Consider the following 72,089-nt stretch of genomic DNA (forward strand, 5'->3'; position numbering starts at 1 on the left):
GAAAATTTCATGTCAATTTGATCTATATTTAAAGATATATTCGCATTGGAAGAATCAAAGGTCATGCTGTTCTGTTGTATTGAAAATCCGAATTTATGCCATTTGTTTTCCTTCACTGTTTCAGTTGCTATATCAGGAAAATATTCACTTCTCCCTATTTTAAGGGCTTATTGTTGCATCTATGATATTTGGTTGAAGTTGGGATCAATGCCCTTACCTCCTAGCTTGAGGGCAGAAGTAGAAGAAGTACAAGAAAGAGGTATTTTATTCCATATATTGTGGATAAGTTTATGTGACCAAAATATTCAAGAAAGGGGGAGCACAAAAGATGAAGCTTATTCATCTAAGAAAAATATTTATATCGGATTATGATTATTTCATGGGTCCTTTTACAAGGTTTATTATTTTGGTTCGTGTTATATGTGTTGGAAGATGGTCGAGTTACATTACAGCTATTGCTATTATGTCTCTTTGGATGAGACATTATTATTGAAGAAGAGGTGGCCTCAATACCTTTTCTCATACCATAATTTATTTGACTCTCAAAAATATCACGGTTGGGACGCCATGATAAATTTAACTCTCAAAAATATCACGGTTGGGATACCAGGAGAGTCGATGTTCGGATTTGGGACACCATTATAAATAAACCCACTTCAACACCCCCCCCGTTAATGGTTTTTATTACTACGACCACTTGAGAGTCCTGTGGAGGGACACAGTGGTGGACTCTTCAGAGAAATGCCGATAGACACACTACCTACAGAAGACGGAATGTGCCCTACATCCGGCATTAGGAGTGGCAAATGGAGCAATGTCTTACCAGCTAGGAGTGATTTTTACTCTCACTTATATTATGCCAGCAGGGCCTCATGGAAGGTCGCAACAGCATGAGGGAGGAGTGTTGGAAGATGTGCCATTTTATATAAAAAGATTTTATACATCATTTGTAGTAAGCTGGGAGTTCATATTGTTCTTTCACCCCCAGCTTCAGAGGGAGTGTTGGAAGATGGGCTCCAGCCCACATGACTAAGGAAGAAGACCTACATATCTAAGAGTATTATAAGATGGACCACACGACCAAGGAAGGCCCACAGGATGGGCCTAAGCACATAAGAAGTAGGACCCATTATGATTACCAAGAGCTGACATCCTTATCCCATAAGTTGGAAGATAAAAAAGGACTCACAAAGATAACCACAAGCTGGTTGGAAGATCAAGAAGGACTCATGAAGATAACCACAAGCCGGTTGGAAGATCAAGAAGGACTCACAAAAGCATCTTTATCTTATGATCACGTCCTAGAAGAGTTTTAGTTTGAGTTATGTTTGTCTTTTATCTATATTGAGTTATTCAATTATGCTAGGACTTATCTTTTAGTGTTAGAGTTTGGGTATAATTGGGAGAAAGGTAGTTTTATTGTAATTGGACTCTACTACCTTCCTCTATTATAAATAGAGATTCATGTACTCTGATTATAATGTCATTGAAGTATTTCTCTTTCCCATAAATTCAACAGTTCTTATAGAGAAACCCTCTTCCTAGAGCTCCTTTCAAATATCCCAATATTTGTTCTAGTGCTTGCCAGTGAGTAAGTTGTGGTTTATGCATGTATTGACTCACAACACTTACTGCATATGATATATCCGGCCTTGTCATACAGAGATAAATGAGTTTCCCCACATGTCTTTGATATTTTCCTATATCTACATCTTCCCCAATGCTTGCAGATAATTTTATATTGGAATCCATAGGGGTTTCTACTGTTGTACACCCCATCATTCATGTCTCCTGTAGCAGATCAATGACATACTTCCTTTGACATAGTATAATCCCATGTTTGGACTGTTGTACTTCAGTACCCAAAAAGTATTTAAGTAGTCCAAGATCTTTTGCTTGAATTCTTCACATATCTTTTTCTTGGCTTACTGAATGCCCTTACAATATCATCAACATATACAGCCAAAATCAATTTGCCTTTAGGTGTGTCTTTCAGAAATACGGAGTGATCTACGAAAAATCTGTGAAATCTGACCTGTATGAGTGTTTGGCTAAATTTATCAAACAATGCACGATGAGACTATTTCAAACCATAAAGGGATTTCTTCAATTGACATACCGACTCCTTCTCAACCACAAATCCAAGAGATTGTTGCATATAAATTTTTCCCGTTATATTCGCATTGAGAAAAGCATTTTTCACATCAAGCTGATAGATCGACAAGAAAGAATTAGCAGCAAGAGATAATAAAATACGTATCGAGTTCATTTTGGCCACCGAAGAGAATGTTCCCTCATAATCGATCCCATAACACTGCGTATAGCCTTTAGCAACGAGGCGGGCCTTAAGGCGAGCAACTGACCCATCCGGATTGTGTTTAATAGTAAAAACCCACTTACAACCGATAGGTTTTTTATCTGATGGAAGAGGAACTAGAGCCCATGTCTGATTCTCATAGAGTGCTTCCATTTCTTCGTCCATTGCTGCCTTCCACCCTGGATGTTTCAAAGGCACCTGATAGGACTGTGGGACTGAGATGGAGGAGATAGACACGAGAAATTGACAACATGAAGAGGATATACGATGGTGAGACACAAAATTGGATATGGGATGAGAAGTAGAGGGCCTAGTGCAAGTTCTAGGTTCTTTTCTTAAGGAAATGGGTCGAGTATGATATTCTAGTCCAAAAGGAATAGAAGAGGATGGACTTACCTCGATGGGATCCGCAAATTCTGTAGGTGTGGTGTCAGCCAGAGCTTATGGGGTTGAACAGTTTTCATAGCACGGGGCACAACCGATCAAGGGGAGGTTGGTACAGAAGAGAGACCTGAAGGAGCATTGTTAGAGTAGTATGAATAGTCTTCAAAAAAAGATACCGACACAATCCCAGATCGGACACATGGATTCGTAGGGAGGAAGAAGAGAAAGATGAAAATCAAGCCAAAGGGAAGCTTGAAAACCCTAGGTTATTTGAGGACAACGCACACCCCTGAGCTCGTTGAGGAGAACTTAAAACCCTTGTTTACTCTAAATCAATGCTTGTCTTTCTCATTACTCTTACCCTTAAATAGGGTTCACACTTACAAGGTTTAAGATAAAATATTAAAAAAATACCCCTATAAATAAAATATTACAAAAATATCCTCGTGGCCTATTAATTCTTTAACTGAAATAAAATAAAGTAAATTAAAGAAAAAAATTAAAATAATAATGTTATTGCGATCTTGTCCTCAAGCTCGAAGGTAGGGTTTGCTTGCCCGTGCCGACGTCTCCACCTATTCTCAAGTATCAACCGCGGTATTTGTGTCAGCCCTCTGGACTACAAAACTGGAGCTTCCAACCAGAGAAGCAATTTTTTTTTTGGACACTGCCAGCTTCACTTGCTGTACCCCAATACGGATAAGCACCCGAACAACAAGTTGAACTATCACTTGCTCCAAACTGGCAACTTTTGCTTTGATATGAACAACCCTTGTGTGATCTGCCCCAATGGTTGCCTCATTGGCAAAATGTAGCATGTCCCCGGTAACATCAGTATTTGGACCCAGTCCATGTTCAACAAAGGTCTCAACATTCTTGACTAAAGTATCTTGAGTGTAAGCACTGAACAGACGTAGGTAAGTGACCTCATCTAGTCCAATGACATGAGTTTCCATTGAATCAAATAGTTCTAATGAAGTTATGCATAACCCATGTGTTGCAAAACCAACAACTTTATCTATGGATCCCTTACTGATGAAGTTCCAACAAACAGCAACATACATCCGCTGTTGAAGTCTTTGCTATAGCCGTAGACCAATATGGTGGATGCCTGTGTTGGTAGTAGCAACATTGCGGGAATACTGCTGAAAGGAGTCACAAAGAGCCAGTAGTGTGCTCTGGGGAATTTATGTAGCATCAGCGTGGAAGTTGGCAGTCCTTGCCATGTATGGCATCACTATTGCTTTCAAAAGGACAACAAGGATTGCTTCAACTGTCCCAGCTGCCCTGAGGCGATGACCATCAACTCCCTTTGTTGAAGACAATGAATAAGCCTCTGAAAACCTTTGTGTAGAGCCCAACAACATTGTAGTCCATGAGACTATCCAGAAATTTATTTGTGTTCTATCGACAGTATGAAAAATTATTCTCCACAGTATATTTTCTACCATTTCTAGAAAAACCCAACTGCAAAGAAAAAAAATCACTGTTTTCAGCAGAGGTTTCTAGCTGTCTAGCAGCAAATTTTGTTGCACTGCAACCGTTTTCAGCATTGGTTGCTGGCTGGCTAGCAGCAATATTTTTTTGCACTGCAGTAGCCTGTGTCCTTGGCTGTCTAGCAGCAATGGGTCCTTGGCACAACAACACTGTTGTTGGTGGAAGAACCCATGAGCCTCTCCCAAATAGAAAAACATCATGGACTTCATAAGGCACTGCCGGTTCTATTCTCAGGACTACCAGCACTGTTTTCAGCAGTGACACTGTTGTCAACATTGGTTGTAGCAGTGCCACAGCAGCAACACTTATACTCTGTTTAGTCGCCGCCCATAATTTAATATTTTTCCCGTCAATAGCCATAAAAATCATTCCCCACAACATAACATTCAAAGTATGGCCAAGAGAACCTTCATCATTGAGAGTCTCCCTATCTGCCAACAACTTCTTGAAATCAATGGTATTAAGACAATCTTTACCAAAGACAACCCCTCTGCCACGTATGATTTCATTTGAGATAAGATCAATGGCAGATAATTCATTAAATACACCACGAACATCATCAATGTTCCCCCCATGCACAAGCCCATTCAAGTCTTGTCTCATTTGGCCAAAGTCAGAATTTTCCAGGTGGTGCTCAGCTGCATTATATGTTTCAGTACATAGTTTCTGTTGGGGTACCCTTATCTTCACTGCAATAGCAGCAGCAATATTAAATATTAGCATTATCTTGGGCTCAAGAGCTCAACTAATGGTACATGCAGGGAGAACATAAATTATTTTTGTTGTTGTCCATTTCTGCATTGCCATAGCAGCAGCCAATTTCAAACTAGAAAATGGCTCTCCTGTCCAACCCAAGAATGCAACAACAACAGAAATTGGAAATTGAGTTAGATTGTGCAACCCAGCCACAGAACAAACTCACTGCTGCTGGTCCCATCAATAAAAATCATTTATCCACAGAATTATCTCAACCTTGCCCTGAATACCCAACAAAATTTTATCACCAAAATTCACACCTGGGTGAAGAATTTTGACAAACAGTGGTCGAGTAGCATACATATCATCCAAAAAATTAAACACAAGGTTGCCAAATTGATAAGGTACATGCACACTGCTGTTGTTCTTGTCAATAGAAAAATAACAGCACCCATAAAAAATTTTCTATCAATCCCGGCATCCCCAAAAAAATTCCATCTCGGAATTCATACACACGAGCCAGAATTCCAGCAATTGTGCACTATTTCTCTGCTTCACAGAGCAAAGAACCTCCGTCCCCAATTTTCGAGCAGTGTTGTTACTGTTCCACCCCTTGGAGCCACATCAATGACATGGAAGACTCGTTTTGACCTAAAAATCGACGGCATTTCTGAAACTTACCCCAAAAGGGGTTGAAATTTGTTTTCCACTGGGCTGCCGAGGGCGAGATTGAGCAAGAGAAGTGTCGTTCTGAAGCCAAAGCCCACTAGAATTTTGTCCGACAGAGTCGACAATGCCTCCTCTTTTTCTGGTGGCAAATAGCAACCCTTTGGATTTTCGTTGCGGGAAGCTTTTTTGAGACAGAGTGCTCTCGGATTTTATGCATCTTCTATTCTTAGCGAAGTGTTGCTTGCTGTGAGCAGGGGTGGTTTGATTTCAGAATTTCTAGGTCCCATTGCCCTGCTTAGGATTTTTGCGCATGACGTCCCTACTCCGAGATTTCCATTGTCCCTAATTTTGGTTTTGAGGTCGCCCCCAAATCGTCCACTGCGACTTCGGATGGTGAACAACAGGACAAGGATTTCCCCACTCGGGAAATTTTTAATTTTTCTGGCTCATGGCCTATTTTCCCGTCCGAGACAACGTCTACTGCCTTTCCTTCTGTGAATTTTTCATGCTTGGAGAATTTAGGTCGTATGACCTTCTTTTCTGCGATAGCTAGATGCCTCTCCATTGTAGAAATTTTAATGGAAGTTCTACGCATTCTATCCTGCAAAGTTTCTTCCCATACTATAAGTCTTGCATGTATTTCTTCCAATAAATCGAGCATGGCAATCCATTTTTCTTGGGACGAAGAATCGCTCATTGTGTTCCCTCTCTAATACCAGTTGTTACGGTCCCGGATCTAACACATGGATTCGTAGGGAGGAAAAAGAGAAAAACGAAAATCAAGCCAAATGGAAGCTTGAAAACCCTAGGTTCTTTGAGGAGAACGCACACCCCTGAGCTCGTTGAGGAGAACGTAAAACCCTCATTTACTCTAAATCAATGTTTGTCTTTCTCATTACTCTTACCCCTTAAATAGGGTTCACCTTACAAGGTTTAAGATAAAATATTAAAAAATACCCCTATAAATAAAATATTCCAAAATGCCCCTATGACCTATTAATTTTTTACTGAAATAAAATGAATTAAATTAAATAAAAAAATTAAAATAATAATTTTATTAACAGATACATCCCTGGACACAAGTAACCTTTGGAGAAAGGGATTGTAGCAAATATAACCCTTCTGTGTGCGAGAGTATCCTAAGAAGAGACACTTGACAAATTTTGGATCATGTTTACTATGTTGTGGGGAGGTGATATGAACAAAGCATGTACAATTGAAGACTTTCTATGGAAGCAAACCGGGATCACCATGTGGAAATAATAAGGAATATGGGGATTTACGAACGAGAACAGAAGAGGATAACCTATTTATAAGAAAACATTCAGTAAGGATGGCATGCGGCCAATAAAAGTATGGGACTTTCATGGTATACAATAAATTGCGAACTACCTCAAGAAGGTGACAGTTCTTCCATTCTGCTACACCATTTTATTGGGGGTGTAGGCACAAAATGTTTGATGGATAATATCATTCTCTTGAAAAAAATAGTGAAGATCTCTGAAAGTATATTCTTTGGCATTATCAGACCAAAGTACTTTGAGTTTCTGACTAAATTGAGTGACAACCATACCACGAAAGGATTTAAATATGGATGGTATTTCATATCGCTCTTTAAAAAGAAATAGCCATGTGGTACAAGAAAAATCATCAATAAAGGTAATAAAGTACTTGACTCGGGAAATGTTTGAGACGCTCAAGGGTCCCCATACATCTGTGTGGATCAATGAAAAAGGAGCAACACTTTTAAGTTTTGGATGAGGTGAGTATGTGGTCCTCTGGTGTTTGCTTAGTTGACATACTTCACAATTTAAATTTGACCTATCCATAAAGGTAGGGAAAAGAAGATGAAGAGATTGTGAGGATGAATGTCCCAACTGATTGTGTCATAGACTTGTCTCAGTTTCCTTGGTTCAGATGGCATTTATGTGAGGCATGTCCGAGTAAGAGCCCCCCTTGTTCATGACTTCCACCAATCACCCGCTTCGTTATATGATCCTGAAATACACAAGAAGTGGGTGAGAAGGTAATTGATAAATTAAAATATTGTGTTAGCTGACTAATAGATAAAATATTCCAATGGAAAAGTAGTAACAAAAAGAATATTCATGAGCATAAGTAATGGTATAACAGAGGTGGAACCTTTCCCGAGAACTTTAGTTTGGGAGCCATCAGCTATGGTAACAAGTTTATTTGAGAGACAACGAGAAACTGAGTGGAGTAAATTTTTCTTACCTGTGAGATGCTCGGAGTCTTATGAGTCAATTATCCAGAATGACGAGGGACAAGTAGAAGAGAGCATACCTGAAGTGGTGGTGGCAACAATAGTTGAAGAGGAACTTGGAGGAGAGACCATTAGTGTTTACATTTTCTAGACTAAGTCAAACTCATCATCTGTAAGGGTTTTCTTTTCTGTTGATGGGGTAGACTGGTCCTCCTTTGTATCACTTACTGAGGCTTGATTATCCTTAACCCAATCCCGTATGCCATGGATTTTAAAACACTGATCTATAGTGTGGCCATATTTCCCACAATGGGTGCATATCTGTCGTCTTTTTTGACAAAACCATTCTTTCCACCTCTTCCTTGTCCTCCTCTATAATTTATTCTATTGTTTTGGCTGCGGTCGATTGATATTCCCCTATGCCTAGAGTACATAGCGGATGACACTTCGGTAGGAGAAGGAAAAGAAGGGTCTGCAATGCGGAGTAATGTGGCACATACATCATCAAAGGTGGGAATAGTAGAGGCACTGAGGAGTTGACTTTTAGCAACTTTGAGATATGGTTTAATGTTTGCTAGGCAAATGGCAATGGCTAGGGCTTCCTTTTGCTTGTCTTGGACAGAGACATCGGTGGAGGTAGGCTGAGCTAGCTTCCATTCTTGAAGAAGACCTCTAAAACGAGCCAAACATTCATGGATATTTTCTCCTTGTTTAGTATTGAACATTCTTTGGAGAATATTATATGGCCTGTGTAAATTGTCAGAGCTAAAGTACAACTTAGCACATGTCTCCCAAATTTATTTGGCAGATTCGAGATGAATAACATTATTGGACATAGGTTCTTCCATGTTGTTGATGAGCCAACTAATTATAAAAGTGCCATTTTTAACCACTTAGCATAAGAAATATCTAATCCATCAATGTGTGGCCCAAGTTTGGTGAGGTGACCAAGTAGATCCCTTGTTATAAGGAACCGTCGAACCATTGTGGACCAGCTCAAGAAATTTGATATCCCTCGTAAGGGTATGGCAATAATCTTGAGAATATCAATCTTGTTACCCATGTATTCTTCAGCCATAAGAGGCAATTCAAGGGTAATAATGTACCCAAATTTGAAGTAGCCTATGTAAGTTGCTTGGATATTCAAGACCAGCCAAGGCTAGCTCGGGTAGATGGGAGGAGAACCCGAGCTTATCAAGTCTTTATGCAAGGAGGGAACCCTCTTAGGCGAGTAAACTTGCTAGCCTAAAACTTATATAATTAATTCTCTAGTCTTCCTTGTAGAGAATAGCAAAAATCAATCAATAAGGTAAGGTAGCAATTCCGAATTAGATCTTTCCAAGATCATTCCAAAAATATATTTGACTCTAGCTTGGGATAAACCACTATTTATTCAGTTCCTCATGAATTAGGCAAGATTTAATTGATAAAAAAATATAAAAAAATCAAGCTTAATCAAGAAGATATTGTAAGATCTTCAAAAAGAGCAATCTTTCTTCAAATGGATTGGCGTCATCTAGTCACTTTATTTCATATTTTGTGCTTGATTATTTTTATTTAAAACATTATATTAATTTCTTAATTTTCCAAGAACAATCAGCCACCTCTTGGCTCTCAAAAAATTCTCCAAGAAATCACAAAATCGATTAGAGTTCTTCAAACAACTCGGTTAATTGAGAAGCTTGACATAAAAGCTAAGTACTTAGATCTCTGAAATCCAATGGATAAAAAACCACTCATAATAGGGTCAAGAACAATTTTATTCATCAGGAAAATCTTGTTCCCACAATATTATAACCTTTTATGCAGAAAATCTCAACATAAACCGATTTTCAACCAAGAACTTGCAAACCGACGAAACTGCCTTGGTAAACTTCTTCTAATCCGAGATGCATAAATCTCAATAATTTTATAAGATGAAGAAAGCAATAAAATCATCTCTGAACCATCTTCTAAAAATAAAAAAACCAAGAGCATGAAGTAATAATAACAAGAATGAAAAACTTATCTCACAAACTTCAATCTTGCTTCACAAAGTGCTTTCTATGAGTAGCTTTGATCATAACTTCTTACAGAATTCTTTTGACGTGGGGATCCTAAATTTGATACTCTGATACCATGTTAAATTTATGACCCCATGATTGAAACTTCGAGCAAGATGAGAGAGGGAGAAGAGCAAAGAGAGAGAGAGAGAGAGAGAAAGCTCGGGTAGAGAGGAGAGAATAGAAAAGAGAGAAAAAGAGTTTAGGCTAAAGAGAGATTCTTCACGAGTTGAGAAGTGAGAGCTTGATTGAACCCTTCAACCAAGACCCTTATTTATACTATTTTTATTACATATTTAGAGATAAGATATGATCCCTAATATCTTTAATTACATCAATCATGATTATCCAAATCTACATAAATCGAGGGAAGATAAATCAATTACATTAATTAAGGAAGATTGCCAAATCTTCCAACACATGTGATAAGGATGATAGCTCGTGTAATGACTCATCATGCCACCTCACTTGATCATGGTGGGTCTGACCAGATCGTGTGATCATGGTGGGTTTCACTTTTTAACACATACAGAAACTACAACTTACACATTAGCAAGCACTAGGAAGAAAATTGTGATATTTGAAAAGAGCTCTAGGAAGAGGGCTTCTTTATAAGTACCATGATCACTTCAACATAGAAGGGTTCTTAGATGCAGACGTTGGTCGGATCCTCGGATGACATAAAATTTACTTCAGGATATTGTACAATAGTTTGAGCAAACTTGGTAATGTGGAGAAACAAGAAGTAGAATGTAATTGCAAGGTCCAATGCAGAAGCAAAATACAAGGTCATAGCACACACAGTTAGTGAGCTTCTATGGATCACATCTCTTCTCACTAAACTGAGATTCTATAAAGAAGCCCATATGGATTCACATTGCGATAATCAGGCGGCAATACATATCACATCAAATACAGTATTCCATGAGAGAACCAAGCACATTGAGGTAGACTACCATTTCATATGAGAGAAATTCCAAGCCGACATATTATCTTTCAAACATATCTCTTCACAAGGGCAAGTCACAGACATTCTCACCAAACCAGTCACTCGAAAGATCTTGTCTACCATCTACAACAAACTGGACATTTACGATGTTTTCTCACCCCCAACTTGAGGGGGAGTGTTACAAGTTGGGACCTACCATGATCACACAAGCTGGCATGATGAGTCACCACCTGAGGTGGCATGATGAGTCATCACACGAGCTAGAATCCTTATCACATGAGTTGGAAGATTTGGAAATCTTCCTTGATTAATGTAATTGATTTATCTTCCCTTGATTTATGTAGATTTGGATAATCATGATTGATGTAATTAAGGATATTAGGGATCCTAACTTATCTCTGAAGTTTCCCTGAATATATAATAGAAATAGTATAAATAGGGGTCTTGGTTGAAGGGTTCAATCAAACTCTCCACTTCTCAACTCGTGGAAGAATCTCTTTCAAGCCTAAAATTTTTTTCTCTCTTTTCTCTTCTCTCCTCTCTAACCGAGCTCTCTCTTTCTCTTTGCTCTTTTTCTTCTCCCTCTCTCATCTTGCTCGAGGTTTCAATCATGGGGTCCTAAATTCAACAAACAATTATCATAGCCTTTTCTATTCTCTTGGCCTAGTCACTCTTCTCTATCACTAATAGCATAAATTATAGTAGGTACCTATAGCCCTTCCTTTCATTCATGTCCAAGTTAAAGTATTCCAACGGAAGAGATTGACAACCTTTCTCTAGAAATTCCTTTCCATCTAGTCCATCTCTTCCCTAAAGCCCCTAAAACCAAAATCCATGATCCCTCCTTAACGTTTTGTAGTCCCTATAAAACCTAAAACATTTCTCTGACCTACCCTTAGGTCTAAGAACAAGCCCTCCCATTTGAAGCTATGACTAGGATTGTAATGAAAACGTTTTGAATGTTTTTATCTTATTCACGTTTTATTGTCCATTTTCATATATGGGTTTTACTATTATATATTTTTCAGTTAATATCATAAAAAGGATACAAAGTATTTTTATTATCCATTAATTTACCAAATTATTTACTGATAAATTGATAAGAAAATAAATTAAATACGTGCATTATATATTCATTAATAATTTAATATTAGGAGAAGGCAATGATGTAGTACAAAGTAGGGGAGTCATGGTGACAAAGTACAAACCTTCTTATGCGTTCAGTTAATGTTAAAAGCACCAATGTGTTCAAAGGTCAATTAGATTTAGCAGGAGAGGAAAGTTTTGAGAGGAATGGAGAAGGCAGTGATGCAGTGCGAACGAGGGGAGTTATGGTAACAAAATACAAACCTTCTTGTGCGTTCAATTAATGTTAAAAGCGGCAATGTGTTTGGAGGTCAATCAGATTTAGCAGGAGAGGAAGGTTTTGAGAGGAATGGAGAAGGCAATGATGCAGTGTGAATGAGGGTAGTCATGGTGACAAAGTGCAAACCTTCTTGGTCTGAAAGGTTTCGGTTTTGTCAGTTGTGAATCTTCAAATTGAACCAACTTGCATCAACATATTGCATTATAAAGATTATTAGGGACTCAATAAGTATGTCCAATGGTGATGTCTTGGTTGAATTTGATAGTTTGTCAAATTCCCCAGTGACGACCTCCATGTTATCTTACATGTCCATTTCAAAGAACTGAGTGTTTTGGTCGCAGGACACAGATGGAGCTATCCTGGTCCATCGTGTCTGGGAAGCTGCAAATGGAGATGATTGGAACTAGGGGTGGCATCGAGCCGAGCCGAGCCCGAACCTGCCTATGTTCGAGCCGAGCTTCGAGCCGAGCCTTGTCCCGAGCCTAAAATTGTTATCGAGCTCGAGCCCAAAAATTTTAACCGAGCTCGAGCCGAGCTTCAGCTGAACTCGAGCCTCAACATACATTTAAAAATCTTCAAAAAATATATATCAAATAAATTATATATAAAATTATACATACATTTTACATAAAATTGGGCATGACCTCTACATAAAATTAAGCATAACCTATATATATAATACATGTATAAGATTGAGGCATAACCTCTTCTTAAAATTGAGTATAATCTATGTATATAATACCTGTATAAAATTCGGCATGACCTCTACTTAAAATTGGGCATAATCAATATACATAATACCTGCATAAACACTCCATAAACACTCCATAAACTCCATAAAATTATCTATACATTCCATAAACACTCCATGAAATTATTTATACACTCCATAAAATAGTCTAAACACTTCATACACTGCATAATATTATAAATAAACTTCATACAATAATCAAACACAACAAAATTAAATGAAATATCACTATCAATTTACAATCACCCAAATAAAAACTATAAATCCATTATAAAATTACAAACTATAGTTATTTCTCTTAATGCCAGAAAATAATATACGTCCCTACATGAGCAAAATCTCCACCTATGACAAAAACAAAAAAATAAAATTAGTTATTGTCAGATAAAAAAATACTCTTCCACTACTAGTTACTTAATGTCGTTAAAAATATTAAAATTACCATGATGAGAGAAACATGAAAAATCATGTAGCTGGTAGCATTATCTCTACACTCTTCTTCTCAGGTTGTAATCATAAAATTTTTTTTTAATAAATAACACTAAAAAATATACTAAAAAATATCATAATAAAGAATTGATCAAAGAAATTCACCTTTTGATTTTTCTTTACACCGTGAAGAACCCGAACCCAATCACTGCCACAAATCAAAGCTTGAACTGTACTTGGTGCCAAGGAAGAACGATATGAGTCTATTACTCTACCACCAGCACTAAATGTAGACTCTGAAGCTACTGTGGATATGGGAATTACAAGGATGTCTGCTGCCATCTTAGATAATACCTGAAATTTCATATGATTCACTTTTCACCATTCTAAAACATCAAAATCATACTGTGAAGTTTCCTCACAACTATATACACCTTCTTCAAGATAAATTTCCAATTCTGGCCTTGGTAAATTAACTACATCCTTTTGTTTCATATAACTCATTAACTTTGACCAACCTAAACTTAATGAAGGCCTACGACTTGTGGAAACACCCATAGAGCTAGTACTTGAAATAATCTCTTCATTTCTAATATCCACATTATATAAGGATACATATTCATCGTAGATCTCATATAAGGTGTGTCGAACTAAATTTATATTCATTGTAGTTTCCTCCTTAGAATATATCATTGGAAAACACATTTCGATCAACTTTAATTTGACCCTTGGATCCAAAACTGAAGCAACAACCATCAATAAATTGCATTCACCCCAATACTTCTCAAATTTCTCTTTCATTCTACTAACCATTGTCCTAATGAAAATTCAGAACTTCTTTTATCCTATACACCTCACTAAGGTACAAATTAGAAGTAGGGTAATCACTCCCAGAAATTATATTAGTAACTGCATTAAAAACTTCTAAAATCTCACACACCATGTCAACCTTTTCTCATTCATCAAAACTTGGCAAAAAATCATATGTTGGTTCTCTAACTTTAAATCTAGAGAATGCATCTTTGAATTTTAATGCAGAAGACAACATGTCATAAGTGGAGTTCCAACGAGTTGGACAATCAATAATCAACCTCTTTTCACCAAGTTCTAATTGTTGTACAATTTCAGAAAAAGTGCAGAGTCTAGCCTCAGACAAATTTATGAATTTGACACTTTCATGCACATTATCAATGATACCCTTAATCTGAACAAGACCATCTTGGACTAATAAGTTCAAAATATGAGCACAACAACGCACTTGAAACAACTTTCCACAACACACCAAATTTTTTTTCCTTGAAAAATCTTGTTTCAAAACTTTGATACAAACATCATTATATGCAACATTATCAACTGAAATACTAAAAACTTTATTTTCGATCTCCCACTCTTTCAAACACTTGTAAATAGCATCTGCTATATCAACGCCATGACGAGGAGGACGAACATGCACAAAACTCACGACTCATTTTTGTAGCTTCCAATTACTGTCAATAAAATGCCCAGTAATAACCATGTATTCAATTTTTTTTATTTTGAGACTTCCAAAGATCCGTGGTAAGACTAATCTTGTTAATCTCTTTTAACAAATTTTTCAATTTCTTTTTCTCTGCCTCATACACCTCCATACACTCCTTCTTAATGCTCTTACGGGATATTTTCTCATAATTCATATTTGCCATCTTCATTACAAAATTAAATCCATCCTCTTCTACTATCATGAATGGATGCTCATGTGTAAGAATCCAATGAGCAATGAGTACTCTCATTTTAGCTTGATTATATTTTCCTCCAAAATCCATAAAAGGAAGTCCAGATGGACTCTAATCAACATTAGACCCCGTTCCCACTGGTTGAAAGTTTAAGGTTTTTTGTTTTCTCATTGCCACTTTTCTACTAGTGCAACGTTTCAAATGTCGACTCATATGTGTGGTCACTCCACTACTAATAACACTCAAATTGATTTTACAATGAACACACTGAGCCTTTTTTGTATCATTAAGTGATACTTCTTTGAATTCCAACCACACATGAGACTTTTTTTGTCTTTTTGAAGTATGAGTAGAATCACTTTCATCCTCATTTATGGTAATTTCATTTGGGCCCACTTCTATGACAGAGGGTAGTGACTCTGGTGAAGTCACTATTTATAGCCACACTAGAACTAGTGTTAATTATTGATGTCAATTGAGGAGGTGTTGACATTCTTACTTCTACAAAAAAACAAAATTACAAATTAAAAACATAAAGAAAAGAAAGTTATCCGAACAACAAAGATCCTACACATAATTTAAGATACTTGTCTATTCTTAGTGGAAGGTACGTGACATTATGACAATCGAGAACGGCCCTTGTCTTTCAATGCAGCGGGGTCTCTTTGAGCCAGTAGCCCTGCACCCAATAGTTTCCAGTCCAATATACCGATCCTTTTTTATATATATAAATTTAAAAACTTCTAAGAGAAGGAAATAAGCACACCAACATTCTCTTCTAATATTCTGATGAAATTCAACCTCAATACCAATAAATTAATGATAAAAAAAAAAAAAAAAATCAACACTTACAGTACCCGAAAGTGTGTTCGCCGTTCAGGGATATCTCTAAAAGCCTTTCCAAGAATGAAAGAGCAATGCTGAAACGAAGTGAGAGTTAGAAATTTTGTAGGGTTAGGTCGGCGACGAAAAAAAAATAGAACATTAAATAAAAATCTTACCTCCTGTCGGACCGTCGCTTTTGTCTTGTCAGCGAGGAAGAACTTCGGATGAAGAAATCGAAGAGGAAGGATAAAAATCGATCTTAAAAAAGAGAGATAATTTACATCCGTCTATATCTAACGTATCAATTCAATGAAATATGACCATTTGACAAGGTTTAGGTATCATATATCATCCAATGAGTAAATTTAAGACATCAAAGGTTCACACACAAGATCTCAATTTCCAAATAATAGAAAAGGAACTATCAAATCACTTTTGCTAATACATCAAGTCATATAACATTTTAGAATAGCATCAGATATAAGTTCAATGAGAATTAAGAAAGAAGGCCAAAAACTAACATTTTTTATTCTTTTTTATAATAAAGAGAAGTTGGATGCAATTAAGAAAGCTCCTAATTCCATTAACTATAATAGAGTATTATTGAACAGAATATGTTATCAACACTCAAAATCATGAAATAAAATTTCATTGCTAAAATATATCAAGTAACAATTTGAATACCATTGTTGTTTATTGCTGAAATGTATGATAAACGTACAAAATTTTATAAGAGGTCAGACACCTAAAAATAAGAAGGCAAAAAAGAAACAAGATCCCACAACATAAAAATATTTGAAAGTCTAGAATAATAACTTCATTTATGAGGAACAGTGGAATTTGAGCAAAAAAATCATTGATAACCAACTATTTTCCAAACATTATAGCACTTGAGTTTAGTACGTCATTCTGAGATATACAAAAACATAACAAATGACAAGGTGGGGGATTTTTCTCCCCTACCCTTCCTTTCCTTCTTGAATGTCATAACTCAGTATAAAGTTTCCTGGCTCTCAGCCAACTAGAATGTAATTGATGGCACACTCAAGCAAAAAATAAAACAAAATGAAAAAAAAAATTAAGAGAATAAAATAGGTCAACCTCTAGTAAAGGAAGAGAGTATACCAAAAAACTCAACTATTTGATATGCAAACAATTGCAAGAAAAAGAGAGTATACCAAAAACTCATCTAGTGGAGGAACCTATATTACAATACCAACTGCCAGAATTTGAATGCCCCTCACCCACCAAAATCACTTAAAACTAACATTAACATTAACATTAGGATTGGAATTGTAAAGGAGATTTCCTTGAAACAGTGGAGGTTGTGCAGATGAGACTTGAAATAAGACATGAGAACAAAGAGAATAATTATGACTATCTCTGTTGGAAAATCCATCCCCCAAAGCTCTTTTTCTTTAAGTTATAGAGGAAAAGGAAACATCCTTATACAATCTGTATAAAATGATCTTCCCAGTACGTTGTGACAATGCATTACCTTCTACCCTTAAATCAAGAACTCACCGTTTCAAAAAATCAAATAGTATCAACACTCAAAATCATGAAATAAAATTCATACCGACATTTTTCTTCCAAGGATTTCTTCCCGAGTGTACTTTGAACTGTCAGCTGCAAATATCTGCAAAAAAAAAAAAAAGTGCTGAGAAAAAGAATATTTGCTTACAGAAACAGAGTGTTTGCCGTTCGGGTATCCAAAAAGACTTTCCAAGAATGAAGGAGCACTACTGAGAAATGAAGCGAGAGTTAGAGATTTTTTAGGTTAGGTCAGCGACGAAAAAAAAACAGAAAGATTAAATAAAAATCTTACCTCTTTCCGTCGGACCGTCGATTTCGTCTCGTCGACGAGGAAAAACTTTGGATGAAGAAATCGAAGAGGAAGAAGAGAAAGAAATCGCAAAGGAAGAAGAGACAGAAATCGCAGAGGAAGAAATCGAGGAATCGAAGAGGGAGAGGGAGAACGAGGGACTTGAAGACCAAATCCCCCATTTCCCCTGAATACCTGCCGACGGACAGCAATTTCCGCAAGAAATCATGTTGAAATGGCATGGAAATGGCAGAGTGAGGTATGGGTTTCGCAGGCGAAACGAAGAGAGATTTCCCAAAAATTTCCAAATCTCCCAATCCCCGAATCGCTCGTTATATTAACGAGTCGGTTCGCGAGCCGACGAGCCGAACTGGGCTCTACTCGAGCTCGACTCATTAATGTAAACGAGCCCATTTCTGAGTTCGAGCTCGACTCGAGCTCAAAATATAACGTTTCGAACCAAGCCGAAACCGAGCCGAACTCGAACGGCACGCAAGCCGGCTCAATTCGAAGCCAGCCTTAATTGGAACTCTCTTTCAATCAGAAATTTGATAGCTTTCGTTATGACAGAAAAGAGTGAAGAGGACTCTTCCGTTATGGGTTTGGAATTGCATTTCATTGGCAGTGCAAGATACATAATGTCTTCAGACGTAAATGGCTAGATGAGAATCTTTCTTGGGAATGGCACACTTTATGGAGGAGCAACATCACTAAGCCGCTCACTCGCCTTTTTTAAACAGAGGCTCATGTTCCTCACTGAGAATAAGACAGGGTCATTGGATTTAAGAACTATGACAGTTAGGGAATCTGAGTGTGAGGGATTGAATGGATCCTTTGTCTAGAGTTATGCATTTGATGCTTCATAGCGTTCAAAGGCATATGGTTTAACATCTAAAAAGGAACTGATACATGTGGTGCTTTAGAATGGATTTCAAATGTCTAGTTAGAGCTAGGAGAAAAACCGAGGTGGATGGTCCGCTAGTGGTAAATTCAATCAAAGGGTATTTACTTGTTATGATCCAGAAAAAGTGTTCATGTATAATGTTTCTTCGCCTCATTACATGAGGAAGGGTGATCAACGATCTCTTTTCTTTGCAACAACAATGAAATTAGATCTTCATTTCTTAGTACTGACTCTCTTGTTGATAATACTGAGACTAGAAAACCTTTGATCTCCAGTGACCGAGAAAAGCTTGTGGTTCCTGGACTTGGTCGAGTATTTGTCAGATTGTACAGTTCAGCCTTGCCAATCTTCAAAGCAGAGTCCAAAACTGTGTTGTGGAGAAATCCTGTAGCGCTTTGCATTTTGTTTCTGATTGGGTTGTGGCAGTTTGTGGGTTAGAAAGAATCACATATGTCATGGGATCCAGATGACCCTTTCAGTTCCACATCCACGGCCACTGGAGTTTCTCTGGGATCTGGCTCAGGAGACAGAACCTATGCAGATTCTTCAAGGGGTGCTCATCTGATGGATTTGAGAGGAGGAGCGCTTAAAGGTCCTTCAAGAAGGTATGTCTCTCCCTCAAGGTACAGTGGTGGAGCCGTGACATCACTTAGGGCAAATCCTGCTGATCCCAATTACAGAGCAGCTACTGAATTGAAGTATAGAGGGCACTCTTCTCGAACATGGGGGGTTTTCCCAAAAGAAGGGAACCACTCTTCTCGAAACAATCAAGTTGCTGATGATACCATTGATTGACCAACAGAGCAGATATAACTTCTACAATGACAACTTAGTATGCATAGAGCTCTTCAAATTTTGCTTCCAAAGCTGTCTGTTTCCCATATCTGGAATTCACTGATCTGCCATATTTGGTAATGTAATTCAAGCTATGAGACATATTATAATGGAATTTCTAGCAAGTATGGCCCTAATACACACCTCTCTCTGTGTTTCATTCAACTTCACTGACTTTTGCACATTTACTTCAGGCTGTCTGTCCATTTATGGAAACTGTTTTTCTTCAAAAGAAAGAGGTGAAATTTTGTGTGCTTTGGCGCATTACAATAATTCAGTCTGTAACTGAAAATAAATCAGTTTCTTATTTTCAATTCACCTATCTTCCTGCACTCCAATCATCCATATCACTATCTGAAATTTCTACAGTCAGAAATGCTAAAATCTCATAAATGGCCTCAGTTTGTGAATGGGATGTATCACCAGAGATAAATATGCTCACTTTGTTCCCAACATAGACCCAACTGCAACCAGCTGTTTTTTTAACCTCACTTCCCCTCATTTTCCTCCTTATTTTACCCATTTCAATCCACTTCCCTTCTGCTGCGTAAACATTGGCCAACTGCACATATCTGGCCCCGTTTTTGGATTCGATGCTGAACAACTTCTCCTCAGCTTCTATAGCCATCTCCAAATTCCCATTCATTCTGCAGGCATTCAGAAATGTGCCCCATATTGTCCCATCTGCTTCAATAGGCATTCCTTTTATCACTTCGATGGCTTTTTCTAACCTATTTGCTCGGCCGAGAAGATCAACCATGCAGGAATAGTGATCAATCTCAGGTGGAATGCCATAATCATCCATCATAGAAACAAAGTACTTCTCTCCTACTTCCACCAATCCTGCGTGCCGGCAAGCAGAAAGCAGGGCAATGAAAGTAATCTCATCGGGTCTCATGCCACTATCCACCATTTCTTCAAACAGCACAATGGCCTTACCTTCAAGTCCATTGTGAGCAAATCCAGACATCATTGCATTGTAAGTAACCCTATCTCGTCCAGTAACTCGCAGAAATACATCTTCTGAATATTTTACATGTCCACATTTGGCATACATATCAATTATGGCACTTCCCAGTTTCTCCTCAATCTCAATGCCCCACCTTATAATGTAACAATGAACTTGCTTCCCAAGATGAAGATGAGCTCGAGCGGCACAAGCACCAAGAACAATAATAAGTATCACGACATCTGGCCCCATATTTACTTTCTTTGTAAACTCCCGGAAAAGCTCAAAAATATCCTCAAACTGCAAGACTTTGACATAGCCTGAAAACAGAGCTGTCCAAGCAATAGAATTCTTGTCTCTTAACTGGTCAAAAAGCTTTCTAGCTTCAACCATATTTCCCCTACCTGCATGTCCCATAATCATTGAAGTAGTTGCGAAGACATTTTCTGAACCTATCTCCTTATAAACTGTAGTTGCATACTCCAAATTGTCACATTTACAGTATAAATCCACAAGTCCACTGCTTATAAATGGGTTTGTAATTAACCCATTCTTTAACACAAAAGCATGAGCTTCCTTTCCGTGAAACGAATGCTTCAAACTTGAGCACGCACTCAAAACACTTGCAAATGTGTGCTCATTTTTTCCTACCCCATTTTCACCCATTTGGATAAATAAATCCAGACCCATTTCCGCACAACCGTTTTGAACACACCCGGCAATAATCGTATTCCAAGAAACCGTGTCATTCATCTCCCGATGTCTCCAGAAAATATCAAGACCAAGCTCCAACTTTGCCACTCTACAACAAGCAGCGACCATCGCATTCTTCGATACGGAATCCTGCCCCCCCGCTTCATCAAACACTCTGGTCGCGTCCTGAAACGACCCACATTTGGAGTACATGTCAATTAACGAGCTAACGGTGAAGCAGTCAGAAGAATCATTCCCCGTCTTGACCAAGTAACCATGGACCTGTCTGCCACATTGCAAAGCAGACAATTTAGCTGCTATATTCATGACACTCGTAACAGTAAAATCGTCAACCCCAGTTCCGTTCACGTGCATCCGAGCAAAGAGTGCAAGCCCTTCGAGTCCCTCTTCACTGTTCGAGTATCCTGAAATCAAAGAATTGTACGTGACAGTATCTTTCATCGGAGCCTGATCAAATAGTCTCCGAGCTTCTATCAAGTCCCCGTTCCTGACGTACGCGTAAATCATGGCATTCCAAGTGAAGACGTTACGAACAGGCATTGCGTCGAACAAGTGACGCGCATCACTCAGAAATCCGCGCTTGGAGCAGGCGTCGATAAGTTTGTTGGAGAAGACGACTGTAGGGGAGAGACCTCTTTTGACGAAGATCGCGTGCAGCGAGAGGCGTTGTTGCAAGAACATGAAGCAAAGTAAAATCCACGCCACTATTTCTACAGAGAGAGAGAGAGAGCGAGAGAGAGAGAGGGGCCAGACCTAGCAGTTATATACGAATTGTGAAAAGACGAAACTACCGCCCGACTTATCTGCTCCTTAAGACACATGTGATTATGCATTTTGCATTATTAAAAGGCGATGATAATTGATTGCTAATGATTGTAATAATGAATCGATCTAATTAGTGCATTATCGACTAATGGAATGAGCACTTGTTAAGGAACTAAGATAGGATTTTGTATTTGTTACGTACAAACTGTAGGAATATCGATCAAATAACTTTTTTTTCTAAATCCCCAGTAAATTTAAAATTATATTCTAGTTAAAAATACTTTTGTAAATTACACAACCAGGTCCGAAGAGCTCTTGCGTATTTTACTCTCCTACCTTCAAACAAGCACAAGATGGCAAATGGACTTTTTTTATTCTTCGAAGAACTGAGCTCAGCCCATTAATTTATAGCTAAATTCTGAAGATCCAAAATCAATGATGCCGTCCTGAAGTCCACGCGTCTCACGACAGAACGTATATTCGTCGCCTGATACACAAACAGGAGTTCTATTGGTAGAAATAAACATGGGTTAATGGGTAATCCTCAGTTGCCATAATCAGTTGTCAGTTGTCACAGTTGGAGGAATTTGTAAATGGACAATGCGTACTCTTGTCTGCTGGTGAAACCGTGAAAGCTACTCCGGACTTGCTTTCCCCTCAACTCCCCGAGCTTTCCTCATTTGCTGCCTTCTTGTTGCCCTTATCAGTACAGAAAACTGAAAGATATTAGATTTAGCTTGTGGATCTTTTTCTGTATAAGGTGACGAAAACACTGAACCCTCTTCCCGTAGGATGGAGCGGAAGGTTCTTTTGGTCTGTATTTCTGTGGGTTTCCTTGGGCTTCTTGCTGCTGCTTCGGGCTTTGCTGCAGAGGCCATAAGGGTGAAGTTAATATTAGACGGTTTTCTAACCGTCACCTAGGTGACTCGTCGCTAGTGTTTCCCGGGTGCAGTTACAACATTTCACCTTCCCTTGGACTTCCGCTTTCCAACGGTGGTCTATTTTGATGGAAAGGAGTATAAGAAAGGGTATGGTCTAGCAAAGTCATGTATGGGCATTCCCATAGACGAGGCAATCTGTTCGCCACACTCTATTTGCCGGAAATTAATGCCATATCAGGAGGTAGGGGTGGCTTCGAGCCGAGCCGGTTCGCGAGCCGGCTCGGTTCGGCTCGGTATCGGCTCGGTTCGATTCGTCATTTTTCGAGCTTGAGCCGAGCTCGAACACCGAAATCGGCTCGTTTACCTTAATGAGCCGAGCTCGACCGAAGCTAGGTTCGGTTCGTTGGCTCGCGAGCCGGCTCGAAATGAGTCGGATCGGCATGAATCGGTGCGGGATCGCGAGCGAGCGGGGGAGCGGGAGCGGGAGCGGGAGCGAGAGCGAGGGGGGGAAAAATTTCCCCCCCCCCCCCCCCCTCGTCACCGTCGACCCCTCCCATCGGTTGTTGTCGCCGCCTCTACCGCCGTCGTAGCTGTTCTCCGGCGTCTATACCGCCGTCGCAGCTACTCGCCGGCCGCCTCTGTGTTCGTCCGTTCGATTTCTTCATCTCCTCGCCGTCGCCTCTGTTTCCGTCGCCGCCGCTTTCGTCACCGCCGATTCCGTCGCCGCCAACTCCGTCGTGGCCGTCATCTCTGACGATAAATCCTCCCCGGCGCCGTAAGCCCCTTCCCTCGGGGTCGTCTCGGCGGAAAACCAGAACAGGGGAGAAATAATCTCCCCCTTCCTCGCGAGAAGATGATCTCGCACGTGCGATTTCGCACGTGCGAGATCATAAAATAAAAAAAAAACTTTTTCCTCTGGAAAAATTAAAAATAAATTTTATAGAAATAATTTTCTATAAACTATTAGTGTCTCATGTTTTTTTAAACACTTTTCTAATTGAAATTTTTTATTAAAAATCATATAATTTTCAAAGTAAGAGTTTTTGTACCAAAATAGGGTAGAAAACTGTATAGAAAATTTTTGAATAAGTATTTAACAGTTGATGCTGTAATACTTTTAGCATGAAATAATTTTCATTGCAATTTTGTGTTTGATATTTTATTTAATTAAAAATTTATCGATAAGTATAATAATATATTAGATTGATTATTAATTTTTATTTATTTCCCTAGAAGAGACAATAAAAGGTCCATTTAACTTTCCTAAGAAAATTTTAAAATATTTCCTATAATTTTCTAATAAGTCACTAATAGTAATAAGATTTTATTTAAAGGTTTTTTTGGGAATATGTATCATAGGAAAAATATTTTTAGTTTTTCCTAGAATATAAATTTTTATCTAGGGGCACTAAGGAGGCCATAATAAATTATGGCCAAATTCAAAAATTACAAAACAAGCTAGACAACAATTGGAGTAAAAAATATTAATATTGGTGCATTTTAATCCATTATTGAAATTCAATCCTGAACCTCCCCTATCATTATATTTCTTAAAAATGTATGCATAATTTTATATATAATTTATTCAAAGCCACCCCTACGTGCGAGATCATAAACAAGGAAAAAAAAAACTCTTTGTCCCTTCCTCATGGCTCTTAAATAAATTGAAAAGATATTTTAGTAGAAATACGTTTCCAGAGACTAGTTTTTTCAATAAATGTTGAAAAAATATTTTTAATAGAAATATAGGGACCATTAGTGCCTCGTATTTTTTCAAAATATTTTTCTAATTATAAATTCTTTTTAAAAAATCCTATAATTTTTCAAGTAAGATTTTCTTGCCAAGATGGTTAAGAAAACCATATAGAAAAATTTTGAATAAGTATTTGACAGTTGATGATATAATACTTTGAGCATGAGGCAATTTTCATAGTAATTTTGTGTTTGACATTTTATGTGATTAAAATTTTATCGATAAGTATAATAATATATTAGATTAATTATTAATTTTTATTTATTTCCTTAGAAAAGGCAATAAGAGGTCCATTTAATTTTCCTAAGAAAAATTTAAAATATTTCTTGTAATTTTCTAGTAAGTATGTAATAGTAATATGATTTTATTTAAAGAATTTATAGTTTTTATTTGGGTGATTGTAAATTGATAGTGATATTTTATTTTATTTTGTTGTGTTTGATTATTGTATGGAGTTTATTTATAATGTTATGCAATGTATGGAGTGTTTAGATTATTTTATGGAGTGTATAAACAATTTCATGAAGTGTTTATGGAATGTATAAACAATTTTATGGAGTGTTTATGGAGTGTTTATGCAGGTATTATGTATATTGATTATGCCCAATTTTAAGTAAAGGTCATGCCAAATTTTATACAAGTATTTTATATATAGATTATGCTCAATTTTAAGTAGAGGTTATGCCCAATCTTATACACATATTATATATATATAGGTTATGCCCAATTTTATGTAGAAGTCATGCCCAATTTTATATAAAATGTATGCATAATTTTATATACATTTTATTCGATATATATTTTTTGAAAAGTTTGAAATGTATGTTGAGGCTCGAGCTCGGCTCGAAGCTCGGCTCGAACTCGTTGGGCTCGAGCTCGATAACAATTTTAGGCTCGAGACGAGGCTCGGCTCGAAGCTCGGCTCGAAATATTTAAATCAAGCTCGACTCGAACATAGGCAGGTTCGGGCTCGGCTCGGCTCGATGCCACCCCTATCAGGAGGTACGTTCTCCGTGAGTTTCATTTACATTAGTATTATCTCATTTGCATTTTGGGTTCTGCCTGGTTTATAGGGTGCTCCATAGTCTGTTGGCTATTTTTTTCTGTAGGTTGTTTGTCTGATATCTTTGTTCGTTCAAAGTTTGTTGTCTTATAAGGTGTATTTTAATTAAGAAGAAAGCTTCCTCTCTGTTGGTTTGATGGATATGGTAATGTTGTTCTTGCTTTTGCCTTTTTTTATTTTTTTCTCACTGTTTGTCGCTCAGAATTTGTTCTTAACGTTTCTATATTGCTAGTAGTTGGGCATACTGTTTCTATAGTTATTGGGTTACTTTTGGAAGAGGACGTACATTCTTCTAAACAGAAGTTTATTATTCAAAGTAGCTTTCATTATGACATCTGAATATGGGAATGAGACCAGTCCTCACGATTGAGTGTTATTATGTACTATTTATTGTGGGCACCCTCTATAACAAAAGTAGCTAATGTTGATTCCAGAAGGCTGGAAGCACTCTTCCTCTACCTTCATGTAGAATTTAGGACCTCATAATAAAAACTTCAACCAAACTAAGAAGAATGAGAAGAGAAAGAGAATAGATCAATCACCAAGGGAGAGTGTTATGGTCCTGGGTTAAGTACTTGGTTTTCTGCTACCTAATAGGTAAGTCTTTTGGGTAGTATTTACTAGGTGCATAACATTTTGTATCAGAGTGGGCACCCAAGTCGCGAGTTTGAATCCCGGAGGGGGCAACCAAGCGGAAGGGGCGACCTAGCGGTGTCGCTAGAGTGGGTTATCGTGTTAAACCCCTAGCCAATACTACCCGAAAGATCGGCCCGTTAGGAGCGAAAGGCATAGGTACTTAACCCCAGGACCATAACAGTACAACCCACCTTCGCGAGCCTACGTCCACGGCGGCTTAACACTTAGCGACGAGGGCTGGGTCAAGATCCCATAATCCCTTACGGCCACCACGTCCGGGGTTTGCGATCACCCGCGTCGGGGAACTACCTTCGGGGATTCTAACTCGCGACGTGAGGGCAAGCTCTGATACCAAATGTTAAGCACCTAGTCAATACTACCCAAAAGATTAGCCTGTTAGGAGCGGAAGGCATAGGTATCTAACCCCAAGACCATAACATGTCGCTAGAGTAGGCTGTCACTAGAGTGGCCCATCTCTAGAGTGGACCATCGTGGTCATCGGCTTGTGAAGGAGGAATGTGATGTTATGGTCTTGGGTTAAGTACTTGGCTTTTCGCTACCTACCAAGCCGATTTTTTTGGGTAGTATTGACTAAGTGCTTAACAGAGAGAGCTTGTATGGAGGAGAAGAGGGAGAGTGCCTACTAAGGAAGAAAACTTGGACGAATTTTTGGGAAAAGGAGGAGAGAGCTTGAATGTTCTACCTCTTAGCCAAGGCCTCTATTTATACCTTTTACAATGCCCTTTTAGGGTAACAACATTATGAACGAAGAGACATAAAAATGACAAGTATTTACAACTTCATGCCATCTTTATGAGAAGTCTTCTTATTTACCCATATGCCACCTCTTAGATATGTGGGCTTTCTTTTCTTGGACGTGTGGGCTGGAGCCCACTCTTCTAACTATTTTCTTTGACGTTTGGGCTTGAGCCCACTCTTCTAACTCTTTTCTTGGATGTTTGGCCTTAAGCCCACTCTTCTAACACTCCCCTTCAAATTGGAGGAGGAGAAAAAACATCTTAGATACCCAGCTTGCCACATATAAAGGATACGATCTTAGACGTAATCGGTTTAGTAACAATATCTGCTACTTGCTCTTGTGTTGAAACATGTTTGAGGGAAATTATACCCGCTTGAAATTTCTCTCGTATAAAATGGCAGTCCACCTCAATGTGTTTGGTCCTTTCATGGAAGACTAGATTCAAAGTAATATGAATGGTTGCTTGGTTATCGCAATGTAGACCTATAGAACCTTCTTTATAAAATCCTAATTTGGTAAGAAGAAATCTGATCCATAGGAGTTCACTGACTGTGTGAGTCAAGCCCATTATGCTTCTGTATTAGATTTTGCAACCACATTTTGCTTCTTACTTCGCCATGTAACCAGGTTCCCTCCAACAAGAGTGAAATGTCTAGAAGTAGACTTTTTATCATCTGGTGATCCAGCCCAATCCGCATCTGAGAAACTTTCTATGTTGAAGTGACAATATTTCTTATAAAGCAATCCTATGTCTAGGGATCCTTTTAAGTATTTTAATATTCTCTCCAAGGTCTGCCAATGAGTAAGTTGTGGTTTATGCATGTACTGACTCACCACACTTACAATGTGTGATATGTCTAGTATAGTTACTGTGAGGTAAATATGTTTGCCCACAAGTCTTTGATATTTTCTAATATCAATATCGTCTCCAAAACTTGCACATAATTTTACATTCGCATCCATAGGCGTGTCAGTTAGGCGACATCTCATCATTCTCGTTTCTTTGAGGAGGTCCAAGACATACTTCCTCTGAGACAATATTATTCCTTATTTGGATTGAAGAACTTTTATGCCTAGAAAATAATTTAGAAGCCCAAGATCTTTAGTTTTGAATTCATTACATATCATGTTTTTTACTTCTTGTATGCTATGCAAATCATTGTCAATTAAGATAATATCATCAACATACACAGCTAATAATATTTTACCTTTTGAAGTATCTTTAAAATATACCAAATGATCTACTGAGCACCGATGAAATCCAAACCGCAATAGTGCTTGGCTAAATTTATTAAACCAGGCCCGAGGGGACTGTTTAAGCCCATATAAGGACTTCTTTAAGTAGCATACCAACTCCCCCTCAACCACATAACCAGGTGGTTGAACCATATACATTTTATCACGTATATCGCCATTTAAGAAAACACTTTTGACATCGAGTTGACATATGGGCCATGAAGAGTTAGCGACAAGTGATAATAAGATATGTACCGAATTTAACTTGATAATAGGAGAGAAGGTCTCCTCATAATTCACTTCATAACATTGAGTGTACTCTTTAGCGACGAATCAGACTTTAAGTCTAGCAAGGGACCCATCCAGATTGTGTTTGACGGAAAACACCCATTTACAACCCACTAGTTTCTTACCTTTTGGAAGCGGTACTAAATGCCATGTTTGATTCTCATATAAGGTTGCATTTGTTAGGAATTAAATGCCTTAATTCCAAACAAATGAGAACAATAATAATAATCGCGGAAGAAAGGAAAAGCAAGCACAAAAACAAACAATAAGAATTATACAGGTTCATCTCAAGGTAAGACTAAGTCCTGTCTTTTGTCGCTGTAGTAATCCACTATGAAGATGAAATAGCACACTTACAGGTGTTTCTCTCTAACCTCTGGGCTAAAACTCAGGATGTTCCTCGGATTAAGATGATAAAACCCTAATAATGACGCCCCTCAATTATAAAGAGAAAATTAGGCTCCACAACTTAACAACATTTGCTCATCCATAGCCGCCTTCGATCCTAGATGTTGCAGTGATTCCGGATAGGACTGCAGAATAGAAGTGGAAGAAATAGATGCAAGGAATTGAGAACAAGCGGAAGACAAATGATGAGAAGTAGTACAAGAACAACGTTCTTTTCTTAAAGCAATGGACCAAGTATCAAACTATGGACCAATAATAGGAGAAGGACTTACCTCAGTAGGATCCAAAAACTCCACAGGTGAGGTGTTGACTGGTGCTTCGGAAGGCAGAGTAACATTGGCGCTAAAAGGCACAAATGGACAAGGAGTGATAGTAGAGAAAGACAAACCTAGAGGAGTATCGTCCGAGGAATAAAAGGATGTGTCCTAAAAAAAAGTCACATCCTGAGACATAAGTAACCTTTGAAGCATGGGATTATAACAGACATAACCTTTTTGGGTGCGAGAGTAACCCAAGAAAATGCACTTCATAGAGCGAGGAGCAAATTTACTATTCTGAGGAGATGTAATATGGACATAACATGCACATCCAAAAACCTTTACGGGAAGAGAAAATGGGTCTTCACTAGGAAATAAAACAGAATATGGAGTCTTATGACCCAGTACTGATGAAGGTAACATATTGATAAGAAAACAGGCCGTAAATAGAGCATGAGGCCAATAAAAGTAAGGTACCTTCATGGAGTAGAGGAGGCCCCAAGAAACCTCGCGGAGATGACGGTTCTTTCTTTTAGAAACACCATTTTGTTGAGGGGTGTAGGCACAAGATGTTTGATGGATAAAGCCATGACCTTAACAGAAGGATTGTAACTCACTAGACAAATATTCTTTAGCATTATCAGACCGAAGTATTTGAATTTTCTTGTCAAATTGAATTAACACCATAGCATGAAAGGCCATAAAGATAGTAATTATTTTAGATCTTTCTTTAAAAAGATATAACCAAGTAGCTCGGGTAAAATCATCAACAAAAGTAACAAAGTATTTAACATGAGAAATGTTAGAGACACACAAAGGTCCCCATACATCAGAATGTACTAAAGAAAAAGGAGCAACACTAGTTTTAGGCCGAGGAGAATATGTACTCCTTTGATGTTTACTTAATTGACAAACCACACAATTGAAAGTAGATAAAGACTTTAATGAAGGAAGTAAATGGCGAAGGGAAGGTGTAGACGGATGACCAAGCTGGTTGTGCCAAAGTTGTGCCTCAGATATAGAGGATGAAAGTGAAGCTAACGGAGGTAGGTTGAAGTAATACAAGCCCCCTTTTTCATGGCTGCCACCAATCACCCACTTCGTAGTTAGATCCTGAAATACACAAGAAGAGGGTGAGAAGGTGATAGAGCAATTTAGATGTTTTGTGAGCTGGCTTACAGTTGATTTTCAAGACTCCATGAATTTAGCTCATTGAGAAAAAGGGGAAAAAACCCATTAGGAAAAAACTGGAGGAAGAAGTGTTATGGAATTGATTTTCCTAACCCTCCCCCTGAAGCTCTATTTATAGATTTATGAAACTACAATATTATAATAATACCCCTGAACTTAGGGTTTTAACCTTGGAACTTTAACATAATTACATCATCTCTATGAGATGACCCTTTATTTACCATCTTGCCATCAATGTATGTGGGCCTATGGGCCCTCTACTTGATCTGTGGGCCTTGAGCCCATCTTCTATATCTCTTGGTTCCATGGGTCTTCCTTGGTCTTATGGGTTTGGGTTCATCTTCTTATACACTTTGATATGTGGGTCTTCCTTGGTCGTGTGGGCTTGGGCCCTGTCTTCCAACACTCCTCCTCAAGCTGGGGGTGAGAGAACAACATGAACTCCTAACTTGCTGCAAACGATGTATAAAATCTTTTTTGTATAATATGCCTTCATCTTCCAACAGTTCCCCTCACGTTGGTGCTCTTGTTCATGAGGCCCAACTGGTATAATATCAGTGAGAGTAAATCACTGCTAGCCACTAAGACATTGCTCTGAAATGTCCACCTCCACCACCGTGTCCCTCTTATAGACAACGACTCTCAAGTGGTAGAGTAATATATGATATTAATGGGGGGAAGTAACATAAATATAACAATAAGTTCCTCCGTCATTGTTATGGACTCAATAGCACTGAGTCATCTACTTTACTTTTATTATTTATGTTGCTTTTAATTTAGAATTTTATTGATTTGTAATAAGACTTAAAGGTAGGGGTAGAATTGGGTTTTAATAACCCTAACCTATGTTGATGTTAATTACCCTATTTAAGGGGTAAGGATGGAGAAATAAAGCAAGTTTGGATTTATATTAAAATAGAGTAATTAGGTACTTGCTAGGTTCCCTATCATAGGGTTCTTGGCGTGAACTATCCTTGGTGGTTTGCTGCATCCAATGGGGAGTCTTTGAGGAGATCGTGGAAGAAAAAGGAAGAGGAATCATCCTTCTCTTCCAAGCTGCAATAGTTATCCATCTCTTCCACGAACCAGTAGTGAGGGAAGGAGGTTTTGCGTGAGCCATAGCATCAAGAAAGAGGTTTTCGAGTTGCTGATTGAAGGAGGTCTTCAAGAGGTATTTTTATCTTTCTTTTTCGAGTTTAGAAGAGCTATAGACTATCTTCTTTACGTACAACATTGGTAGTTGCATGAATTCAGAAACCCTACTCATTGACGTGAGGTATAAAGTGGGGTTTCATAATTGGATCCTTAAACAAACTCTTGATTGATTTGGTGCGTCTATAATTGAAAAAAAAGAAACTCATTTTCAATTATAACGTGTGAGGGAAGTAAAAGAGAGATTCTTTTCACAAAAACGTGTTAAGAAACCCTCTAACAGTGTTGGATCCTTATTTAACTCGCCAAGTTACTAGATCCATGGCTAGGGACCATAACAACTTGGTATCAGAGCAGGGTAACCCGACAGAGAGAAGCACCAATGAATACTTTGAATTGCTTGAAAGAAAATTTGATACAGTCCTAGAGAGGTTCTCCAAAATTGATATCGATATGGAGACCTTGAAAGGAAGGATGGATAGCATAGAGACTGGTCTAACTACTGGCAAGAAATTTGCTGCATTGGAGAAGTTCACTCTCAATTGGACTGGTGCTTCTTCTCACGTTCATGGTGTCATCATCTCTGGCAATGGTGACGTGACCTTCGACAAAACAGACCTTGGCTTAACGACAATAATTCTGCAACAGAATTATTTCCTCCAGAACGGAAGCGCAAGCTTCCAACAGGGGTTGTGGCAGGCGGTGCAGACACTGCCAGTGATGGTCGAGCGGTGAAGTTAAGCGAAGATGACAACTAGTAGCAGCAGAAACACTAGTCGGGAAGAATTTTTTTTGTCTTCCACGGCATCACAAACGTCTCTTCATGTTTTAGTAGCAGAAATATAAATCAAACATAAAAAAAACAAATATCAACTATGGAAAAATAAAACACAACGAAGAATGATCCTGAAAAATCATAGTCGGAGTCCTGAAAATCAACCTGGCTCTGATACCATGTTGATTTTCAGGACTCTATGAATTTAGCTCATGGAGAAAAAGGGAAAGAAACCCATTGGGAGAAAACTAGAGGAAGAAGGGTTATGGAATTGATTTTCCTAACCCTCCCCCTGAAACTCTATTTATAGATTTATGAAACTACAATATTACAATAATACCCCTGAACTTAGGGTTTAGGGTTTTAACCCTGAAACTTTAACATAATTACATCAATGTCATCTCTATGAGATGACCCTTTATTTACCATCTTGCCATCAATGTAGATGGGCCTATGGGCCTTCTCCTTGATCTGTGGGCCTTGAGCCCATCTTCTATATCTCTTGGTTCCATGGGTCTTCCTTGGTCTTATGGGCTTGGGCCCATCTTCTTATACACTTTGATATGTGGGCCTTCTTTGGTCTTGTGGGTTGGGCCCTGTCTTCCAACACTTACCGAGAGTAAGTTTAAAGGGAATTGAGGAACTTATAGGACATTTTGAAGTGGGATAGAGGGTATAATAGAAGATGATCCCTTGCCAAGTACTTTGGTTTGGGTCCCATTAGCAATAGTAGCAAATTTATGGAGAATACATGAAGATAAAGAATTGATCATGTGTTTGTTACCTGAGAGATATTCGGAGGCCCCAGAGTCTATTATCCAAGATGAAGAGGAGGAAGAGGAAGAAAGCATATCTTAAGCAATAGTGGTCGCAGTTGTTGGTAAAAGTGGAAGGAAAGATTCCATAATTGACTTCATTTTCTGAAATGTGTCATAGTCTTCAGCAGTGAGAGTCATCTTCTAGGATTGTGAGTTAGTCTTATCTTCCAGTTTGTCAATTTTAACAGAGGTTGGGGTAGCCTTGGCCCAATTTGATTTCCTATGTAGCTTCCAACAACTTTCTATTGAATTTATGGAAAAGAGAAATACTTCATTGACTTCATTAACTTATTATAATCATAGTACGTGAACCTCTATTTATAATAGAGGAAGGTAGTAGAGTCCAATTACAATAAAACTATCTTTGTCCCAATTACACCCAAACTCTAACACTTAAGGATAAGCCTTAGCATAATTAAATAACTCAATATAAATAGAAGATAAACATAACTCAAACTAGAACTCTTCTATGACGTGACCATATGATAAAGATGCCAGCTCGTGGTTATCTTTGTGAGTCCTTGATCTTCCAACCAGCTTGTGGTTATCTTTGAGAGTCTTTCTTGACCTTCCAACTAATGTGATAAGGATGCCAACTTATGGTAATTATGGTAGGTCCTACTTCTTATGTGCTTGGGCCTATCTTGTGGGCCTTCCTTGGTCGTGTGGGTTGGAGCCCACCTTCCCACACTTCCCCTCATGAACTCTAAGCTTGCTGCAAATGATGTATAGAATCTTTTTGTATAAAATGGCAATCCTCCCATCCTCCAACACTCCCCCTCACGCTAGTGCTCTCTTCCATGAGGCCCAGCTAGCCAATTCAAGGGGGTAAAACATAGATGTAATAATAAGTTCCTCCGTTATGGTTTCCCAACCGTGATATTTTTGACAGGGTATCCTCTGTCATGGTTTCCCAATTGCTATATTTTTTTTTACAGAGCCCATCATGGTTTCCTAACCGTGATATTTGTGAGAGTTAAATAAATGATGGTGTCCCAATCCAGGCACTGACTCTCATGGTTTCCCAACCATAATATTTTTTAGAGTTATTTAAATGATGGTGTCCCAATCCGGGCACTGATTCTCATTGTGTCCCAACTGTGAAATTTTTTATAGTCAAATAAATTATGGTATGAGAAAAGGTACTGAGGTCACCTCTTCTTCAATAATAGTGTCTCATCCAAAGAGACACAATAGCAGCAGCTGAAATGGGCTTGGACCATATAATACGAACTAAAAATCCTTGTAAAATTGACCTATGAAATAATCTAAGACAAATATATGTACCAAATAATATGCTAACCAAGGAATAATCTTTCAATTCTTCAAAATAATAATTCAGTCAGAGAAAAACATTTACCAAGTCGCGCTGAGTCAAATAGTAGATCAATATTTCTGAATCGTGGAAGACACATATACTGAGGCAAAAACATAAGTGGCTTGAGTCAAATTGACCAGGACCCGAGTTGACCCGAGTTGGGTTGGCTCGGTTCTAATTGGTCCGAGTTAGTTTGGAATACTAGTTGGTGCGGCTTGTGCAGAAGACTAAAATCTCGGCGGGTTCGTTGGGTGAACTCACCCGATCCGGGTTGCGACAAAACAGCCCGGCCTAGATCTAATCAGTTTCCTAACTTAGGAAACATGAATTTTGCTACAGTACGTCTTCTTCCCTTCTGTCGATGCCGAAGGACTCAACGAAAACATTCCAGAAAAAACAACTCAGTACTGGCGCTCGGAAAGCTTCCCCTCACCTGTTTATCTAACACATCCTGAATCATATAAACAAGCTTTCCAATAATCATTCTGGTACATAGGAAGGAAAATTTTCGAAAACCAATTTAATAAAAACTTCCTCTGTTAAAGGAGCAGTTAAACAGAAATTTTCCGACAGAAAGTTTATGAGCAATCTTGTTGTGAGCAACGCTGAAGCCGAACATAGATAATATGCTGTTAATCAAAGATGCCAGAGATAATCGGGAAGTTTCCAACAGACAAAACATACTTTCGGAAAGAAATCAATCCGGCAATCTTCGTTATGGTAAGGCACGCGAAGAACAACAGCAATTCGACGTCAGCGTCCTCCCAAAGTAGAAAATTTCTCGGAGTCTCAGGCTAGATGACAGAGGATTAACCCAACAACTTAAATAAATTTTCACCAGTATGGTAATGTCGCTCCGCTGATTAACTCAACAGAGAATAGTCATCTTCGACCTCCAGAAACGTAAAAAACTCTATCGCATGCTAATTTCCAACAGAGCCACGCTGTTCGTGTCATGAACAGATAACTCGAAAACCAGCATAGAAGTTTCCTCAAATAAGAGGCAGATGGATAACAGACGGCAGAACGGTCATAGACCGACAACTTCCTTGATTTGAGCAGAGAACAAAGAGGCCAGGAGAAACAATCTCAGATGATTTTCTGAAAACAAGATCGGCTCTATAGTAGTAAGGCTGGCAAAGACAATAATGCAGCAGTAAGGCTGGGAAAGACAGACGACAGAGAGGCTTCATAATGGCAGAGTAAACTAAGGCTTACCGAAGCAAATCTAGACTTCACAAAGCAGAGAAAATAAAACAATAACAATAATATGACGGGAAAAAAAAACTAACAACAATATGAGCAAAGAAAAAACTAATGGGTTTCTTTGAATCTGAAAACCATAGATAGGAGTCCTGAAAATCAATGCTCTGATACCATATTGATTTTCAGGACTCCATGAATTTAGTTCATGGAGAAAAAGGGAGAGAGACCCATTGGGAGAAAACCAGAGGAAGAAGATGTTATGGACTTGATGTCCTAACCCTTCCCCTAAAGCTCTATTTTGAGATTAATCAAACTACTGTATTATAATAATACCCCTGAACTTAGGGTTTAGGGTTTAGGGTTTTAACCCTGAAATTTTAATTTAATTACATCAATGTCATCTCCATGAGATGACCCTATATTTACCATCTGCCCATCCTGACATCATTGTATGTGGGCCTATAGGCCTTCTCCTTTATCTGTGGGCCTTGAGCCCGTCTTCTATATCTCTAGGATGCATGGATCTTCCTTGGTCTTATGGATTTGGGCCCATCTTCCAACATAATTGGATATGTGTGTCTTCCTTGGTTTGGTGAGTTTGGGCCCTATCTTCCAACACTCCCCCTCAAGCTGGGGGGTGAGAGAACATCATGAACTCCCAACTTGATGCAAATGATGTATAGAATATTTTTGTATAAAATGGCAGTCCTCCCATCTTCCAGCACTTTCCACAAGGTGGTTCTGACCTCCACAATAAGTGCATATGCGGGGCTCTGTGCGTGGGTGGGTAGGACCAGTTCTACCATCTCTTGTTCGGCCTCCCCTAAAATTTATGCCGCATTCTCAGTTGGAGGATGATGTACCTCTATTACCAGAGTACATAGCCGTTGGAGCTTCATTATGTGAGGTAAGAGATGGATTAGGGATCCGCAACAATATGGCACTGATATCATCAAAGGATAGAAGTACGGAGGAGCTAATAAGTTGAGTCTTACCAACTTCAAGGTATGGCCTGATATTCATCAACCAATTGTTGCCACTAAAGCTTCTCGTTGCCTCTCTTGGATAGAAATATTGGTAGAGTACAGTTGAGCGATCTTCCACTCTTGAAGGAGACCTCAAAATTGAGCCAAAAATTCATGAATATTATCCCCTTGCTTAGTGTTTAGCATATTTTGCAAGACATCAAACAATTTTTTCAAAGAGGTCATGCTAGAATATAACTGAGCACATGTGTCCCAAATGTCTTTTGTTGTTTCTGTTGAATTTATGGAAAATAGAAATACTTCATTGACTTCATTAACTTGTTATAATCAGAGTACACGAACATCTATTTATAATAGAGGAAGGTAGTAGAGTCCAATTACAATAAAACTACTTTTGTCCCAATTACACCATAACTTTAACACTTAAAGATAAGTTCTAGCATAATTAAATAACTCAATATAGATAAAAGATAAGCATAACTCAAACTAGAACTCTTCTAGGACATGACCATAAGATAAAGATGCCTTTGTGAGTTTTTCTTGATCTTCAAACTTATGTGATAAGGATGCCAACTTGTGGTAATCATGGTGGGTCCTACTTCTTATGTGTTTGGGTCCATATTTTGGGCCTTCCTTGGTCGTGTGGGCTTGGGCTTGGGCTTCCAACATTCCCCCTTAAGTTGGGGGGGGGGGAACAACATGAACTCCCAGCTTGCTACAAAAGATGTATAATTTTTTTATAAAATGGTGTTGAATTTATGGAAAAGATAAATACTTCATTGACTTCATTAACTTATTATAATCAAAGTACATGAACCTCTATTTATAATAGAGGAAGGTAATAGAGTCCAATTACAATAAAACTACGTCTGTCCCAATTACACCCAAACTCTTACACTTAAAGATAAGTCCTAGCATAATTAAATAACTCAATATAGATAAAAGACAAACATAACTCGAACTAGAACTCTTCTAGGACATGACCATAAGATAAAAATGCCTTTGTGAGTCCTTCTTGATCTTCCAACTTGTGTGATAAGGACACCAGCTCGTGGTAATCATGGTGGGTCCTACTTCTTATGTGCTTGGGCCCATCTTGTGGGCCTTCCTTGGTCGTGTGACTCATATTATAATACTCTTAGATATGTGAGACTTCCTTGGTCGTGTGGTCTTGAGCCTATCTTCTAACACTCCCCCTCAAGCTGAGGGTGAGAGAACAACATTAATTCCCTACAAATGATGTATAAAATCTTTTTGTAAAACATGACACATCTTCCAATATGCCTTCATTTTCCAACACTCACCCTCACGTTGTTGCATCCTTCCATGAGGCTCTGCTGGCATAATATAAGTGAGAGTAAAAATCTCTCCTAACCGGTTAGACATTGCTCCATACTCCAGTCCTAATGTTGGATGTAGGGCACACTCCGTCTTCTATAGGTTGTGTGTCTATCGGCATTGCTCTAAAGTGTCCACCACCGTGTCCTTCCACAGGACAACGACTCTCAAGTGGAAGAAGTAATAAAAGTCATTACTGGGGGTAGTGGGTTTATTTATAGTGATGTGCCAGTCTGAACACCGACTCTCATTGGTATCTCAATGGTGATATTTTTGAGAGTTAAATTAATCATGGTGTCCCAATCCGGGCACAAACTCTCATGGTGTCCCAACCGTGATATTTTTGAGAGTCAAATAAGTTATGGTATGAGAAAAGATATTGATGCCACCTCTTCTTCAATAATAATGTCTCATCCAAATAAACATAAAACCATCAGCTATAATGTAACACAACCATCTTCCAACACATATAACACAAACCAAAATAATAAACCTTGTAGAAGGACCCATGAATTAATCATAATCCGATATAAATATTTTTTTCTTAGATACATAAGCTTCATCTTTTGTGCTCCCCCTTTCTTGAATATTTTGGTCACATAAACTTATCCACAATATATAGAAAAAAATACCTCTTTCTTCTACTTCTCCCCCTCCAGCTTGGAGGTAATGGCAGTGATCCCATCTTGAACCAAATATCATAGATGCAACAACAAGCCCCAATAACATAGATGTAGTAATAAGGCCTTAAACAAGGGAGAAGTGAGATATTTTCCTGATATAGCAACTCAAACAATGATGCAAAACAAAGAACATAAATTGGGATTTTTCAATATTATAGAATACTATCATGACCTTTGATTCTTTTAATGCGAATATATCGTTAAATATAGATCAGATTAAAATTAAATTTTGTCCTTCTTAAAATAGACTTAAATACCTTTCATCCAATTATAACTTCACTTTATAAAATATAATTATTAGAAGATAAATAATCTGATAGATTTCGGTCTCTGTCATCTTGCCAAACTAAGCCCTATTTCTCCTTTTTTCCATAATGACCATTGACTCTTCCAAGATCAATATCTCCTTATAAAAAAATCAGATAGAGAATTGGTTGAATAGGTAAGAAAATAGACTTACAGATATTTCTTTTGATATATAATTCTACTTGTAAAGTCTCATTATTCATTGCATAAAATACTTCGGAAGTTGAAGCTTTTCGCTACTGCTCGAACCTTTTTTTCAATCTGACCTTCTCTAGTTCAAATATCAATTTCTCTTTGTAGATAAATCCGATTGAAAAAAATCATTTTTCCTTGGAAATTAGACTCAAATATATTTCCTTCAATATATAATTTTTAATATGAAAATCTCATTATAGAGGTGAAAAAAGCAAAACAAACTAAGGGTGTAGGACTAAAAAAAACTAACTACGAACCTAGACTCAAGGTTTAGGGTTTAGAGAAAAGGATTTCATTATCTCTGTGGGTTGACCAAGTAAATTCATAGAACTACTTTGATACCATGTTGAATTTATGGAAAATATAAATACTTCATTGACTTCATTAACTTGTTATTATCAAAGTACATGAACCTCTATTTATAATAGAGGAAGGTAGTTGAGTTCAATTACAATAAAACTACCTTTGTCCCAATTACACCCAAACTCTAACACTTAAAGATAAGTCGTAGCATAATTGAATAACTCAATATAGATAAAAGACAAATATAACTCAAACTGTAACTCTTCTAGGACGTGACCATAAGATAAAGATGCCTTTGTGAGTCCTTTTATGTGATAAGGATGCCAACACGTGGTAATCATGGTGGCTCCTACTTCTTATGTGTTTGGGCCCATCTTGTGGGTCTTCCATGGTCGTGTGGCCCATCTTATAATACTCTTATATATGTGGGCCTTCCTTGGTCGTGTGGGCTTTGGCCAGCTTCCAAGTAGACAACATTGTTGGCTACATGTTCTTCCATACTATTAGTAAGCCAACTAATGACCAAATTATCATTCTTAACCCACTTGAGGTAGGATAGATCTTCTTCATAAATCGGTGGACAAGGTTTGTTTAAGTGACCGAGAAGGTCACGAGTAATAAGAACCCTTTGTATCGATTGCGACCAACTAAGAAAATTTGAGAGGCCCCTTAAGGGAATAGTAGTAATTCTGAGTATGTTACTCTTACTACTTGTATTTCTAGCATCCATCTGGAAGTAAAACAAATATTTAAACCACACTCAATATCAATTATTGAAACTCTAAGTATAAGAGTGAGTAAAATCAAAGTTGGAAGGCACTTTAAATCACGTAAGGTTGCCAAATAAGTCTATCTGAATGTCCCAAATAGACCAAATAAGAGAAGATCTTCTAAAAAAAATCCACCAATTCAAACTTGAAGGATCCGTTGACCAAATCAGTCACTTGCAAATTGAGATATAGAATCTTATCCACAAGATTAGGCACTAAATCATCAAAACATTTGTGGCTATGTCAAGTGGAGTCACCATCCCGAAATGAATCAAATCCTCTTATATCCTTAAAAAAAATCTCTAGAGGATGGAGTAAAAACTTATGCCTTATCACAAAATTCCAAAATCGTGGTTAAACACTTTAAGAACCACAATTTTATTTCTTTTAGATCCTTTGTAGAAAATAAGGTCTCTTATAAATCTCAACTCATAGGGACAATCCAACTTTCAAATAACCAAGTGTTGAAGTTCAAGAGAGTAGAGAGGGCAGCAAAATAGTAGAGGCACATAGATGAAATTTCATCATGTTGGGATTTAAACATATGTTAATTCACCAGCTAAATGAATAGACCACATGAGCGACACCAAGTGTGAGAGGCCTTGCAGAAACATGTGAATCTCAAATCATCAATCTTAATAAAACAACTTTTAACAACCAATCTTGATCAACCTTGTAATTTAGCTACAATAAGACCAAGATGATAACATCTTTTTAATCACAAGAGAATAATCTTCACAACTTCTCATATGAAGATCATCTTGTCTTGATGTAATCCAGAGATCAAAACCTCAACATATAGCAAGGAAATGCGTAAATAATAACTAGAAATGACTTATCTCTTCATGGCTGGACTCCTTCCTTCATGAGTAATTTCATGGCCAGATCTTCATAAATATTTTTTTGTATGCTTCATCAAAGGGGATCCTAAAATCTATGCTCTAATACCATGTAGAATTTAGGATCCCATGATAAGAACTTCAACCAAACTAAGAAGAAGGAGAAGAGAAAAATAAGAGATCAATCACCAAGGGAGAGAGCTTGGATGGAGGAGAAGAGGGAAAACGCCAACCAAGGGCTTGGACGAATTTTTGGGAAAAGGAGGAGAGAGCTTGAATGTTCTACCTCTTAGCCAAGGCCTCTATTTATAGCTTTTATAATGCCCTTTCAGGGCTACACCATTATAAAAGAAGAGACATAAAAAAGACAAGTATTTAAAACTTCATGTCATCTTTATGAGAAGTCTTTTTATTTACCCATATGCTACCTCTTAGATGTGTGGGCTTTCTTTTCTTGGACGTGTGGGCTTGAGCCCACTCTTCTAACACTTTTCTTGGACATATGGGCTTGAACCCACTCTTCTAACACCAGGCAAATTGATATACTCTCAAGAAAGTGTTGTATTGAAGGACTCTAGTAACTATTGCAGTCATCTCTGATAATGTACAACATCATTTCACCTGGAAGTTTCCATTTCAAAGCAAATGAAAAGCTAGAGAAGTTATCGATACACCACTAGAAAAGGGCCTTTTGTGGAGGTTCACTTTCCTCTTGAAAAAGAAAGAAAACAGATGCCAAGAAGTGCTTCCCAATGCAGTCACCAATAGTACAAGAGTCTGCTTCAGGATCTGATTGACATAAATAGTGTATTCATAGAAGGATTCGTCAACTGACTTTCATTTGGTTTTATTTGCATCTTTGGCATGTAGATGTGTATTATGTGTATATGTTGATTTATTTTATGATATCTTTCTTTTTCCTCTATAACCAACAATTGCTATTGATGTTGAAATTACCTGTAAGGATATTCATCGTAAATGCAATTACTGGTGCTGCATATCTTGTGTTAATGGGAAGTTAAAGCAATAATGTTGAACTCATGGTTATACGTTGTTACAAAATCTTGTCTGACACTTTAATAGTTTCTCATAGTCATTCACTTTTGTACTACGATGTACTTGGATTAGAAACTTCAGTTGGTGTTTAGACAGTTGATCAAGGTCTTTTATTGTGGTTTCTACTTTTGCAAAAGAAATGCATGTTCCATACAATTATTTGACCCCTTCCATTGATGAGTTCGGTGGGTCAAGTTGGAGGCATGCAACTCCATGGTTGTAGTTCTCATGGCTATTCTGGTTAACTTCTATACCCTCTTTCCTAAAATTTGATAGGATTGTATATCAGGTTTTTGATGTCCAAATGATCAGCTTCGAAACATGTAAGTATCCATGAAGCCAGGCCCTAGGCTTGGGATTTGCTGCTGCACTTGCAATTTCGATGGCTCAAATCATCATAAACACAACAGTCGGGTGCATTTGCTATAAAAAACACCCACATCCTTCAAGTACCAACTGGACCATTGCCTTTGTCTCATTTGTAGTCTCCTGGTAGTTTGACATACTCAAGTTCCATTCAAATCTTTGTAGAGAATCAATAACCATTGCTTGATGTTATATAATGGTGTCAAAGCTCATTCATTTATGCAGGGTAACATTCATAATAGTATTCCTCCTACTGCTGACTGGTGCTACCCTGAACGACCAATAGGGTGAAGAACAAATGTACTTTGGCAATTATTGTCTTGTTGTTAAGGCTGGAGTTTTTGCAGGGGGATCAATTCTATCCATGGCAAGTGTTTGTCTAGGAATCATTTACTATTTGACATTATTGTCTACTAAGAATAATCAAGAGTAGGGAGGCATTGAACTGGGCCAACCTGAGTTCCTCCCACCACCTCAAACCACCAAGAACAACCAATTTGTGTGCCTGAGGATATGAGTTGCATCGAACCGAGCCGGTTCGCGAGTGGCTCAAGCTCGGCTCTATTCCGGCTCTATTCCGGCTCAATTCGGCTCGAGAAAACCCGAACTTGAACCAAATTCGAGTTCAGGTTTGGGCTCATTTAAGTGAACGAGCCGACCTTAAGCGAACCGCGGTTCGGTTCAACGACTCGCGAGCCGACTCGTTACTTAACGAGTAATTTCAATTTTTGGGGAATTGAATAAGGCTCTTTGTCTTTGGTGATTTCACCTCTTCCTCTTCGGGCTTGATTTTTTCTGTAGACTTTTTGTCTTCAGTTTCAATTTTGTGGAATCAGCGGAAAAATCGAAAGAAAATGGGAATGAAATCCATGGCAATGAGAGTTTGACTTAACCGGATCTTCCCCAAGTCTAAACAGAGAAAGAAGAGGTATGTAATCTGCCCCTTTAGGTTAGTTTTCGTTTTTATTCTATTTCTACCTCTATTTCTACGATTTCTTCCTCAATCTCTTCGTTCTTTGTCTTCAATCGATTTTTTTTAACTGAGGATTACGGAGGAGCAATCTCTTTGTTCTTTGTCTTCTACAATTTCTTACTCAAATCTCTTCGTTCTTCGTCTTCATCTTCTCAGTGATGAACAAATCATAGAGGTAAATAGAGCCTGTTGAAAAGTTACGGAAGAGAAGGAAGCTCATCTACCCCTCTCTTCCCTTTCTCTCTCTCGGCTAGAGGTGCTTGTCGCCAGAAGGAAATTGTTTTGGCTTTAGACGGGTTTAGCCAGCAAGGAGTTGTTCTGGGCAAGCGCATCCCGCAAGTCAGATCAACCCACCCCTTATTTTTTCTGTGAATTCTTGCCAATTTTTTTTATTTTTAATGGTGGTTTTAGAGTTCTATATCTATTTTTTAGAGATTACTTAATAAGCTGCTTATAATCTATTGAAATGACCATTTGCAACATATCTCAACGATAACATAATCCATTTCTGGCCAGATCCATTTGTGAAAGAGTAGAGTAAGTGAAAAACATATCTAATTTTGAACCACTGATAAAAAAACATAGAGGATAAATGCTTGGAGAGTAAAATAGGCCTTTATTGGGGATAGAGGACACATTCTTTTTCTCCTCTTCGAAGATAGATTTTGTCCTTTGGATGGTAAAAATCAAGAGTGCCCTTGATATGATGATGAACACCATACGGTAAATGGTGTATGCCTTCAAATATTTTAAGGAGGAGAAACATAAGAGAATATTTTAATAATCAAGAGTAGCCTTCACGGATGAATAAGAGAGAGAGAAAAAGAGAGAGAGAGAGAGAGAGAGAGAGAGAGAGAGAGAGAGAGAGAAAAAGAGAGAGAGAGAGAGAGAGAGAGAGAGAGAGAGAGAGAGAGAGAGTAAAAGTGAGTTAATTACAACTTCCTTTTCAATTTTTTTTTCACCAAGCGTTGTATCTCTACCATTGTTGTTACTGCAACTTTGACTTTGGTGAAGCTCAGCGTCCCGATTTCCCGTCGTTGAAGGAAATCAATAAAGCAGACCATCCATGCAAATAGAAAGGTTTTGCTCCAACGGACTAGAAGATTGGTTTAAAGTCTACCAGTTACTTGATTTTTCATTGTTTTCTGTTATCTAAGTCTTGCTCCAATTACTTTTTTAAAGTCTTGTTGTAGATAATGCTACTAGTTACTTGATTTTTTATTTTTTTCTCATCATGGTAATTTTTATATTTTCACTATATTAAGTAACTAGTAGTGGAAGAGTATTTTTTTATCTGACAATAATAAGTTTTTTGTTTGTCATAACTGGAGATTTTGCTCATGTGGGGACTTAGTATATTGTTTTCTAGCATGAGGAGAAAGAGCTATAGTTTATAAATTTATATTGGATTTATAATTTTTATTTGGGTGATTGTAAATTGATATTGATATATATATATTTTTTTTGTATTTGATTGTATGAAGTTTATTCATAATATTATACAGTGTTTATGAATAATTTTATGTAAAGTGTATAGAAAATTTTATGCCGGTATATTTACATAGGTTATGCCTAATTTTAAGTACTGGTCATGCCTAATTTTATGTAAAATGTATGCATAATTTTATATATAATTTATTTGACATATATTTTTAAAAAAATTTTAAATATATGTTGGAGCTCGAACTCAGTTAAAATTATTGGGCGCGAACTCGATTACAGTTTTAGGTTCAAGGCTGAGTTTGGCTCGAGTTCGAGTTCAAAATATTTAAATCAAGTCTACCTCGAAGAAGGGCAGGTTCGGGCTAAGCTCGATGCCACTTTTCATAAAGATATATGTTGATGGGAAGAAAAAATTGACAAACCATGATGCGTGGCGATATTTATATTTTGTATAGTTCTTCCTCTTTTTATTCTCGTTCTTGCAGTACTCTTGAATGAGATAAAGGCTTGATTTAAGAGTTTAATAAAAGACGCTCACAGTATTGGAGAGAAAGAGAGGAGGACACAAATACTTGACGAAGTAAAACCCCGTACACAGAGGAAACATCCACGGGCCACTGGAGATCAGGAAAAGGAAATCGTTTCATCGAGTAAAAAGGCGAGTGATGTACAAAGGTGATATATCGTTTTTAAAAGTAGTGAATGGTGAACAAAAAACCGAAATGCTTCCTTGCCGATCAGAGTAAGGTACTTCCTACTTGCTGCTCTGTCTTCAGTAATACGGAAAATCATACCAGAAAGAAAAAACGAGTGCTGGAATTGCGAAAGAAACAAACTTATCCTTGCAGTCTGCTGAAACAGATAGTACCTGAAATTACATCAGAATGGTTATCATTCTTGTACTTTGAAACTGTTCAAAGCCAGGTTGATTTGCATCAATTCCCATCCATGTAACGCGGAAAACCTCCCCAAACTCATTATCCGATATGATTCAAGTTAGCAAATGGACCTGCATTAGCAGTTTTAGCCGCAAGCTTCGTCACTTGCGGAGTTCCGAACACATATACATCAGAATGGTATTCCTTCTTGTACCTCGAAACTGTCTCAAAACAAGGTTGATTTGCTTCAATTCCCACCCATGCATGCTTCTGCAACGGCAGCAATGTTATTACTGTTAGAAAACTGTAGTAAATACTAATCCAGAATTTACAACATGCCAGAAAGTAGGATTGAATATAAATACCTGGATCCATTCCAAAGTTTCGTTTTTATTGCGGAATCACTATGACGAACGATAGTAACGGAGATTGATGTTGTGGTCTTCCTCAACTAAATTGCCTTATTCCTCAATGGGACCTTCGTCTCTCTTCCGGATGGGGAGAAGAAAAACTATGTGTGATTTAGTATAGTGGGGACCATAACTATTTTGTGTCTTCTTATATAGGGTTCCCATAATTCCCTATGGTATCTACTCAATTGGCCCATATTCATGGCCCATATCCATGGCCCATTCCTTAATGGGCTTAACAAAATCAGATCACCTAATTTCAGCCAATTCCATTAAACATAGAAAATATAATTACATAATAAATATGTTACCCAAATTAGAATAAGAAATGTGAATTTCCTAACAATCTCCCACTTGGGTTACATATCATTCCTGAAACAATTATATCACAAATTCTTGAGGCGCGAATCTGTATACTATTAATAATGGAACCATGGCATATATTAATAATGGAACCACCGTGACTTTCATCACATTACAGTCGTGACTAAACTGTAAATCGCCTTATTCCTCAATGGGACCTTCGTCTCTCTTCCAGATGGGGAGAAGAAAAACTGTGTGTGATTTAGTATATTGGGGACCATAACTATTTTGTGTCTCCTTATATAGGGTTCCCATAATTCCCTATGGTATCTACTCAATTGGCCAATATCCATGGCCCATTCCTTAATGGGCTTAACAAAATCAGATCACCTAATTTCAGCCCATTCCATTAAACATATAAAATATAATTGCATAATAAATATGTTACCCAAATTAGAATAGGAAATGTGAATTTCCTAACAATCTCCCACTTGGGTTACATATCATTCCTGAAACAATTATAACACAAATTCTTGAGGAGCGAATCTGTATACTATTAATAATGGAACCATGGCATATATTAATAATAGAACCACTGTGACTTTCATCACATTACAGTCGTGACTAAACCACGATGATCACCATACTAATACATTCAATGACATAAATCAAATATGGATGAGTAGCATGGAAATTACATGCAATGTGATCTCGAACATGCGTATTTCCAGCTGGTCATTCTTTAGTCTTTAGTGAGATCTTTTCAAAGTCCTTAATGCAATGTGAACATTGCACATAGAAAAAACACAAGCAAGTTCATAAATAGAATAATAAGTAATCAATTTTATTACTGAAAAATCGAATAACTCAATGTCTTAAGCCAACATATAGTACAAAATAAGGACTCCACTAAACCAAGGTATCCTCAGAAATGATGCCCATATGAGCAGTGTGCTCATGAAAGACCTTAGGCATTAAACCCTTGGTTAATGGATCTGCTAGCATAGAGTTTGTCCCTATATGTTCTATAGAAATCTGCTTATCTTGAACTCTCTCTTTAACAACTAGAAACTTGATGTCGATAAACTTCGACTTCATCGAGCTCCTGTTGTTGTTGGAATAAATTACCGCCGGGTTATTGTCATAATAAATCTTTAATGGGTTGTCAATGCCATCTACCACTCGTAGCCCAGTGACAAATTTTTGCAACCATATTCCGTGATTGGATGCCTAAAAAAAAGTAATGAACTCAGCTATGAGAGTCTACTTAGCAGACTTCCATGAGATAGCTCCTTCACCCAACAAAAAGATGTAGCCTGATGTGGAGCGTCTGCTATCTTGGCATCCGGCAAAGTCGGACTTAGAGAACCCAATGATCTCTAAACTGTTTGATCTCTGATAAGTAAGCATGTAGTCTTTTTTTCTTCTCAAATAACGCATCACGCGTTTGGTTGCTTTCTAATGTTGCATACCTAGATTACTCAAATACTTGCCCAAAATTCCTACTATAAATGCTATGTCGGGACGAGTACAAACTTGTGCGTACATTAAACTCCCTACTACTGATGCATAGGGAATTTTCTGCATCTTTGTTCTTTCAAGATCATTTTTAGGGCACTGTTTGAGACTAAACTTGTCTCCTTTAGCGATGGGTGTGTCTCCTGGTTTACTATCTTCCATGCTGAATCTGCTCAACACCTTATCGATATAGCTCTTTTGTGACAACCTAAGGATACCTTGAGAACGATCTCTAAGTATCTGTATACCTAATACAAAAGAGGAATCACCAAGAACTTTCATCTCGAATTTCTTCGTCAGAAATTTCTTGGTTTCGTGTAGTAAGCCTATATCGCTACTAGCGAGCAGAATATCATCGACATATAATATCAGGAAGATGTATTTACTCCCATTGAACTTATGATATACACAGTCATCAACAATATTCGCCTCAAAATCGTACGAGGTTATGACTTGATGGAACTTGTGATACCATTGACGGGAAGCCTGTTTGAGACCATAAATGGATTTCTTCACTTTACAGACCATAGACTTTGGATCACCAGATACAGTTTTCTAGTTGTACCATATAAATCGTCTCATCAATGTCTCCATTGAGAAATGCAGTTTTGACATCCATCTGATGTAGCTCTAGATCTAAATGAGCCACTAGTGCCATTATTATTCTAAAAAAGTCTTCGAAGATACCAGAGAGAAAGTCTCTTTATAGTCTATGTCTTCCCTTTAAGTAAAGCCTTTAGCGACTAGACGGGCCTTATATCTCTTGACATTACCCTTTGAATCCCTCTTGTTTTTAAATATCCATTTACAACCAATGGGCTTCACACCTTTAGGCAACTCCATGAGATCCCAAACTTCATTGTCATTCATAGACTTTATCTCATCCTTTATGGCATCAATCCACTTTTGAGAGTTAGAACTACGCAAGGCTTGACATAAGTTAATCGGGTCATCTTTTGTCAATCCGACGCCATCCTCATGTTCTTGGAGAAATATGATATAATCATCTGGAATCGCATTTCTCCTCTCCCTAGTTGATCTCCTTAATGACGCTTCTTGAGGTTGTTGAGTTTGTACTAAAGGTGGTGCAAGAGGAAGAATCTCATTGTTGTCTTGATCTGGAACAATGTCAGGAATAGGAGCCTGAACATTGTCCTCTAGTGCTTGAACTGTGTCTTGAACAACAATAGGTATGAAGACTTGATCACTGTCAATAACAAATTCTTCTTCAAAGACAACATTCCTTATGTTTTCTTCCCTTCCAAACTCAATATCCTCAAGGAATCTCACATTTCCCGTTTCAAAGAAGGATCATGATGTGGGATCATAAAATTTATAACCACGAGAGAGTTCAGCGTAACCAACGAAATAACAACTAACCATCCTTGAGTCCAGTTTTCTTTCATGTGGCCTATAAGGCCGCGCCTCAACTGGACAACCCCAAATGTGCAAGTGCCTAATGCTAGGCTTCTTGCTTGTCCAAAGCTCATAGGGGTTTTTGGCAACTGCTTTACTCGGTACCCTATTAAGGATGTACACTGCGGTCTTGAGAGCTTCTGCCAAAAGTGACTCTGGCAAAGAGGAATGATTGATCATACTCCATACCATATCCTTAAGAGTTCGGTTTCGTCGCTCTACAACACCGTTCATGCTAGGTTTGCCCGACATGGTGTATTGCGGAATAATTCCACACTCTATGAGGAAAATCGCGAAGAGTCCTGGACATTGTTCTCCTGATCCATCATACTGTCCATAGTATTCACCACCATGGTCGGATTTGACAACCTTGATTTTCTTTCCAAGTTGAAGTTCAACTTCAGCTTTGAAAGACTTGAAGACGTCTAGGGATTGTGACTTCTGATGTATTAAATATAGGTAACCGAATCTAGAGTAATCATCTATGAACATAATGAAGTAGTGTTGGCCATTCCATGAAGTTGTAGGGAATGGACCACAAATATTTGTATGTATAAGTTCTAAGACATCTTTAGCTCTTTCGACACCTTATTTTCTAACATTTGTTTGTTTCCCCTTGATGCACTCAACACAAACTTGGAAGTTTGTAGTATCTAGGGGTTCAAGAATTCCATCCGACACAAGCCTTTGAATTCTCTGTTTAGAGATGTTTGTGCCATAATGTGGAGGAATTCTTACTTCGTACCACGTGAACTAATTTTCAATATTTCTCTGTAGGAACTAACAACATCAAGCATATATAGATTATCAATTAAGGGATCGGAACCAACAAAATTTGAATTTTGGTAGAGACTAACTTTATTATTTCCAAAAGAACAAGAAAAACCTGATTTGTCCAAAACGGAAATAGAAATTAAATTCCGCCTAAAAGACGGTGCAACAAATGTCTCAAATAAATCCAAATAAAATCCAGTGTTTAATTGTAATCTAAAAGTTTCTATAGCTTCTACTGCAACTTTATTTCTGTCACCAACAAAGTTGAATTTTTCAGCATCACTTGGTGGTCAGCTCCACAGGCAACCCTGCAAAGATATACTAATGTGAGTGGTAGCACCAGAATCCAGCCACCAAGTGTCTTTAGGTACAAAAGCTAAATTAACTTCAGAACAAACTAAAGTTAGAGGCATACCCTTCTTTACACGCCAGGTGGTGTACTTGGGACAATCCTTCTTCATATGTCCCGACTTCTTGCAGAAGTAGCAGGTAAACTCCTCAACCTGCTTCTTCTGTTTCTTAGTCTGAGAAGAACCGCAGTATCCTTGCCTCTCTTCTTCTTCTTGTACTGAGAGGTTGAGGCCAAGTGAGCACTTTCAGTCTTATCCCACTGCTGCCTCTCTTCCTATTGCACACAGTGAGATATAAGCTCATTTAGGGACCATTGTCCTTCTGAGTGTTATAACTCACTTTGAATTGGCCAAAGTGTGCAGGAAGAGATATCAGAACCAAATGCACGAGCAAGTCCTCAGACAGCTCTAACTTAAATGACTTGAGTTTTGAAGCGAGATGAGACATTTTCATGATGTACTCTCTCATGTTTCCTTTGCCTTTATACTTCATCGAAACAAGTTTAGCCAAAAGGCTACTTGCCTCTGATTTTTCATTCTTGGCAAAATATTGTTCAATTTCTTCTAAGAACTTCTTGGCGCTCGTGCTCTTTGTCATAGAGCCCCGAAACGCCTTCGGAATGGAGCGTTTCATGATCATCAAACACATTCAGTTAGAGCACTCCCACTTCTCAATTTTAACCTCATTGAGGTTATCCGGAGAAGAAATGGGTGGCTCTGCCCGAAGTGCAAGATCCAAATCCATACAACCGAGGACAATTTCCACGGTATCTTTCCATGCCTTAAAATTCATCCTGCTCAACATTGGAATACTACTTATTTAAATAGTAACATTTGAAGCTGTAGCGACAGAAACTGTATAAAGAACAAAATAAACAAGCATACACACATTAACTAGCATGTCATATAAAGAAAAACAAGACAAGTACCAAATAAAATCCAAATTGGGGACCCATCTCAAGATACCTAGTACAACATTAATTCCTAGTCTTTGGACAGAGAAATTAATTTTAAGTGGTACTCTCTGTGAAATGATCAAATATTGACAATTAGTTCTGTCAAACAATAGCCTTTCTTTGGACCGACTATTGTTCACATGAAAAATCTTTATAATTGTCATGCATTTACCATCACATACACATAAATAACTGGCATAAATAACTCCGTACAAACATCTATGTATTTCTAGTCAAATTATTCTACCCTACAGAGGTTAATTTGGCAACATGTAGCTTCAATCAATATGATTGAAAATACTAGACCAACTGAACAAAAGAATTTTTTTTTACTTTTTTATTTTTTATTTTTTTAGAATCGAGGCAGCTCGGTCGAGCTGGCTCAGCTCGAGTCGACCCCGATCTTCAGCAACCGGTCTGAGTTGACTCACTCGAGTCGATCTAGTTAGGTAAATCAAACAAAACCAGAGATTTTTTTTTTACGGCAACGCTGTAGTTTGTCTAACAGACACTACAACACCCACAATGGTTGTTGCGGTTGCCTAATGGACATGGCAGTGCGCCCGCTGCTGTGAACGGGCACGATAGTTGCCCAACAGGCATGGCAGCGCCCCCGCTACAGTGACCGGGCATGACAGTTGCCCAATGGTCATTGCAGCAAGCCCGTTGCCATGAACGGGCACTGCATTTGCCCAACGGGCACGGAAGTCCGGCCAATGGGCGCTGTAGTGCACCGAGTCCCAGCGCCAGCGGGCACGACAATGCACCCGACGACCCTAGCCGCTGTCGGTGCCATTTTTTTTCGATGGCAGATAATGACGGAAAAACGATACCCCGAGAATGTTTAGCCAAATGCCCAGATTTCCGCCGTCGCCGCCCCCTTTTCTCGTACGACGTCTCTGCAGTGTCTGACGATGCGGATGCTGCAGCGCGCGTCCCTCTGTTTTTTTTTTCATTCTTCCTTCCTGCGCGTGCTAGAGGTCATCTTCAACCTCCGGCCACGCGCAGGTTCGGCTTCCACCGGTGACTCTGTCAGATGTTGCTGCAGCGTTTCCTAGCAGACACTGCAGCGCGAACCTCCACCATCAGATGTCGGCCTCCATCTTCCGAAGGCAATGCCGACCGACTTAGAGCCGTGGAGAAGGTCTACAAAGTGCCAGTTCGGCATAGCGCCAACGCTCTGGATGTCTCTCCCCACCTAATTAGTATAAAAATCCTAATAATCTAACATGTACCGCTCTGATACCACTTGTTAGAAAACTGTAGTAAATCCTAATCCAGAATTTACAACATGCCAGAAAATAGGATTGAATATAAATACCTGGATCCATTCCGAAGTTTCGTCTTTCTGTTGCGGAATCACTATGACGTACGATAGTAACGGAGATTGATGTTGTGGTCTTCCTCAACTAAATCGCCTTATTCCTCAATGGGACCTTCGTCTCTCTTTCTGATAGGGAGAAGAAAAATTGTATGTGATTTAGTATATTGGGGACCATAACCATTTTGTCTCTCCTTATATAGGGTGCCCATAATTCCCTATGGTACCTACTCAATTGGCCCATATTCATGGCCCATTCCTTAATGGGCTTAACAAAATTAGATCACTTAATTTCAGCCCATTCCATTAAACATAGAAAACATAATTGCATAATAAATATGTTAGCCAAATTAGAATAGGAAATGTGAATTTCCTAACAATTACTGCTCCGATCCAACAAATTCAAATAGTAATCATCTACAATTTCTGATGCGTTGAGTGTCCTCTGTATAAAAAAATGGAATCTTTTCAATTTCTTTCATATTCAAAATAGAAGAACGTATAGGAAGAAGAATTTAACAATGTTAAAATCATGGAACCTTAACAAGGAAGGAGTAAGCAAAGTGATGTTATAATTCCTCATTGACATTGTTGAAGAGCAAGTATGGAAGAGTATTATATGACTCTCTTACAAAGCCCGAATTGATATGGTAGAGTCTAAGAAGAGTTTCATGGAAGGTCTCTAAAAAGAGTATTTAGTTATATTAGTCTTTATTTATGTTCAGTTATTTAATTTTTTTAGGATTTATCTTTAAGTGTTAGATTTTGGGTATATTTGGGACATGAGTAGTTTAATTGTAATTGGATTTTACTTGTTTTCTCTATTATAAATAGAAACCCATTGTACTCAATTTACAACAAGTCAGTGGAGGATTTCTCTTTTCCTCAAGACGGTATTAGAATGAGTTATATAAGTTTACTCAGTTAACCCATAAAGAACATGTGATCCTTTTTTCTAATTTATCATTTCTAGTAGTTTAGGTTTGTATTCTACCTTTTTTCCTTTTTTTCTTATCTCAATACTCTTTGTTCCCTTGGTGTTCACACCTCTATACTTAATTTTTCATATTACAAATTCTATATTTATAGAAAGATATTTGAGTTTACTTTCAAACTCAGACAAGGGTTTTGGCAATTGAAGTTTTCTAGAAAGAGAAATCGATATCCAAAACATTAAAGGTTAAACAACAAGAGAGGTTCAAGTAGCAGTAGAAAGTTTTTTTCAAGGTATTTTTTGCCATCAAGAATGAAGCTTTATATAAAGATTATATATAAAAAAAAAAATGTAAAATCCTATTTTCTAACCTATCAAACCAATTCTCAATCTGAGTTTTTGAGAAAGATATATTAATATTGGAAGAGTCAATGATCATGTTGGCCAAAGACGGAAGATTACTCAGTTCTGACATACAGAGTCTGAAATCTTACAATAATTTTTTCTCAAAAGAAGTATATTTCATGAGAAAATATTATACTTAGTGAAAGATATCAAAGTCTAGTTTCATAAGGAGTAATTTTCATGTCAATCCGATCTATATGTAAAGAGATATTCTCATTGGAGGCGGCAAGGGTCATGCTATAAACTAAAGATTTTTATATCAAATTAAAGATCTTTGACTCTAGTTTATTGAGCAACAAACCATTTATTATTCTGACCTATATTTTTGGAGATATTGATAACATAAGTACCAAATGTTAGTTCTGCCAAAAATCTGTCCTTTTTTTTTATTTTCTATCGTATAAGCTCTCCATGCATTGATGTGAATTGAGTTTCCTTTTCTCCTAGAGTCCTAATCTCTTAGGAAAATTTTCCTTCTTCAAAGAGTTTTGTCCTTTTTTTTTATTTTCTATCGTATAAGCTCTCCATGCATTGATGTGAATTGAGTTTCCTTTTCTCCTAGAGTCCTAATCTCTTAGGAAAATTTTCCTTCTTCAAAGAGTTTTGTTTAGACTTAATCACTCCATGATGTGCTCGTTCAAGGTTTGAGATATCCCGCTAGGAAGTGTTTTCAATTTTTGCATTTTTGTTACTTAGTTGTATATCTTCAGCATTGTCAAAAATTATATTCACCCCCAGAATTTCTTTGAGGTCACACTTGGTCCAACATGTTTGTAATGTTTACAATTCCACAATTATAATCTCCCATATTTTTTCTCAAAAAAGAAGAAGGTTAGATTATAGATTCGTTTGGAAGTACGAGTGTTGTATAGTTGCCTCCTTCTGGTTAAAGTTATCTTTCTCTAGTACTTCTTCAATTTATCCTCTTTTATTTTCATCATTTCATAGAAATACCCTCTACCTAAAAAGTATAGGAGTTTGGCCAACATCCAGCTCGAGTCAAGCCTTTTAATCTTCACCCAAGAGGCGATTTGTGTTTGAGCTACCCTTAAAAGTGAGTAGTCTCTTTGTTGCGCCCTAAAATTGGGTGGTTTTTTCTATTTTGAAATTGAGCAGAGTGTGTTTCAAACTATGACCATTTTGATTGGTGTATGGAGCTTTTGTATTGATAGAGGTGATTTTCTTCTTTCATATTATGTTTTGTCCAAGCTGGGTGTCAATGTCCTTTTTATCCCCAGCTTGAGGGGGAGAAGTAGAAGAAGAAGTACAAGAAAGAGGTATTTAATTCCACATGTTGTTGTAAATTTATGACAAAAATATTCAAGAAAGGGGAAAAATTGCATTTATGAAGAATTTTTTCAGCAAAAGAATATTGAAGACCAAAAATCTTTTTCTTGCAAATCGAAATTATAAACTCTGGCTTGCGGAGGAGAGTTGAGGAGCAGTATAGAAGAGTCTAACATAACTCTCACAAAAATAAGTCTCATAGAGCCATAATTAATATGGTGGAGTCTAAGAGGAGACTCATAGAAGGAGGTTTCATAGAAGAGTCTCAATTAAAATTGTTTTGTTTATGTTAGTCTTCTATTTATGTTCAATTTTTAATTGTTTTAGAACTTTGGGTGTAGCTAGATTCTACTTATTTTTAATTTAAGTTTAATTATAATTATATTCTACTTGTTTTTCTATTATAAATAGAGGTTTATGGTACTCAAATTAACAAGTAATTGAAGTATTCATCTTTTCCAAAAATTCAACATGCAAATGATCCAACAAACTTATCTTGTAATTTCTTATTTATAGCTCACCCCATTATTCCCTCTCAAGCTAGTGCATAGATGTCTTTCATGCCTAACTTGCCAAGTGAGTTGTAGAATATTTTATTGGGGACATCCTTTGTGAGTATATTTTCAAGTTGATCTTCAGACTTAACAAATGGAAATTGAATTATCTTGGCTTCAAAATTATGTTTGATAAATTGTCGATCCACCTCAACGCGTTTAGTTTTATCATGTTGGGCTCGATTATAAAAAAAATAAAATCAATGGCTGCCTTATTATCACAAAACAAGTCCATTTCAGTTCTAGGAGCAAATTTGATTCCTTTGAACTTGGCTTCAACACTGGATAATGACACTACATTTTATTTTTTGCTTCTTTATATGACTAGATTTCCTCCTATGAAGGTAAAATACTTTGATGTGGATTTTCTCTCAGAAACATTGCCTACCCACCCAGTCTACATTTTATAACCGTCAATATTTAGATGATAATTCTTAGAGAATATAAACCCTTTTCCAAGAGAAAATTTTAAATAACAAATAATTCAAATTACTGTTCTCATATGATCTTCAGACAATGCATAAATTGAACTTACCAGCAAATTTTTTATTCCTTTCTTTATTAGTTGGCACTTGATATGCACACACTCTAAGTTTGTGATCTTGGATAATTGGAGTGTCAATTGGATTAAATTCCAACAAACTTGCTTCTGACAACAAATCTAGCACACATATGCTTTCACAAAAAAATATACCTAATTTTGATCTACCTATTTCAATTCCTAGAATATATTTGACTCTTCCAAAGTTCTACATTTCAAATACAGTTTCCAAGTGTTCCTGAATTGCAGAGATCTCTTCCATGTCATTCCCTATAATAATCATGTCATATAATAAATTATTAGAGTCGTTACCTTCCTCAATTGATGTTTTAGGAATAAAGTATAATCTGAGCTACTTTGTTTGAAGCCAAATTTTCTCACCACCAAGGTAAACCGACCAGACCACGCACAGGGTGATTGTCTTAACCCATATAATGATATGAGTTGCTTTGTTTGAAGCCAATTTTCTCATCACCAAGCTAAACTGACCAATATAATGTGTCAAGCTAAACCGACCAAATTTTCTCATCGCCAAGCTAAACCGCCAATTTTTCTACTGGGTGACTGTTTTAACCCATAAAATGTGTGTTGCAACCTAGACAAAACCTTAGTTTCTAAGGATGCAATGTACCTTGTGCAATATCCGTGTAGACCTTCTCCTCAAGATTACCATGAAGAAAATCATTATTTATGTGAAATCGATGTAGTGGCTAGTCTAAGTTTGCGCAAGAGACAACAAGACTCAAATGGTATTTAGTTTTCCCACTGGTGAGAAAGTCTCTTAATAATCTATGTTATACGTCTGTGTATATCCTTTTACCTCTAGTCTCGCCTTATATCTTTTGATGGAGTTGTCTGCCTTGTGCTTAAAGGAGAAAACCCATTTGCATTCAATTGTTTTATTTCCTTGTAATCGATAGTTCATTATTTATTCTTTTATAGGGCCTCCCTTTCTTGTTTTATAGATTGAACCCACTTTGGATTTGTTGAGGCTTCTTATATTCCGCTGGGAACATCGCATAAGGACAATGCATAAAAAAATTCTTTAAAAGGTTCTGACAATCTCTAAGTAGATGCATAATTCACAATCGGATATTTTGAACTCCTTTCATCAAGATCTGGGGAGTATCAATTCGGTGGTTATCCATGATTGTGTCTTAAAGGTAAATTGTAATGAATAGAAATATCTGAGTCATTAATAGGAGAGCTTACCTCTAGAATATTCTCAGGAGATGGATTTGGATCTTTAGGTACTGAGAGTGAGGGGGTTCATTCTCAGATTTAAATCCCAAAATAGTAAAATTAGTTCTTTCTTCCTCATTAATCACCGCCTTCACTCATCTAATTATCTTTAAACCCAGGCCCCAGTTTGCCAAATCTACACTTCACATCGATATCTCTTTTTTTTGTGTCAAACCCCCCAAAATACAACACACCCCATAAAGCTTAGTGCGCTGAATTTTATGAAGATGAACTAAACCCACACATCAAAATATTCATGGAGAAATCACCAAAATAGTCAGTAGGGAAATACAACTGGAGAAAACCTATAATGAGATCTTAAAATTCAACACTTTTGGAGGCATTTGATGTAACAAGTGTACTACTATGGTGATGGCATCTTTCTAGTACCTACTTGGCATATCTACTCCACTTAAGAGAGCATGGGTTGTTTTTAAGATGTTTGTTCTTTCTGTCAGCAATTCCATTTTGTTGTGGAGTTTGAATGTAAGAAGTTTCTTCTAGAAGGTCATGAATATGAAACTAAGCATGGAATTCCCAATTGATATATCATGACCAACTTGGCCATGTAGTTGAGTTGTGTCTTTCGAGCGAAGCTTGGCTGACTTGGTTCTTAGAGTGGAGGGCATCACGTGAGATTGGGCTTTCACAGATCAAAGAGAGCACTTCTGACACAATTATTAGATTGAGAAAAAAAAAAAAACTAAGTTCTACCCACATAGTCCTGCAACTCAAGTTACTCAATGGCATCAACTTAGGCACAAAACCCACTTCCAAAAATCATTGTCAATCCACCCTACTCCTTCGGTTCACAAGGAAATGTGGTAAACTATGAATTACATAATTTTTTTTGGTGATTCTTTGATGAACTTGAAAGCATAATTTCTAAAAATTTATGAAATTCATAAAAAAAATGAAAGTGGAAGCCCAAGATACATACCTCCAAATATGGCAATCAAATTCCAGGAATTGTCAGAAAGCATCTAGTCTATCTAAAGTGCAATTGATGGAATCACAAACTACTTTGTTAGACCAGATCTAGCTTTTACGTACAACTTCTCAAACCTTCTTTCCCATCAAAAGAGGAAAAATTGGAACTGATGGGTAGTTAGAATTGTCCCACTTTTCCTACATCTAATGGAAACTACCTAATAATGGGTCAACTAAGAAAAGATGTTTCTAACATTCTTGACCCATTCAATAGTAAATATGTACCATTCAATATCGATACATCCTTAAAAAGTTCTCAAAGATATAATATCCTTATACCCAAACAAAGAATATGAATTGCATGAATTGTGATTGTAAATCCTTTAGAGCAAGTATTACCTTCCACATATCACAATGCAACTTTCTCCTTTGAATGAGAATCATTGTACCACATTTCTTTATGAATGAACTTCCAAATACTTACTCAGGATCACCAAAATTTAGACATTCATTGTCATTCTCTAAACATCATGTATACAACTAAATAAGAGAAGACAAATATGAAATTTAGAGTTTTTTAATTGACAAAATGTGATACAAACATAAAGGGTATCTCAATCACATAAAAACTACATAGTAGAACCGAATCCCATATATTCAACATGTCCGTTATAAGGAATAGGTGGTACACCTTTTGTCAACGAATCAACAATCATCAATCTAGTGTTGATGTGTTCCACAACCACTTTGTTTGCTTTGACATGTTCTCAAATAGCTAAATAGTTAATGTCAATGTGTTTATTACGACTTCCGCTCTTATTGGTCTTGGCCAAAAACACTACAATAGAATTATTACAGCTCAATAGCTTGTAAATTGTGTCAACAATCTCAAACCCGGACACAAAATTCCTCAACCATATAACATGTGATGCCACTGCAAAACATGTTACAAACTTTGCTTTTGTGGTAGAAGTAGAAATCAAAATATTTTTTGCACTTCTCCAAGAAATGACCCCTCCAACTATTAAGAATACATATCCTGATGTTGACTTTCTCGAGTCAAGGCAATCTGCAAAATCAAATTTTGAATATCCAATCATCTCTAGATGAATAGGTTGCCAATATGTAAGCTTGTAGTCTTTAGTCCCTTGAAGGTATCTCATGATTTTCTTTGTAGCTCTCCCATGGTCCAAACTAGGGTTACATTGATATTTGCCCAACATTCCAACTGCAAATGCAATGTTAGGTCTTGTGAAAACCTGACCACATATTAAACTCCAAACTGTGAAAGCATAAGGAATGTTTTTCATTTTTTCCCTCTTCAAATCATTTCTTGAGACAAACCTAATGTCCTGCGGGGTCAGTCTATCTCAATCTTTTTGCCTATGACATAAGAAGCTTAACCCATATGTTTCATATCAAATTGCATCAAGAGAAATCACTTAACCTCATGAAATAAACCTAAATCACTTGAAGCAAATGGAATATCATCTACATATAGGACTAAAAAAATTATTTTTCTCCCACTGATCTTATGGTATGTACATTGATCCATGATATTTTCCATAAAACCAAATGAAGAAATAATATCATGAAATTTTAAATGCCATTGACCGGAGGGTTTTTTTAACCCATATATAGATTTCTTAAGCCTACAAACCAAGTGATCACTCCCTTCCGAAATGAAACCTTCATGTTTCATGTAAACCTCTTCCTCTAAATCTCCATTGAGGAAAGTCATTTTTCCCTCCATTTTATGTAACTCCATATCAAAATGAAATTTCAATGCCATGATTGTCTAAAATGAATCCTTTTTTGAAAAGGAGAGAAGGTATCGTGATAATCAATTCATTCTTATTTAGTGAATCATTTGGCTACAAGTCTTACCTTATGTCTTTCAATATTGCTTAAAGAGTATCTTTTGGTTTTAAAAATCCACTTACAACCAATGGACTTCCCCATTTTAGGCAATTCAACAAACAACCACTAATCTCATCATTCTCAAGGAACCTTGGATTCTTAGATTCCACAATTCTCGTCACACGAGATGGACAATAAAATTTATATCCCTTAGACTTTTGAACATAGCCAATGAAATATCCACTGATTATTCTAGAGTCTAATTTTGTCTCATGTAGATTGTAGATTCTAACTTCAATTGGGCAACCATGTACATGCCTTAAACTAGGTTTCCAACCTTTCCATAACTCAAATGGCATTTTGTGAATTGCATTAGTTGGAACCTTATTTAGTACATATGTTGCAATTTTTAGGGCTTCACTCCACAAAGACAATGGGAAATTAGAAATACTAATCATAATCCTCTCCATGTCAATTAATGTTCGGTTTCTCCTTTCAATCACACCATTTTGAGATGGTGAGCTCGACATTATGTATTGTGTCACAAGACCATGCTCCTCAAGAAACCATGCAAATAGATCTGGAAATTGTCTTTTTTTAGTGTATATTCACACCTTTATCTGACTTCATGATCTTAATATTTGCCCAATAGTTTCTCTACTTTTGTTTTATAGACCTTAAAAACATCTAGTGATTCACTTTTATCATAAAGCAAATAAAGATACATATATCGTGTATAGTCATCAATAAAGGTAATAAAATATTTCTGACCAATAAAACATGCATCATAAGGACTTGAAATATCAATGTGTATAATCTCTAAAACATTAGAAGTTCTCATGGCACCTTTCTTGTACTTTTCAGTTTGCTTTCTTTTAATGCAAATCCACACAAGTACCAAAATCAGTAAAGTCAAGAGCCTCAAGGACTCCGTCATTTACCAATCTCTTAATTCTATCAATTGAGATATGACCTAATATGCCACATCATAGAGGATTTCTCATTTATAACACTACACTTAATGCCAACATTAGTACCATGCACATTTTTAAGACTACAATCAAGGATATAATTTAAAATAAGTTTAAATAACCCATCATCCAAAAGACCATTTCCAATAATAACATTGTCTTTATACAAATGAAGGAAATTACCAATGAAATTGAAACTGAAACCATAAGGTAAAAGTCTAGAAATTGAAATAAAGTTTCTTGAAAAGGATGGAACATAAAAAAGTCCTTTCAAGGTCTAAAACAAAATCAAAATTAAGGACAAGTTTATACGTCCCAACCCTCTCCACATGTGAACCCATCTTGTTTCTTGAATAGATGGAACATTCACTTTTTGTCATTTTTCGTTGGTTTAAGAAGTCTTGCTTGGTGTTAGCAACATGGATTGTATAACTAGAATCAATCCACAAAGTATTATAAGAAACATTAACCACATTAGATTCAAAAAAATACTAAAGATATGAGATTACCTTTCTTTTCAAGCCAATGCTTGAATTTGGGATAGGTCTTCCTTGAATGTCATTTCTTCTTGCAAAAGAAGTATTTGAAATCGCCCTATTAACTTGATTAAGAGGGGACTTCCCCTTCCCTTTCTTAAATGTTTCTTGCCATGAAATGTTAAATGTGCACTTTCAATCCTCTCCTAATTTAGCCTCCCTTCCTCTTTTACACACATGGTCAGGAGTTCATTAATAGACCATTTTTCTTTATGCATGTTATAAGAGATCTAGAAGGGTTCATATTCATACGGGAGCGAGTAAAGATTGAAGTGAACCAAAAATGACTCGAACATCTCAATCTCCAAAAAATACAGTCTAGGGGCTATGTCCCGCATCTACGTGATGTGCTCACGCACACCTTTAGTGCCATTAAATTTCATGGAACACATTTTCATCATCAGGGAGCTTGCTAATAGCTTGTTAGAAGTCTGAAACTAATCCTGAATAGCTTGACAATATTCTTTTGCTTTGGCACAATCAAAGATGGATCAACGCATACTCTTTCAATGTGAGACTTGAGAAACATCAAACTCAAACGATTGGATCGCTCCCAAAGATCACATGATGTTTTCTCAACTTGGGTACTTGATTCCATGGGGCTTGGATCTTCATCCACTCGAAGTGCGAAATCAAGGTCCATGCACCCCAATACAAGGAGGATTTTCTCCTTTCAATCAGCATAATTATCACCATCCAGAGGAACAATATTGGAGGAATCAAAACTCGAAATAGATGAAAAACTTAAAAAACAACAACAATGCTTACTAAAACATGCAATTAAGCCAAATATTGAATATATACCCTTGTAAATAAATTCAACAAATACATCAACATATCATTATAATCGTTCCTGTGGGCTTAGATTATAGCACATAAACAATTTATATTACTTTATGACGGGTTCAAAAATTTATCTCTAAATGAATTTTATATGCTTGTGGGCAATTAGAAAAAAAATTGTCAAAATATTTCTATCTCATCGTAATTAATCACTTAAATATAACAATTACCTTGTGGGGTTAAATTATTATATTTCATTGATTCATCATAATTTTTCATGTCATTCACTCTATGTTATTGAGCATAAAATCACTAGACATTTTCATAATTAAGAATGATGTGGCTATTGCATATTAATCAAATATAAACTAAAATATGACATCAGAATAATTGACCAAACTTTATGCAAATTATTAATTCCTTATATTTAGGTCAACCAAAAATATGCATAGAAAATTAAGCATGGATAAATGTGCATATTAAACTATTTAATTCATACGCATTAAATTAAAAAAGCATGAAAACCAAAATATACTAATTTTCCCATTATTCGTATATGAATTAAATGTATTCAATTATAACACTTGAGTTGAGATGGCCGAGTGGTCTAAGGCGATGGTTTGGTTCAAATGTGAATGAGTTTGAATTGCACTCTCAACAATTTTTTTATTATCACACATTATGAGACACAACACGCAAAAAAAAAAAAAAAATTATATGTTGGAGGTTGTCTTCAACCTCCTGCCAGTGCACAGGTACAGGGTCCAGAGTTCTCTTGGAATGCCTCCATTGAGCCACAATAGACTATGGGTCCGTCATGAGCTCGACGTCGGTGCACCAAGCTCCATCTTGAGGCACACAGTGCTGGTTGTAACAGTCATTGCGTGTGTCGGTTGGCTTCGCAAGCAGAGAAGACATCGTCGAAGTGCAACCAACCCTGGTGCACACAATGCATGCATTGTTGTGAGTGTGCACTAGATTTGGTTGTGAGCTTGGTGTCGGTGCACCCAATGACAACTTCCTCCACACTCTACACCCGCGATATGGCACAATGAGAGAGCACCAGGCTCGAGCACGGAGGCCACCTCTCCTGGGGATCAAACCTTGCGGTGCCAAACCCGAGTCCTAAAGAGTTGTAGTCATCACACTCTGGGTCACTCTCTCATGGTTCTTGAAGCAGACCATCGAGAGTTTGCTATTGGTGCGCCTGTTACAACGCCTTCCATCTTCTCCGCTGATATCATGACTCTTACAATGTGGGAGCCTCCATGGTGCACGAGCTGGTGAGACCCACCATGAGGACATGGGATACCAAGAAGAGTCCTCACCCAAGCTAGCATGAGTTAAGAAGATAAGAAGCACATGTTGAAATGAGTTAGAAGACTTGAAGATCAAGTAGGACCCACAAAGATACCATGAGCTGGTAATCTTATCAATATGAGCTGGAAGATCATGGGGGACCCACAAGGATAAGGCCACGAGCTGGCCTCCTCTCTTTTATTCACATTATTGAAGAAGAGTTCTAGTTCAACTCATATTAGACTTCTAGTAGATTGTGTTATCTTTTCATGATAGACTTATCTTAGAGAGCTGGAATTGATGTGATATGAATTGCAGTCTGGTTATCACAATATAGATTCATAAGAGTTTCTTTGTAAAAACCCAGTTCAATTAGGAGAGATTTGATCCATAGGAGTTCACTGACTGTGTGTGCTATGGCTCTGTACTCTACTTCTGTACTAGAACTTACAACTACATTCAGTTTCTTGCTCCTCCATGTAACCAAGTTTCTTCCTACCATCATACAATATCCTAAAGTAGATTTTCTGTCATCCGGGGATCCGACCCAGTCTGCATCTGAGAATCCTTTGATGTTGAAGTGTCCATGATGTTTATAGAGGAGCCCTCTTCCTGGTGCTCCTTTCAGATATCGTAATATCTGTTCTAGTGTTTGCCTCGTTGTGGTTTGTGCATATATTGACTTACCACACTGACTGCATATGAAATATCTGGCCTCGTTACGCAAAGATAAATAAGTCTTACCACCAATCTTTGATATTTTCCAACATCTACTTCTTCTCCAGTACCTGCACATAATTTTGTATTCGAGTTCATAGGAGTTTTCGCTAGTCTACATCCCAACATTCCAGTCTCCTCCGGTAGGTCAAAGACATACTTCCTTTAAGATAATATAATTTCATGTCTGGATTGTAGTACTTCAATACCCAAAAAATATTTGAGCAGTCCGAGATCCTTTGTCTTGAATTAAGTACATATCCTTTCTTTTGTCTCTTGGATGCCATCGGGATCACTGCCAGTTATAATAATGTCATCAACATATATGACTAGAATTACCTTGCCCTTAGGTGTGTTTTTAATAAAGACAGTGATTTCCAGAGCATTTGTGAAATCCGGCCCGTATGAATGCTTGGCTAAAATTTTTAAACCATGCGCAAGGAGACTGTTTGAGACCATAAATAGATTTTTGTAGTCGACATACGGACTCCCCCTCAACCACATACCCAGGTTGCTGCATATAAATGTCCTCCTTATATCCTCATTCAGAAAAGCATTTTTGACATGAAGTTGTTAGACTTGCCAAGAAGAGTTAGCTGCCAGAGATAATAACAAATGTAACGAGTTTAATGTAGCCACTGGAGAGAAGGTTTCTTCATAATCAATGCCATAACATTGTGTATAGCCTTTATCAACTAGGTGGGCTTTCAATCGAGCCACGGGCCCATCCAAATTGTGTTTCACCATAAATACCTATTTGCAACCGATGGGTTTCTTATCTGAAGGAAGTGGGACTAGATCCCATGTTTGATTTTCATAAAGGGCCTGCATTTCTTCATCCATAGCAACCTTCCACTCTAGATGTTTGAGAGGCTCTTGATAGGACTGTGGTATAGGTACAGAGGAAATAGCCAATAAAATTGATAACAAACAAAGGATACACGATGATGGGCTATTTTCTAACAACAATATGACGAGTATCATATTCTGGGCCGAAAATAATCGGAGAAGATGAACTTACCTCTGTAGGCTCCGACAACTCAGCAGGTGTGGTGTCAGCCAGTGTTTCTGGGGACCGAGTAGTTTCTGCAGCACGGGGCACAACCGGTCAAGGGGAACCTGGCTCTGATTCCATGTTGAATTTAGGACCCCATGAATAATACCTCAAGCAAGGGGAGAGAGAAAGATTAAAAGGAAAAAGAGAAGAACTCTCGGGTATAGAGAGAAGAGAAGGAAAATAAAGGAGAGTAGAGAGAGAGAGGACTTCACACGAGAGAGAAGAAAAAAAAAGAAACTTGCTTGATATTTCTGAGTTGCATTCACCCCTATTTATAGTTGAGGAGGTGATAGAGTCAATGTAAAACTAACCTTAGGACTCCTAATTAAATTACAACTAGAACTCTCTAAGATAAGCCTATTATGATAAGATTACATTATCTATTTAAGAGACTAATTTAACTCAACTACAAACATCTTCTTTAAGGACGTGAATCAAGCTAGAGAGCCAGATCTTGGTCTTATCTTGTGGGTCCCACATGATCTTCCAGCTCATGTAGATAGAGATACCAGCTCGTGGTATCTTTGGGGGTCCCACTTGATCTTCAAATCTTCAATTTAATTCCGGCACATGTTCCTTATCTCTTAGCTAGAGCCACTTTGTATGAGGACTCTTGTTGACACCTCTCGAGCTCATGGTGGGTCCCACATTGTAACACCTCTTAGCTAGTACTCTTATTTATAGTGTTACAAAGCTCTTAGGGTTACAACTCAATAGATTAAAAGACATACTAAGACAATGTATTCACATCTTTATGCCATCCTTATGGAACATACCATAAATAACCACTTTGCCACTCCTTCGACGTGTGGGCTTCTAGCCTTGAGCTTGTGGGCTTGAGCCCATCTTCCAACACTCCCCCTCAAGTTGGAGGAGAAAATACATCATAAATACCCAACTTGCCACTTATATAAGATAGAATTTTGGATGTAACCAGTTTGGTGAGGATATCAGCTAATTGCTCTTGAGATGAAACATACTTAAGAGAAATTATTCCTGATTGAAACTTTTCCCGTATAAAATTACAATCTACTTCAATATGTTTAGTTCTTTTATGGAAGACTGGATTTGACGTAATTTCAATAGCCACTTGATTATCACAATGTAGGCCCATAGAGCTTCCTTTATAAAATCCCAATTTGGTAAGAAGAGTCTTTATCCATAAAAGTTCACTTACACCATGGGACATAACTCAATATTCTATTTTAGCACTAGATCTTGCAACCACATTTTGCTTTTTTCTTTTCCTTGTGACCAAGTCCCCCCCAACAAGGGTACAATAACCAGACGTAGATTTTCTATCATCGGGTGATCCAACCCAATCTGCATCTGAGAAACCTTCTATATCGAAGTGACCATGTTGTTTATATAGCAATCCTCTTCCAGGAGCACCTTTTAAGTATCGTAGTATTCTCTCCAACACTTGCCAATGAGTAATTTGTGATTTGTGCATGAATTGGCTTACCACGCTCATAGCGTATGATATATCTGGCCTGGTTACCGTGAGATAGATCAATTTTCCTCAAGTCTTTGATATTTTCTAGTGTCAACATCTTCTCCAGTTGTGGCACACAATTTTTCATTCGCAATCATAGGTGTATCAACTGGTCTACAGCCCTTCATTCCTGTTTTGTCAAGAAGATCCAAGACGTATTTTCTTTGAGACAATACTATTCCATAGTTTGACTGAAGGACTTCTTTACCCAGAAAATATTTGAGCTTACCCAAATCTTTAGTCTTGAACTCTTGACATATCATATTCTTCACTTCTTGTATACTATGAGCATCATTCCCAGTCAAGATAATATCATCAACATACATGGCCAATAATATCTTCCATTTGATAGTATCTTTAACATATATTGAGTGATCTACCGAGCACCTATGAAAGCCAAATGTTATGGACTCCATAACATCACAAGTTATCAACAGGCATAGGAATTACATGATGTCAATTTCCTTTTAATGTAATTCCATTTGGTTTGGTTTGGTTTAGATGTAATATGGCATGAATCAAGTGACCCATGGGTCTAATTTGTATTTCCGTCTTCAACCCTATTTATGGGGACGTCAAGGTGAAGGAAAGTAAGTATTGAGAAAATTAGAATTAAACAGGTCAGATTCTCCCTTTGAGGTCCAGGTCGAGCTTCCTTCAAAGCTCAATCATTTCATTCCAAATTCCACCATTCCACTTTCCAGAAACAAGAATCCTCTTCCAGCGTCAAGATTCAATATGGAGGGAGGAGAGGAAAGAAGGGTGACTCAATCCATGGCTTGGAAAGAACCTAACACCAAATCGTAGAAGCACTTGACTGAATTTATCAAACCAGACCTGAGGGGACTATTTAAGCCCATATTGTTGAATTTATGGAAAAGTGAAATACTTCATTGACATCAATAACTTGTTGTAATCAGAGTACATGAACCTCTATTTATAATAGAGGAAGGTAGTAGAGTCCAATTACAATAAAACTACCCTTGTTCCAATTACACCCAAACTCTAACACTTAAGGTAAGTCCTAACATAATTAGGTAACTCAATATTGAAAAAAGATAAATATAACTTAAACTAAAACTCTTCTTGGTCGTGACCCTAAGATAAAGATACTTTTGTGAGTCCTTCTTGATCTTCCAACTGATGTGATAAGGATGCCAGCTCTTGGTAATCATTGTGGGTCCTACTTCATATGGGCTTGGGTCCATCTTGTGGGCTTTCCTTGGTCATGTGGCCCATCTTATAATAATCTTACATATGTGGGCCTTCCTTGGTCGTTTGGGTTTGATCTTATCTTCCAACACTCCCCCTCAAGCTGGGGGTGAGAGAACAACATGAACTCCCAACTTGCTGCAAAATGATGTATAAAATATTTTTTTATAAAATGGCACATCATCCAATATGCCTTCATCTTCTAACATTCCCCCTTATGCTGTTGCATCCTTCCATGAGGCCCTGCGGCATTATAAGTGAGAGTAAAAATCACTCCTAGCCATTGTTTCATACTCCAATCTTAATGCTGGACGTAGTGCACACTCCACTGCTATCGGTAGTGTCTATCGGCATTGCTCTGAAGTGTCCACCACCGTGTCCTTCCACAGGACAAGGACTCTCAAGTGGTAGGAGACATAAAAGCCATTACAAGGGTTTGGGGGGGGGCAGGGGGTGTGGGGTGTGGGATAACGTAGATGTAATCATAAGTTCCTCCATCATGGACTTCCAACCACAAATAATTTTCATCTTTTTGACGGGGATGAAGTTCCTCCGTCGTGGACTCCCAACCACAAATAATTTTCATCTTTTTGACGGGGATGAAGTTCCTCCGTCATGGACTTCCAACCACAAATAATTTTCATCTTTTTGTTAGGGATGAAGTTCCTTCGTCGTGGACTCCCAACCACAAATAATTTTGATCTTTTTGACGGGGATGAAGTTCCTCCGTTGTGGACTCCCAACCACAAACAATTTTGATCTTTTTGACGGGGTAAAATAAATGATGACATGAGGCCACCTCTTATTCAATAATAATGTCCCCAAAGAGACATAATAGCTGCAACTGAATATAACACGGCCATCTTCCAACACATATAACACGAACCAAATAGTAAACTTTGTCAAAGAACCCATGAAATAATCCGATATCAAAAGTTTCTTCTTTGATGCACAAGCTTCATCTTTTGTGCTCCCCCTTTCTTGAATATTTTGGTCACATAAACTTATCCACAACATAAGGAATAAAATGCCTCTTTCTTGTTCTTCTTTTACTTCTCCCCCTCAAGCTGGGAGGTAATGGCAGTGATCCCAGCTTGAACCAAATATCATAGATGTAGCAATAAACCCAAATAACAAAGATGTATAAATAAGCCCTCAAACCGGAGAGAAGTGAGATATTTTCCTGATATATCAACTGAAAATGTTACACAAAACATTGGGCATACATTCGGATTTTTCAATACAACAGAATACTAGCATGACCTTTGATTCTTCCAATGCGAATATTTCTTTAAATATAGATCAGATTGACATGAAATTTTTTTCTTCTGAAACTAGAATTAAATATATTTCATCCAAGTAATAATTATCTTCACACAATATAATTATCATAAGATAAATAATCTGATAGATTTCGGTCTCTGTCATCTGGCCGAACTAAGTACTGTTTCTCCTTTTTTCTAGAATGACCATCGACTCTTCCAAGAATAATATATTCTTATAAAAAAATAATACCAAGAATTGGTTGTATAGGTAAGAAAATACACTTACATATCTTTCGTTTGATATATAGTTCTCCATATAAATTCTAGTTCTTGATAGCAAAAAATACCTCGGAATCGAAAGATTTCTGCTGCTGCTCGAACCTTTTTGCAATCTGACTTTCACTCATTCAAATATTGATATCTCTCTGTGGATAACTCTGATTGGAGAAAATGGGTTTTATTTGGAAATTAGACTCAAATATCTTTCTGTCAATATATAATTTGCAATATGAAAAACTACGTATAGAGGTAAAAAAAGGCAAAGAAAACTATGGGTGTAGGGACTAAAAAATAACTACGAACCTAGACCTAGGGTTTAGGGTTTAGAGAAAAGGATCATATTACCTCCGTAAGTTGACCTGCTCTAATACCATGTTGAATTTATGAAAAAGTGAAATACTTCATTGACATCAATAACTTATTGTAATCAGAGTACATGAACCTCTATTTATAATAGAGGAAGGTAGTAGAGTCCAATTACAAATATAGGTAACTCCATATTGATAAAGGACAAATATAACTTAAACTAAAACTCTTCTTGGTCATGACCCTAAGATAAAGATACTTTTGTGAGTTCTTCTTGATCTTCCAACTGATGTGATAAGGATGCCAGCTCTTGGTAATCATTGTGGGTTTTACTTCTTATGGGCTTGGGTCCATCTTGTGGGTCTTCCTTGGTCATGTGGCCCATATTATAATAATCTTACATATGTGGGCCTTCATTGGTCATGTGGCCCATATTATAATAATCTTACATATGTGGGCCTTCCTTGGTCGTTTGGGCTTGATCTTATCTTCCAACACATATAAAGATTTTTTTCACCGGCATATGGACTCCCCCTCAACCACATATCCTGGTGGTTAGACCATATAAATTTCTTTGCATATATCACCATTTAAAAATATATTTTTTACATTGAGCTGATATACTATCCAGGATGAGTTAGCAGCAATAGAGAGATGATACGTACCAAGTTCAATTTTGAAATAAGAGAGAAAGTCTCTTCATAATCTATCCCATAGCATTGGGTATAACCTTTTGCAACAAGGTGTGCTTTAAGGTGAGCTGCCGACCCATTTGGGTTGTGTTTCACCCAAAAAAAACATCTGCAACCAACCGGTCTTTTCTGTTTTGGGAGTGATGCCAATGTCCATGTTTGATTTTCATATAATGCATGCATTTCTTCATCCATAGCCACCTTCCATCCTGGATGCTCCAGGGCCTTCTGATAAGATTGTGGTATGGAGACAAATGAAAGAGAAGCAAGAAATTGAACACACTCAAAAGATAAGCGGTGCGAAGACATAAACTTGGCAATTGGATGAGATGTAGTACAAGAATGGGCTTCCTTTCGTAACGCAATAGGCCGAGTATAAAATTCAGGCCCAAACATAGGAGGAGGAGAAAGACTTACCTCAGGTGGATCAGACAACTCCACAGGTGAGGGGACGACCGATGCTTCAAGGGGTTGAGTAATATCTTCATTAAATAGCACAAGAAAGCATGGAGTGGTAGGAGAAAATATAAACCCTAGAGGAGCCTCATGTGAGGAGTAGAAGGAAGTGTCTTCAAATAAAGTCACATCCTGAGATACCATAAACCTTCGAAGTGTAGGATTATAACAAATATATCATTTCTAAGTTTGAGAATACCCCAAAAAAATACACCTCACAGACTGAGGATCAAATTTACTTTTATGTGGTGAAGTATCATAAACAAAACGTGTGCAACCAAATACTTTAGGATGAAGAGAAAACAAATCTTCACCATGAAGCAAAACAGAATACGGACTTTGATTTCTAGGTACTAATGAAGGTAACCAATTGATGAGAAATCATGCAGTAACAATAACATGAGGCCAATAAAAGTAGGTACCTTCATGGAGTAGAGAAGGCCCCGAGCAACTTCAAGGAGGTGACGATTCTTTTTTTCAGCAACACCAT

At 37.5% G+C, this 72,089-nt stretch overlaps 1 protein-coding gene and 2 pseudogenes across 1 annotated transcript; 2 read left to right on the forward strand and 1 right to left on the reverse strand.

The window, feature by feature from the left end:
- Nucleotides 1–12,251: 12,251 nt before the first annotated feature.
- LOC137947649 (uncharacterized membrane protein At1g75140-like) lies at nucleotides 12,252–19,385 on the forward strand (annotated as a pseudogene).
- Nucleotides 19,386–19,598: 213 nt separating this feature from the next.
- Nucleotides 19,599–21,768, reverse strand: LOC137947650 (putative pentatricopeptide repeat-containing protein At3g18840). The gene has a single exon (XM_068793442.1). The coding sequence runs from the start codon at nucleotides 21,766–21,768 to the stop codon at nucleotides 19,744–19,746; it is 2,025 nt and encodes a 674-aa protein (XP_068649543.1). The 3' UTR covers nucleotides 19,599–19,743.
- Nucleotides 21,769–22,644: 876 nt separating this feature from the next.
- On the forward strand, nucleotides 22,645–42,869 carry LOC137947651 (protein MODIFYING WALL LIGNIN-1-like; annotated as a pseudogene).
- The last annotated feature ends 29,220 nt before the right edge of the window (nucleotides 42,870–72,089 follow it).

This window comes from Aristolochia californica, unplaced genomic scaffold (genome assembly GCF_029961685.1).
Source record: "Aristolochia californica isolate CCGP_79_NKW_82.1479 unplaced genomic scaffold, dmAriCali1.0.hap1 SCAF_13, whole genome shotgun sequence".
NCBI lineage: Eukaryota > Viridiplantae > Streptophyta > Magnoliopsida > Piperales > Aristolochiaceae > Aristolochia > Aristolochia californica.

What these genes read in the sequence shown, in the direction of transcription:
- LOC137947650 (XM_068793442.1), bottom strand. Translation starts at nt 21,768, where the DNA reads ATGTTCTTGCAACAACGCCTCTCGCTGCACGCGATCTTCGTCAAAAGA.